Source organism: Brassica napus, chromosome A9 (assembly GCF_020379485.1).
Source record: "Brassica napus cultivar Da-Ae chromosome A9, Da-Ae, whole genome shotgun sequence".
NCBI classification, from domain to species: domain Eukaryota; kingdom Viridiplantae; phylum Streptophyta; class Magnoliopsida; order Brassicales; family Brassicaceae; genus Brassica; species Brassica napus.
The window spans coordinates 42,017,703-42,085,586 of NC_063442.1; the positions used below are offsets into that span (position 1 = coordinate 42,017,703).

General features: G+C 34.9%; 9 protein-coding genes, 3 long non-coding RNA genes, 1 other non-coding gene and 1 pseudogene across 18 annotated transcripts; 6 read left to right on the forward strand and 8 right to left on the reverse strand.

Moving 5' to 3' along the window:
• The first annotated feature begins 2,276 nt into the window (after nt 1–2,276).
• Nucleotides 2,277–4,144, forward strand: LOC106434775. Its single transcript, XM_013875625.3, has 4 exons — nt 2,277–2,474; nt 3,049–3,213; nt 3,355–3,418; nt 3,522–4,144. The coding sequence occupies exons 2-4, from the start codon at nt 3,083–3,085 to the stop codon at nt 3,807–3,809; spliced, it is 483 nt and encodes a 160-aa protein (XP_013731079.2). The 5' UTR covers nt 2,277–2,474; nt 3,049–3,082; the 3' UTR covers nt 3,810–4,144.
• Nucleotides 4,145–6,959: 2,815 nt separating this feature from the next.
• On the reverse strand, nt 6,960–8,484 carry LOC125578243. Its single transcript, XM_048740587.1, has 7 exons — nt 8,473–8,484; nt 8,336–8,379; nt 8,108–8,251; nt 7,854–8,024; nt 7,630–7,755; nt 7,391–7,536; nt 6,960–7,315 (listed from the first exon to the last, which is right to left on the reverse strand). The coding sequence occupies exons 1-7, from the start codon at nt 8,482–8,484 to the stop codon at nt 7,092–7,094; spliced, it is 867 nt and encodes a 288-aa protein (XP_048596544.1). The 3' UTR covers nt 6,960–7,091.
• A 5,767-nt stretch (nt 8,485–14,251) lies between these two features.
• On the reverse strand, nt 14,252–16,199 carry LOC125578591. The gene is made up of 7 exons (XM_048741772.1): nt 15,848–16,199; nt 15,710–15,762; nt 15,476–15,619; nt 15,220–15,390; nt 15,011–15,136; nt 14,779–14,921; nt 14,252–14,692 (listed from the first exon to the last, which is right to left on the reverse strand). The coding sequence occupies exons 1-7, from the start codon at nt 15,866–15,868 to the stop codon at nt 14,466–14,468; spliced, it is 885 nt and encodes a 294-aa protein (XP_048597729.1). The 5' UTR covers nt 15,869–16,199; the 3' UTR covers nt 14,252–14,465.
• Nucleotides 16,200–16,441: 242 nt separating this feature from the next.
• On the forward strand, nt 16,442–18,575 carry LOC125578592 (ADP-ribosylation factor GTPase-activating protein AGD7-like). Its single transcript, XM_048741774.1, has 4 exons — nt 16,442–16,812; nt 17,073–17,150; nt 17,469–17,769; nt 18,027–18,575. Exons 1-4 carry the CDS (start codon nt 16,693–16,695, stop codon nt 18,035–18,037), a joined length of 510 nt encoding a protein of 169 aa, XP_048597731.1. The 5' UTR covers nt 16,442–16,692; the 3' UTR covers nt 18,038–18,575.
• Nucleotides 18,576–20,367: 1,792 nt separating this feature from the next.
• On the reverse strand, nt 20,368–21,940 carry LOC125578590. The gene is made up of 7 exons (XM_048741771.1): nt 21,895–21,940; nt 21,757–21,809; nt 21,523–21,666; nt 21,267–21,437; nt 21,057–21,182; nt 20,825–20,967; nt 20,368–20,738 (listed from the first exon to the last, which is right to left on the reverse strand). The coding sequence occupies exons 1-7, from the start codon at nt 21,913–21,915 to the stop codon at nt 20,512–20,514; spliced, it is 885 nt and encodes a 294-aa protein (XP_048597728.1). The 5' UTR covers nt 21,916–21,940; the 3' UTR covers nt 20,368–20,511.
• Nucleotides 21,941–23,327: 1,387 nt separating this feature from the next.
• On the forward strand, nt 23,328–25,408 carry LOC106434780 (ADP-ribosylation factor GTPase-activating protein AGD7-like). The gene is made up of 4 exons (XM_048741773.1): nt 23,328–23,731; nt 23,992–24,069; nt 24,397–24,697; nt 24,957–25,408. Exons 1-4 carry the CDS (start codon nt 23,612–23,614, stop codon nt 25,016–25,018), a joined length of 561 nt encoding a protein of 186 aa, XP_048597730.1. The 5' UTR covers nt 23,328–23,611; the 3' UTR covers nt 25,019–25,408.
• A 1,621-nt stretch (nt 25,409–27,029) lies between these two features.
• Nucleotides 27,030–35,626, reverse strand: BNAA09G46370D. 3 transcript variants are annotated; one of them, XM_048741770.1, is made up of 7 exons: nt 35,521–35,613; nt 35,382–35,425; nt 28,198–28,341; nt 27,943–28,113; nt 27,734–27,859; nt 27,500–27,645; nt 27,030–27,413 (listed from the first exon to the last, which is right to left on the reverse strand). In XM_048741770.1, exons 1-7 carry the CDS (start codon nt 35,539–35,541, stop codon nt 27,187–27,189), a joined length of 879 nt encoding a protein of 292 aa, XP_048597727.1. In that variant the 5' UTR covers nt 35,542–35,613; the 3' UTR covers nt 27,030–27,186. The 3 variants fall into 3 exon arrangements, with proteins under 3 accessions (XP_048597727.1, XP_048597726.1, XP_013731102.1); XM_048741769.1 differs by lacking the exons at nt 35,382–35,425; nt 35,521–35,613 and adding exons at nt 28,432–28,484; nt 28,580–28,615; XM_013875648.3 differs by lacking the exons at nt 27,030–27,413; nt 27,500–27,645; nt 27,734–27,859; nt 27,943–28,113; nt 28,198–28,341 and adding exons at nt 34,181–34,379; nt 34,460–34,602; nt 34,676–34,792; nt 34,886–35,056; nt 35,147–35,290 and having other exon boundaries at nt 35,521–35,626.
• LOC106413603 lies at nt 28,683–33,943 on the forward strand (annotated as a pseudogene).
• Nucleotides 35,627–38,392: 2,766 nt separating the features above from the next.
• LOC106434779 lies at nt 38,393–40,373 on the reverse strand. Its single transcript, XR_001286824.3, has 5 exons — nt 39,988–40,373; nt 39,494–39,881; nt 39,293–39,411; nt 38,904–39,059; nt 38,393–38,817 (listed from the first exon to the last, which is right to left on the reverse strand). It is a non-coding gene; the product is annotated as an uncharacterized LOC106434779 (long non-coding RNA).
• Nucleotides 40,374–41,808: 1,435 nt separating this feature from the next.
• LOC106434783 lies at nt 41,809–49,083 on the forward strand. Its single transcript, XR_001286825.3, has 6 exons — nt 41,809–43,700; nt 43,825–43,848; nt 43,938–44,433; nt 44,530–44,646; nt 44,727–47,216; nt 47,306–49,083. It is a non-coding gene; the product is annotated as an uncharacterized LOC106434783 (long non-coding RNA).
• Nucleotides 49,084–52,596: 3,513 nt separating this feature from the next.
• LOC125578593 lies at nt 52,597–54,926 on the reverse strand. The gene is made up of 2 exons (XR_007316704.1): nt 53,490–54,926; nt 52,597–53,360 (listed from the first exon to the last, which is right to left on the reverse strand). It is a non-coding gene; the product is annotated as an uncharacterized LOC125578593 (long non-coding RNA).
• A 259-nt stretch (nt 54,927–55,185) lies between these two features.
• LOC106434791 lies at nt 55,186–57,808 on the forward strand. 4 transcript variants are annotated; one of them, XM_013875642.3, is made up of 7 exons: nt 55,186–55,687; nt 55,815–55,918; nt 55,995–56,025; nt 56,127–56,464; nt 56,539–56,718; nt 56,800–57,001; nt 57,447–57,808. In XM_013875642.3, exons 4-6 carry the CDS (start codon nt 56,129–56,131, stop codon nt 56,998–57,000), a joined length of 717 nt encoding a protein of 238 aa, XP_013731096.1. In that variant the 5' UTR covers nt 55,186–55,687; nt 55,815–55,918; nt 55,995–56,025; nt 56,127–56,128; the 3' UTR covers nt 57,001; nt 57,447–57,808. The 4 variants fall into 4 exon arrangements, with proteins under 4 accessions (XP_013731096.1, XP_013731094.1, XP_013731097.1 ...); XM_013875640.3 differs by having other exon boundaries at nt 55,187–55,703; XM_013875643.3 differs by having other exon boundaries at nt 55,187–55,703; nt 57,452–57,808.
• Nucleotides 57,809–58,634: 826 nt separating this feature from the next.
• Nucleotides 58,635–60,910, reverse strand: LOC106434794 (methionine aminopeptidase 1B, chloroplastic). Its single transcript, XM_013875647.3, has 10 exons — nt 60,684–60,910; nt 60,486–60,570; nt 60,171–60,408; nt 59,933–60,094; nt 59,815–59,856; nt 59,656–59,727; nt 59,473–59,552; nt 59,276–59,373; nt 59,095–59,142; nt 58,635–58,999 (listed from the first exon to the last, which is right to left on the reverse strand). The coding sequence occupies exons 1-10, from the start codon at nt 60,817–60,819 to the stop codon at nt 58,854–58,856; spliced, it is 1,107 nt and encodes a 368-aa protein (XP_013731101.1). The 5' UTR covers nt 60,820–60,910; the 3' UTR covers nt 58,635–58,853.
• A 2,809-nt stretch (nt 60,911–63,719) lies between these two features.
• Nucleotides 63,720–63,826, reverse strand: LOC125578732. The gene has a single exon (XR_007316815.1). It is a non-coding gene; the product is annotated as a small nucleolar RNA R71 (small nucleolar RNA).
• Between the last annotated feature and the right edge of the window lie 4,058 nt (nt 63,827–67,884).

Below are 67,884 nucleotides of genomic sequence, written 5' to 3' on the forward strand. Positions count from 1 at the left end.
CTCCACGTATTCGTCTATTTTCACATCAGTTTTTTTAAATGTTTTACCGTTTTATATTATCGTTATCATCACATTTTGTTTCGTAATTTTCAATCTGGATTCACGCGTCCTAACAATATGAACATAAAAACTGAGTAGAAATTGGTTTAAAACTTTGAGTGAAATTGGTCCTGAAAGGTATGGAGTATTAAATGTCGTTTTGGAAATTGTGAACTGATAGATATCGATAGTTGGACCTTATGATCTCATAAACGTGTAAGTGTTGTAAGGATTTATGGCTTAACAACAACAAAAGGAAAAATAACATATCTCTCGTCTAGCAAAGTCCTTAGATGTTGCAAATTGATTTTTCATGTTATACAAAACTGATTTTCTTCAGAACAAGATTGGCGAATTTCTTAAAAAGCTAAGCGACCCGAATTGTGTGGTCAATTCAGATATAGGAACATGAATCAGGATACCATTTCTAAATCAAATTTGAATGTTTTTACATCCACAGCAACTTGAAATAAGAAAATGAAAGGAAGAGAAAATTACCAAGTAAGTGGATACATCTAATGAAACTCATTTGAAGCAAGTGATGATGGTGTTGGTTTCTCAGTTAATTTCATTTGAATATTTGGAAAAAGAGCTCATGAACTTTATTTGAATATTTGAAAAAAAAGTTCATCCGTAGACTGCATTAAATTAATCCGGAATCTTAAGTATGGAACACTCCTAAAGTAAGTGATAAGTTGTTCTTTTTCAAGTTTTGTAATCATTTACTTCAGTGTTGACAAAAAGAAATTGCAAATATATATAATATTATACTCAGGATACTAACATATAGTTTGCGTGAACAATAATGAAACATTAATACGTTACAAAACTAGAGATCAGAAAAAGAGAGAGAGAGAGATCAAACATATGATCTCAAGTTGTAGCATATTTATCGGCTAATAAACTGTTCTTTGAGGTGGTTGATAAAAAGGTTGTTACTTGGACTTAGTCTCTGCTGGGCGGGGGGTTTTAAATCTGATCCGTCTTAGGTTATTAAAGATCACACAAATACAAGCATAAAACATTTAAGTATCCAGACAAGAAAAGAAGGGTCGCATGTTGTCAAAAAAAAAAAAAAAGAAGGGTCGCATTGCACACAAGTTATATCACAAAAAGCATATGTATTCTCCTCAGAAAGAGATTTCTACTCCCTTCTTCTTCTGATTTCCCTCCTTGGTCTTGCTTTCTTATTCTCATTTTTACTTTGTAGATTAAGAGTTAAAAGTTGTTGAAATCGGATGATATTGATACTTGTAAATACATTAAATTGGAACAAAAAAGTAAAAGAGAAACATAAAATATTGCTAAAAACTAATTTATTTTAGATAATATTAATACTCGTGAATATATTCAATATGAATAAGAAAGAATTGTACGAAAAAGATATAAAAACAACAACAACCATCTTTAATTACACAAAAAAAAATGGAAAATATTTGAAAATATTTGAAAATTTTGAAGGTTCCGGATCAAACTTACCTTACTATTAGTGTTGTTATAATACTTAAATTTATGTAATTTCATGTAATTTTAAATACTTTTTGTTAAGTTTCTTTTGTATATTATTGTTGTCCAAATCTAGTTTAACATATTTTAAAGTTTTATTTAATTTTATGTGTAAAATTTAAAATCTGTAAAAAAAAATTAAAATATTTATGAGATATAATTTTTTAAAGATTAAAATAATAAACGAGAAAATATTTATGAATCATACATGTGATGTGTGATTGTAGGGACCAAAATACAAAGAAAAATATAAAACTTTAAATTTGAAGTTTTGAATAGTGAAACTTCAAATATAAAATTTCACTATTTGAAGTTTCGAACTTTCTTTTTGGAAATAAAAAAAAATCATATTTGAAATTATAGAGTGTCTTTTGGAGATGAGCTAAATTACTTTTCAAACAAAAAAACGTTGTGTAAAGTGAAAAAACTAGCTCTAACTATTTTCAAAACATGTCCTCTATCAGAAATTCTAAAATAATATTAAAAGACAATATTTTGTGATTAGCTAATAAGAGTGTTAAGAAATCAGATGTCAATATGAAATAAGTATGTTAAATCGTCGGTGACATTAATTTGATAGATATTTACGAGGAGAGGGGTTAGGCACCGGCTGTACCCAAAAAGGCGAAACAGAACAAATGCAACTGAAGAAAAAAAGCTGTATACAACACAGATATTTAAAAAAATTCAAAAAAATTATGAAATATATTAATTAAAAATTGAATAACTGATAAGCGTTTTACTACGCAAAAAGAGAAATAAATATAGAAATAAATGAAAATAAATAAATAAATAAGGATTCCATTGCGTTGTTGTGTGCAGGTTATCTCTTTTCTCTTTGCCTTTGCTATTAACCTAAGAGCCATTAGACTTTTCTTTAGATCTATCTTAAAGCTACTTGTCTCTTCTCCAAAGACGGATAGCTTCAGGTAATCTCTCTCGGACACATTTGATGTTTTCTGATCTAGTGTGAGTTAAAACTGATCTGAATCTGTGTGTCTCTGCTGAAGATCCTGTAATAGATATGGATCTCAAACTAATATTTTCCGGATTCTTCACGTATATTCCATTTTCATCTAGCTAGATCATCGTTTATGTTCTTCTCCAGATGTTTTTATTCTAATATCAAAATCAAGCAGTTGAATTTCTCACTGTTGGAGTTAAGACTTTTTTCTCATGGCTAATTTTTTAAATAAAGAAAAGAAAATCCAAGTCTCCACTATGATCTTGACAGGATCACTATATATTTTTAAATTCATAAATTACTAACTAATAAATTTCCTCAGGAAACATTATCGTGGATTTGTCAAGTGGCTAAATATAATTCAATAATGAATAAGGTTCCTGATTAATTAATTAAATTATACGGTATTGAGACCAGATCTCCATAAGAAACACGTTACCGTTTGACCACCTCTTTCTCTTCCATTATCATATAAATATCTTTTTCTCCTCATCGATCTCTCTCTCTCTCTCTCTCTCTCTCGCTTGTTAATTTGATAGGTTCCTTAGAGCAGCAACTAAGAAGAAGAAGAAGATGATGATGAACAGCTGTGGACTCCAGCAAAACTCCGAGATGAGGAGAGACACCGTTGTTTGCCCTAAACCACGCCGTGTCGGTGTACTCAACAACCATCACCTTGCTCGATCTCTTCGATGGCAAGTCAGGTAACATGCTTTCTTTCTCTTATGAATAAGATCTAACGTTTTTGTTATTCAAAAAAACATCAAACGTTTTCATGACATATATATTTTCCATGTCATCAATCAAAATGATTGACTCTTTGTTTTATGTTTTGTTTTATTAAGTCAGCAGATGGATCTACGCGAATCGAATTCACGAGGCAAGATATTGGATTTCATCCTCGCTAATGTAATAATCAATGATGATATAGCTACATATTTTACATATAAAGTTTGCTTTTATGTTCTTGTTATATATGTGAGGTTGATCTTGTGCATATATTTATCTACAGGGTAATAGTTATGAACAAGATCCGAAGATGACGTCATCGCCGCCGCTGTTCTTTACAGGGTCGCCGCCGACTAGAGTTTCTAACCCTTTAACAAAAGACTTACTCTTTCGGGACGAGCTTCTCGTGGTGGCTCCTCCTCCGTCCACTCCACGAGCAACCAAGCCACCACCGCCGTCGTGTCCTACGGTTCGAGTGAGTACTAACTTCGGGAACAATCCTACGGTTCGAGTCGTTGGATTCAACTGCCTTGACAGGGACAGACGCAGCAGCGTTCCGACTCTTGCATAAGAGTCTCCCAAAAACGCCGAAACGAGAGATAAATGCAAATATATAACACAGAAGGGGTAAAAAGAAATTTAAAAAGGTTTAGGAAATGATTAATGATGTGATCATGTTGGGTGTCTATTTTGGTGGAAAATATGTAAATGTCTTGAAAGAAGAGGGTAATTTTTCAAGGGGCTGTTATATAATTTTTGGTTTTGAGTGTCCAATTTGGGAATTTTTGTAAAGTAAAAAGGGAGAGAGAGAAGGGTTTGTGAGTGTTTGGTGTCTTTAGTGAAAATAAGAGCATCACTCTATAACAAAAGGAAAGAGTTTTGAAATGTGAATATATCATTACTCCATTGTATCTTATGTACATACGTAGTTATCAAATGAATTGTAAAGTTTTAAATTCTTATTTAGTCCCTTTGTTACAAAATTTGGTGATTAGTGGTGTACAGTGTACTGTCATTTATTCGTTTTGTTCATGTAAGTTTTAATATGAACTTTATATTAAATAAATGAACAATAACAGTATATGCCTAAGAATTTTCAGTTTTGTATTTTTCGATATTGTGCTAGTTTAAATGCTAGTATCAAAGATAATTGAAGGCATACTATTATTATGTGTTCAATTTTTTTTTGCTGAAATGTTTTTGCTAAATAAATGCATATCCACCGCTCTTCACCGCCCCAGCTTCGCTCCTACGGGCATTCTAAAGTGATCTTCACGAACCAAAACTCAAGAACCTGACAAACCTACAAGTCCACGACACAGCTCTTGCTGTTTTAACCTCTATATATACTTCGTTTCGTATAGATTGTGAATTTGTGATATGGCAATGGTTACAGTCTTACAGACCAGACAAACATGAGGACACGAATTCATTGTTTTCTTGTCTGGGGTCTATTCCGATTGTTTGCTTGCAATTTAGGAAAAAAAAAACTAATTCTATTTGAATGTTTCCGTGCGAGTAATTCAAAATATGTTTCGGTCTGTTATGTAATTAGAGCTATAATTGTTGTAAATTCAGATAAAACTGTCATAAAGTTCTGGTTTTATTCAAACTGATAAAAGTTCCTCTGATTCTAATGATTATTCTTGAAGAATTAGTTCGGAAGCATTTGAGACGAGAGAAACGTATAGTTAACTAAGCATAGACCATAGAGTATGTTGACATGTGTGACACTTACACGGTTCTGTCTTTTCTTTAATTCCTTTTTTTTTGTTGTGTCACAGGGAAACTATTCAAGACCCAGTAAAAAACCCAACTTACTGCGTTTATAGCTCTGATGTAGCAACTGGCTATGGAGTTTGAGATTTCTTTTTTTCTCCTGTCAAGAGAATCATTGCTTATGAGCGTGACCAAATGCATGTGCTTTGGAAGACCTTTAGCCCCTGGAAATGACCGTGCTTGGTCTATCATCTATTTCATTTCTTCTTGGTGAGTCTTACAAACTTTATTCCAAACCATGTCATAACCACCTTGGATACTCTGCTGTTTTCTTTGCCATTTGATAATGTTAAAAGTTTAGTTAAAGACTTAGAAGTTAGAACAAACGGATCATCCTTTTTTTTTCAAATTATCGGATCTTCTTCTTAATGTATCACTATATAAACACAATGTTGTATATCCACAATTACAGGATGTCGTTTATGGTAGCTGACGCTTGCTTTATCGCTGGAGCTACAGAGAAAATGTAGTAGTAGACATTAAGGACCATAATCCTTAATATCTACTACTACATTTACTTTACTAAGTTTGTATCTTCACTACCTGCTCACGAAGCGAACCGCTCTGGTTCAAGTCGTTTGTAGATGTAAGAAAGAAAAGAGGTGGTGGCATTGTTACAGTACTTCTGTTACTCTTATATGTCTACGCATTCTATTTCAGGATTGACACAAGAGAGTCAAAAGGATAAGACTTTTCATTTTGGGATTTAAATAAGCACAAACCTGAATAGTGAACTTAAAAAATTATCTTACCAAACTTTCAGATTTAAATAGATAATTTGTCGAGACCCAAACAGTTTGTTAATAATGAATTAGTCGAATAATGCATTAGTCGAATTATTCATACTAAAACGGCCTATTTAAACAAGCCCAAACCTGAATAGTGAATACTCAGTTTATATTAATAATCGGTTAATAACTGATGGCTTTTAAAAGCCAGCCCATAGTTGGGAATGAGTTTGTCTTATATAGTTTCAAGTTCTTGTATATTTGATTTGGATAAGTTATTGTTTTCAACGTATGTAACCATTTACTTCAGTGTTGACAAAAAAAAACTGCAAATATACATACGATTATACTAAGTGGTAAAAATGTTGGGTGTATGTTAAATTTATAGAAGCAAGGGATTCCGATCGTCAAAAATATATATAATTTTTGGCCAAAATTTCTCCAAGATTCTTTTAGCTTAGTGGTAAAAATGTTGGGGTTATGTTAACAACCCGAGTTCTAGAGGTGGGTATGTTAATTTTGTCCATTTTTTACGAACTAGCTTCTGGTCTTTACTAAACCAGTACCGGTACTGCTAAGGATACATACTAACATATAGTTTGCTTGAACAAGAATGAAATATTAAGACGTTACAAAACTAAATCGTGTATTTTGTAGAAGAGTCAAAAGTAGAGATCAAAAAGAGAGAAGGATCAAACATATGATCTCAAGTTGAAGCAAATTTATCGGATAATAAAGTGTTCTCTGAGGTGGTTGGAAAATCTGTCCACTGAGAGAGACGCTGTGTTATGGAACACTACGGTATTCGTCTATATTTAAATGGGGAATATGATTCCACGTTTTAGAAGGATAGGCAAATAGTGGAGACACTGAAGCTTGTGAAAGAGTTTTGGAGAAAATGCTGGAGAGAAAAAATGGCATATCAAGTTGGTCAAAGCTTGAACCAAGACACCCGGCAAATTTTGTGATGATCTCAAAGATATATGGAGATCTGACATAATGATGCTGCTAGGCTATGATAGATACTGGCTTTAAAAGAAAGAAGCAGATGTTACCTAGGTTGAGACCGATGATGGGCTATAATCTTGAGGAGAGAAGCATAGTAGAAAAGAGGAATTACAGAGGTTGATAGAGCTTGATGGACTTCGACACTACTGAAGAAGCTTCTGGTTAAGATTGGATTTGGATCCATTATAGGAATAGCCGTGAACACATCAAACACTAAAACAACATAACACATTCAATATCCAGACAAAAGAAAAGAAGGTTTGCATAGCACACAGGTTTTTATTTTATTTTTGGACAACACATTGCACAGAAGTTAATATCATAAGCACGTCTTCTCCTCAGAGAGAGATTTCTACTCCCTTCTTCTGCTTTCCCTCCCTAGTCTCACTCTTCTTCTTCTTCTTCTTCTGAATTCCCTCCCTGGTCTTGCTCTTCTTATTCTTCTTTTTCTTCTTCTTCTTCTGATTTCCCTCCGATGTATCACTCTTCTTCTGCTGTCCCTCAGTAATGAAACATAGATTTGGATCTTCTATCTGCTCCCTAGTGAAGCGAATTAGGTTACCTAAAACAAACAGACAGACGAATCAACGAAAGGTTTTACTTGGTTAAAAAAGAAAAAAGAATCAAATTTACGTACTTGGGTGAATGAAGCCAGATGTGGGTGGATTTTCTGGAAGTGCATAAACTTTAGTAACTACAAAATTCAAGCCTTCCACAGAACGACCACTAAGTTCCAGAGCCTTATCTACAGCATCCTGACCTCGGACATAAATGTAAGCTTTGCTGTCAACTCAAAAATAAGTCTCTAGTTAGCAATGGATAAATTAAAAAAAAATATACTACTAAGAAGAAGACTGCGAGGAAGAAGACACAAACGTTTTGATAGCACCAGAAGCGGTTTCATCTTGGTAAACAAAAGAACCATGTGAAGAGAAATATTTCTCTAGCTCTATCTCGATATCCTCGACAGGAAGGGAAGTGTCATAACCCGTAACCTTCAACCTAATAATGCAGGAGTATCATATTATCAACGTGACAAAAACACACAGACACAATTCCCAAATAATAAATAAATAATCAGAAAGGAAAGAGTAATTTACGTCTGTTGTGGCCAATAGACTTTGACTTCTTTCATAGGAGCCAAGTCATTCTCAAGGTGAGTTTCGTGAAACGGGTATGACTTAATTTGTAAAATCTGTCCTCCCATGTCACTTCCATCAAGCCTCAGCGCCTTTTCTTCATCTTCTTCATTAACATAAACGAAGGCATATCTGTAAAACAAAAGAAAACAAGTTAATTATATAGTAAGAAGCTGTTAATCTGAGGGAAAGAGCTGGAGGAAGAAGCCACGAACCTGCAGAGAATCGTCTCTTCATAGTTTCTGGGAATAGAAACATGAATTATTTTTCCACATGAAGCGAAGTGTTCTCTCAAAGCATCATCGACATCCTCCATACGAAGGGAGGTGTCGTATCCCTCAACGGAAATTCTCCTGATGCTGTTGCAAAAGATATTAATTAATCACCGCCACACATGATCTATCTATCTAATTAGAGATACAAATCTCAAAAAGAAAACGAACCTGCTTTTTCGAATCTCTGCATCACTACCCTTCGATTCCAGACCCTACGTTACAAAATATCTAATCAGAAAATTATACGAAGACACAATTAACTGAGGTTAAAGAAAGCGAAGAAGAATTACTTTGGTGGTGGATACCTGCATCTGCATGGCTAGATTTTTGAGAGGCAATAAATCTTTTTTCCAGTTCTAGGGTTTTAAACTTTTACGTCTTTGTCTCTTTAACTATTATTCCGGTTTGGGGCCGTAACGGTCCTTCTCGTTGGGTCTTGAACTTAGTTATGCCTGGACTAGGCCCGTTCACTTACTTATATAACAAATGTTTGTTTTCTGTATACCTACTGAATAAAGCAAGTTAGTTCTTATCAATACAATACTAAAAGTTGAATAAGATCAACATCTAGACTATCCACGTAAGCAAATTTAATCGACCTATCATATGCTTTTATATTGCGACATTAGCTCGACCTGTCATATTTCTTCGTTGTGAGCCGGTGATTTGAAACCAATCGTCTCTTCACCTTTCTTTTTGTCTCAATGCATCCTTTAATTATAGTCTATTTGTCTCCCTCTCCGCTTCAAATCCCTAAATCCCCAAGCATCACCCTATCTATCGTATTCCCGGCTCCACATTCTGGAAATCAAACCCCACCGCATCCATGGCTAACAACAAAGCAAAATCAATTGTTTTTCAGAAAAAGAATCTATACATACAAAAAGTAAGTTATTTTAATAGTATTCTATGTTGTTTATGTATACTTTATATTATTTTCTGTTTGTAGCTTATAACAAAAGCTATGAATCATGAACAGTGACAAGTTGAAGTTTTTAGTAGACAGATGCTGCGTTTTGGGAACTATAGCAAGGATTCTCAACAATGGCGACCATTCCTTCTCACGAAGAACTATCACTCTTCTCCGTCGTTCAAAACCACCAGCTCCTCTGAACCTTCGTTCATTCATCTCCCGGAGAAAAGATCCCGAGTAGCTACGAAAGCTTCTCTCACTAGAACCAACGAGGCTTCTTTATCTGCCGTCATCTCCAGGCTCGAGCGTGAACGGAAAGGATTAACCGGCGGCGGCGGAGAACAGTGGCATACGGCAGAGGATTTCCGTCGGCGCGATAAAATAACCGAGGAAGAGAGGAGGCTTAGAGACACATGGCGTAAGATCCAAGGAGAAGACGATTGGGCCGGGTTAATGGACCCAATGGACCCGGTTCTCAGATCGGAGCTGATCCGTTACGGCGAAATGGCTCAGGCCTGTTACGACGCCTTCGACTTTGATCCTTCCTCGACGGCAACCCACGTCGAGTGTAATCTTCACTTTGGTCACACATTGGGTCTGTTGATTTTTGAAAGTATTTGACCTTACATTAGTTCTGTGTTTTGATTTAGGTTGGCCTCTAAATGTATAATGTCTCCATTTAGATCCGACGTGAGTTGTTGGTTCGATGAGGCTCTAAGAACTCAAGCAGTGCTATTGGAGGCAGGCTTTCTGAATATCTTTGGTCAGTGTCAAGTTTCTTGATCTCTTATGGATGCAATTTTGATACTTTTTTGCTATGTAAAGAGAAATGAGTTCTTATAAGCATTGTTCTATTGGATCAACACTCACACCTGATCCTAAATGATATTTTTTGGAAACATCAAATTTTTACTGCACGTCCAAGGTATAATACAATCTCGCAAGATCCATATATGCATGTTGGTTAACGTCAAGATTTCTAACTCCAAATTTGTGGAGAATGTTTTTTTCGAACATTGGTAGACTAATATTTTTTATATGGAATGGAAAAAGCGAGTGAAATTATTGCTTTATATTATTGCCATTAGTTCAATGCAGCTATATGGAGAGGAGCAGGTGACTGCAATTGCAAGCAAGAAGCTCACCTGAGAAGGCTGTTAGTTCATCACAATGTCAGTAGAAAGTAGAAGCTGACCAGAAGAAAGAAGGTGATGATGAAATCTACCTGCGATCAATAGCCACATGAGACCAACATCCTGGACACTCTGCACTCTCTCGCTTCAAAGCTAACAACAAATCTCTAAGGTAATTTCTGAACTAATCTCCTAATCATATATCTTTCTTTTTGTTTGGTCAAAATCTCCTAATCATATATCTATATTCTAACTTAAAGAGTGGAAACAAAAAATAAACTGGACTAGGGTTTGGTCAATGTGTTAAAAACAGATGCAAGAAGTACATCAGATATGAATCATGCAAGCAGGACAAGAGTCAGGGGAAGTATCACTAAGGCAGATCCATGATGATGATAGATTTTGATAAAAGGTTAGTGGATTTACTTAGTTATGTAACAGCAGATTTTGGTTGTAGTAGTTTTGTAACTTTCACATTTACTCTCTTCATATTTAAATGCCTCTTTCGCTGCATTCATCGTCCCTTTAAGTTAGCCTTCAGGCACTTAAATCGCACAGACACAGCTAGGCTTTGCGGTCTCAGTAGCGATTGCGGTTTGAATTTTGTGCTCTCCGCAGGCCAGTCTCCCTTCATTACTTCTCTTTGATAAATTCCATTACATATACGTAGAAAGCCGCATTGGTTCTTAGTGTCTCATGGATCCCATTACACCTTGCACTTGAAAAGGAACAAAACAAATTCAAGAAATAAGGAAGAAGAGCAGAAGTTGTGTCATGCAGTTTTGGTAAGTTTAATTTTCGGCTGTTGAATGTGAGATGGATCTTCTTACTGATGAACGAATGCATTTTATTTTCTTTGTTAGGCTGCTAATCATTTCATGTGTATGGGTGCGAGCAAGGTAATTCTTGCTAATTGTATGCTTTTGTGCTTTGCATCATCCTGGTTATGCATGTGGAATTGGAAATCTTTTTATTCCTTAGTTGGTGCCTTCACCATTCAGGAGTTGAAAAAAAACCAAAATCTTCTACAACTTCAACTGGTGATCTTGGAATTGGGCTTGAACAGCTTCATCTAATGTCAAAAGTTAAGAAGATTGCTTCTCTGCAGCTATATGGAGAGGAGCAAGCGAGTGTAATTTCAAGCAAACAACTTCACCATAGAACGCGGTTCATCACAATGCCAGTGCGAATAAGAAGTCAGATCAGAAGATTATGTCCTTTTCGGGTCTCAGCTCTGTCTCTTCTTCCATAAGAATATCAAAAGAAAACGACGGCCATTGCACAAGTCGTTTATCTCCATCGTTTGGACTTGACATAGCGCTTCAGAGAAAGGGAATAGAGTTTTCATATATCATTATTGTTTTTTTTATGTTGCGTTAGTTCTCAGTTAGGTCAATTTCTCAAATGAAAAATAAGTTTTTGAAATTAAGATACATATAAATATACGTTTTAAACTTTGTCAAAATATCATAACAAATACATTTCTCTTTCCGTAATTGTTAAACGGCAATGTTGTTCATGTTTCGTTTGCGGCTTCGTATTTCCTTTCTTTTTGTATTGTCTAAATTTATTCTTCCAAAAAATCTTGGTTCGTACAATACTTTCTCTGTATGTATTTAGCAAATTTTTAATCCATTCATAAGTCTACCACCAAAAAGTAGAAATTATTTACTCTATTATCATCAAGATTATAATTAAAACAAAACAAAAAAACATACAGACAATATACAAAAATTAAAATACAGATAAAATATTTAATCTATTTTCTAATTCAAGAAGATATGTTACTTAAATTTGCCGGTCTAAAAACCAGATAGATATAAATAACCAATTCAATAATTTAAGAATTGAAATCTCTTTTTTAATTTCTTGAACATATACATAATTTATCTATTTTAAAAATATTGAACATTATTATATAATATTATATTTTACATGTTTTTTTATTCGGTGTATGTTTTAAATTATTATCTTTTATTAAACTCAATATTACACCATGAAACGAATAAAAATAGTCTCAGAATATTATTCAACAATCATCTCCAAATAAAACTCCTAAACCTATAATAATACTTTGAAGTGCATTATCAAACAATTGTTATTCCGATGCATTTACTTATGATGAATTTTTGATCATTTTAAACTATGTTGAAAGTCATATATACAAATAGTATTATTAAATTTACAAAATATAACAGAAAATAACCTAAAATATCTTATTTTGTATTGATAAGTACTATTATTTTTCCGCTTTACATAATAAAACATATTTTACAAAAAACAAGACTCTGTCTAACAATAAAGAAAAATTGAAATTAAATTCCCCATTTTATATCAATAAACCAAGCACAAAACAATGAAAATATTAAGTTTTTTTTATAACGTTGATTGAAAATATTAAGTTAAGCTGGTCAAATAAAAAAATCTCCCCAGTTTGATGCAATAATTTACATATGAAAAAATATGATTAAATTTAAAATATAAATTACCATGAAAGTATGTGAAAATTATTACTCGCTTCAATATTTTAAACAAAAATTTACTATAACACCACTATTGATGTTGTTTGCAGCTTCAGAATAGGTCCAAAATAATACAAATCAAATCATTTTGAGGCATTATTAAATCACACAAGAGTATAAAAGATCGAAACTAAATAAAAAAGCAATAAAAAATCCAAAGTATCTTAATATGCTTTAATGTTGAAGACATTTTCCGGTTTATTAATTCTACCAGTTTGATGCAATAATTTACATATGAAAAATATGATTAAATTTAAAATATAAATTACCATGAAAGTATGTGAAAATTATTACTCACTTCAATATTTGAAACAAAAATTTACTATAACACCACTATTGATGTTGTTTGCAGCTTCAGAATAGGTCCAAAATAATACAAATCAAATCATTTTGAGGCATTATTAAAATCACACAAGAGTATAAAAGATCAAAACCAAATCAAAAAGCAATAAAAAACTCCAAAGTATCTTAATATGCTTTAATGTTGAAGACATTTTCTGGTTATTAATTCTAAATTATGCTAAAATATTAAAAAATAAACATCAATAAAATTATTGAAGAAAATTTAGAAATTGGCCAACCAAAAACACTTACGCAAATAATAACTTATTAAGTTAATATTGAGAAAATGAGACATGCAAAAAGAAAAAAAACAATACACTAAATATAAAATAAAACAAAAACTAATTAAGACATTATATAATTATACTAATTTAAAATACATAATCCGCGCGTAGCGCGGAAAAAGAATCTAGTATCTATACTATTAAAATAGAATGATCCTAAAAAAATCTACTTAAAAAAGCTAAAAAATCTATTTAAAAAAGTAGTTAATTGTTTGGCCATATAATAAATTAATCTAACTATACAATATCAATCAATAATTCAAACCCTAAATTTCTATTAAGATAGTATACGATTATACTCAATACTAACATATAGTTTGCGTGAACAAGAACAAAATATTAAGACGTTACAAAACTAAATCGTGTATTTTGTAGAAGAGTCAAAAGTAGAGATAAAAAAAAGAGAGAAGGATCAAACATATGATCTCAAGTTGAAGCAAATTTATCGGATAATAATAAAGTGTTCTCTGAGGTGGTTGAAAAAAAGTTGTACTTGGACTTAATGCGTATATAATTAACAAGGACTTAGTGTCGGCTGGGTTTTTTAAATCTGTCCACTGAGAGAGGAGCTGTGTTATGGAACAACACTAAGGTATTTGACTATATTCAAATGGGGAATCTGATGATGTCACGTTTTAGAGGGATATGCAAATAGTGGAGACACTGAAGCTTGTGGAAGAGTTTTGGAGAAAATGCTGGAGAGAATAAATGGCATATCTAATTGGTCAAAGCTTGTGAACCAAGAAGAAACCCAGCTAATTTTGGGATGATCTCAAACATATATGGAGATCATTCTCGGGAGACTTGATGATGCTGCTAGGCAGTGAGAGATATTGGCTAGCTTTAGACTGATGATGGGTTTTATTATTCAGGAGAGAACCATCGTAGAAAAGAGGAATTATAGAGGTTGATAGAGCAGATGGACTATGTTTGAGATTGGATTTTGACCCATTACAGGAATAGCTGTGAACAAATTACTGGAATGTAGATTTTGATCTGTCTTGCACACAAAAACGACATAACACATTCAATATCCAGACAAAAGAAAAGAAGGGTTGCATTGCACACAAGTTAGTATCATAAAAAGCTTATGTCTTCTTCTCCTCAGAAAGAGATTTCTACTCCCTTCATCTTCTGATTTCCCTCCCTAGTCTCACTCTTCTTCTTCATCTGGTATGCCTCCCTGGTCTTGCTCTTCTTCTCCTTCTTCTTATTCTTCTTCTTCTGATTTCTCTCCGTAGTCTTGCTCTTTTTCTTCTGCTGATTTCCCGCCGTAGTCTCAGTCTTCTTCTGATTTTCTATCTGCTTCCTAGCCATGATAGTAAAGTTATCTGAAACAAACAAACAGACGAATAAATGAAAGGTTTTACTCTGTTGGAAAAAAACAAAAAAGAATAAAAGAATCAAATTTACGTACGTGGGTTGTAGCCAGTCTTGGGTGTTATCTTTGGAAGTGGAACAACCTCAGTAACTACAAAATTCAAACCTCCTACAGAAGGTCCACTACGTTCCAGCGCCTTTTCTACACCCTCATGTCCACGGACATAAACGTCGGCTAGGCTGTAAAAAAAACTCAAAACAAGCTTCTTTAGCTAGCAAAAAAAAAATAATATTAACAAGCAAACTGGTGGGAGGAAGAAGAAACAAACGTTTTGATAGCACCAGATTCGGTTACGTCTGGGTAAACAAGAGAGCCGATTGCAGAGAAATATTTCTCTAGCTCCGTCTTGATAACATCGAGAGGAAGGGAAATGTCATCACACGTAACCAGTATCCTAAGAGAGTCATATTATCAACACAACCAGGCACAATTTTCTAATAATAAATAAATAGACAAAAAATGAAAAGAGCAATTTACGTGTGTTGTATCCTATAGGCTTTGGCTTCTTTCATCGGGTCAAAGAAATTCTCAAGGTGATTTTCGTGAAACGGGTAAGACTGAATTTGTAAAATCCGTCCTCCCATGTCACTTCCATCAAGCCTCAGCGCCTTTTCTTCATCTTCTTCATTAACATAAATTAAGGCATATCTGTAAAACAAAAGAAAACAAGTAGATTTTATAGTTAAGCAGCAGTTAATTTGAGCGATCTAAGCTGGAGGAAGAAGCCACAAACCTGCAGAGGGTACCACTACTCTCGTCTATGGGAACATGCACATGTATTATGTTTCCACATGAAGCGAAGTGTTCTCTCAAAGCATCATCGACATCTTCCCTAGGAAGGGAGGTGTCGTATCCCTCGACCGCAATTCTGCTAATGCTAAATATTGCAAAGGATATTAATTTAATTACCGTGAGACAAGAACACATGATCTATCTAATCAATTACAGATCTCAAAAATAAACGAACCGGCTTTCTCGAATCTCTGCATCACAACCGTTCAGTTCCAGACCTTCAACACACTAATATACAAAAGATCTAATCAGTAAATTTTACTAAGAAGAAACCCATTGCTTGAGAAAGCGATAAGGATCGAAGAAGGATTACTTCGATGGTGGATTCATGCATGGTTTGGTTTTTGAGAGGCAATAAGATTTTTTTCGGTTTAGGGTTTTAGGTAGTCTCTTTTTAATTATTATTTTGATTTGGGACCGTCTTCAGTTTAGGCCTGGACTAGGCCCATTGATCATTCATGTAACAAGTGTTTGTTAGTTCTATATATTCCTAATATTTTTATTAGCTAATATATAATTAACTAATTAATTTATTAATTCCGATTCTGGATTCCAGGTCGACCCAATAATCTAATTTAAATTATTATTATCCTAAGAATATAATTATTAGAGATTTTTAAGATGAGGTTAGAGTGAAGTTCTTAAGGAAATATAAAAATTTGTCTTTTAACTTTTAACTAAAAAGGTAAAAACTGGCTCTTAAATAAAATATTAATAATTAATTTTTAAATTTTTTAGCTAAAAATTAAGAGACGAGTTCTTATATTTTTTTTAAGAATCTTAACTTAAGAACTTTCCAATAATCATTACGAGGATGGTCTCTCGAGTTGCTTAAATTAATTATAATTAAAAAAAATAAAAATTACTTATTTACCATGGGACAAGCCTCACACATGGAAGTCTTGTTTTCTCTCTCATCTCTATCTCTCTCGAGTTCTTTGTCTCCTCCGTCGCCCAGACTTTGGATTGGGAGGCTGATGAATCTTTTAGATCTTCGAGCGATATGAGGAGGAACCAGTCGGCGAGTGATTTTAGAGCGTCGGGAGGTGGCGGTGCTCCGGCGAAGTCGAAGTCTTCGGAGGATATTTTATTCGAGGTCGCAGCTTGAGGCTTCTCCTGCGAATAAAGAGAGTTTCTTTGCGAAGAGGATGGCTGAGAATGAGTCTAAGCCGGAGGGGCTTGGGAGGTAAGTATGTGGGGTTTGGATCAAGCCCTGGTCCTGCTCCCAGGAGTAATTATCAGGGTGGTGGTGGAGATGTTTTCTCTGTCATGTCTGAGGTAAAGTTAAGTTTGATGCTTTTGATAGTGATCAGATCAGATTAGGTGTTTAGTTGAGTTATGTTTTCTTTGTTCTGTCTGAGGTAAAGTTTGATGCTTTTTTTTATAGTGATCAGATCAGATCTAATTTAAAGGTTGATGCTTTTGATAGTGATCAGATTAGTTTAGATTGGATGTTGAGTTGAATTATGTTATGTCTGAGGTAAGTGATTTGATCTCTGTCTATTTGATCGTGTTCATTTTACTCTATATGCAAATAGGGGTTTGGAAGATTGTCTCTTGTTGCCGCATCAGCTGCGAATGTTGTTCAGACAGGAACCATGGAGTTCACTTCCAAGGTACTTTCATTCTGTTGTGTCCTGTGCTTGATTGTCCTAGGTTGTTGTATTCAATTACCCCTGAAAACCCACATTTAATTCGAAGTCAAGACACACTTCTTGGTCGCGAATCTCTAATTTCCTTTCTCATTTCCATGTTTAGTACTTATCTGATTGCGGCTATAATGGTTGCTCTCTAAGTCTTATTTAGCTGCACGGTCGTCTAGTTAAATCAATTAAAACTTTGATTAGAGCGTAATGATGGATGCTCTCTAGGTCTATGCATTAGTCTTGTTGAGTGAGGTTAAATTTAAAATGAGAAAAATTTGTTCATTGCAGGTCAAAGAAGGTGGTTTAGATCACACGGTGAGTGAGACTGTTAACGTTGTTGCGAGTAAGACAACCGAGATAGGACAGAGGACATGGGGGATCATGAAAGGAGTAATGGCAATTGCTTCACAAATGGTTGAAGAGTTCACTAAAGAAGAAGCATCGACCTGGAACCAACAGAATACAAACGAGGGCAACGGTTACTACCAGAACAAAGGAGCAACAACGAATATGGCGAGCAAGGATCCGAATCACGAGCAACCTCCTCCTCTGAGTATCGAAATCAAAGCCACTCAGGATCAATTCTTCGGTAAGTGCCGATTCTCTTCTCTGCATATGATTACGCTTAGACGATGAGTTTCTCTGCGAATTTGTCTGGTGATTGTGATGAGAACATTCTGATTGCTGTCTTGCTCTTTTGTTCCTCTGCTGTCAAACGAGTAGTAAATTATTATGTTACTGTCTTGCTTGTATTGACTAATAACTCAAGCAGTACTAGGCTGATTTTGTGTGGTGAGTCTCTGATGAGGTGTGATGTGAATCCAATAACAATCATTTTTGTTTCAGCTCATTCTTAGACAAATTCAACTTGTTCAAATCCTGTTTCTCTGCTACACACGCTGCGATAGCTGAATCTGCTTCAACCGTTATATCATTCCCCGCCATCTCAAGAACTTCAATGGGCGAAGCACACTCCTTAAGAGCCTTCGCTACGGCTATGGCAACTTCATCCTCTAGGTTCAGATAACTCAAGTAAAGCTCCGTCAAGTGTTTGTAGCTTGAAAGACTCTTGCTCAGAGAAACTCCTGCTTCTGCCCCAAACATGTTATCCCTCAGATCAAGCTTCTTCATATAAGCACAACACTCGAGCCCTTCAGACAAAGCTATCCCACCTTCAGACCCAACTTTTGTTGTCTTGTTTTCTTGTATCACGGACCTAGAGATTGTCATGTTTTCTTCTTGTTGTCTTGTTTTCTTTTGCTAGTATACTGCAGTTTATGTTTCTTTGTCTTTCTTCCCTCCCCCATATGTTTCATCCTAAAACCTTAAAACTTTATCTACAGCAAGAAGCCAACAACACAATGCTAGTTTTATAACATGCTTCTTTCAAATTTATGTTTAAAATGTTATGTTTAATAATTTTATCAATAAATTTTAAGTTTAATAAAATAATGTTTAATATTTTTTTTCTAAGTTCCAATAAGAAGAAGACCACCGAAGTTCACATGTCGATCTCATGTATTTTACAAATATTCCTTCAAATATCGCAAATATGACGGGTGTTCGAACAAGAATTCGTGATAGACAAATGCATCAACATCTGAAAGATGATTTGGTTGAACATATTTGGACATGATGAAGACAACAACTAATCTTGGATGCTTCTTTCAAATAATTCTCGTTTATTTTAATAATTTTTGTTTTCATATTTTATTTAAAAATCTATGTTTAAAATGTTATCTTTTACTGTGTTTTATTTAATAAAAATAAATAAATTTTAATAAAAAATATTTAATATTATTTTATTTTTAAGAACCCTAAAATAAGAGAATTGCAATGGAAACATAAAAATCTCAAGTATCTTAACTAAGTCTCTTAACCAACTTTATTCCTTAAATACTATTAAAAACAATTAAGAGACTTTTAATGGGTATGTAGAATAAAGATGTTATTTTTATTTCACAGCTTGGGTAATGAGTGTTCTGTTTATAGTATTTAAAGAAGTTAAAAAGAAACTATTGCAATTTTTGAGAGTTAAATATTTTCAGAATTTTCAAATAATTTCTTATACAGGAAATGTATATACAAACATGAACTAAAAAGAGTAATCTTAATTAGATTTTTAGTAACTTTTCGTTAAGTAAACAACAATAATAAAAGAAGAAGAAAAACAAAAAGAGTAAATATTCACAAGTATAAAAAAAAGTCCAAACGTTTAATTAGAACAGCCTGTGTAGCTATGTTACACCAATCTATTTTATTAAATCATTTTTTGTTTTATTATTTTGGACCCCTCTCACTTAGATCGTTTTTTCAACTTTGAGGAAAACTTCGTTGCTAAGAAGTCATCGTACGACATAAAGCGTACGACGTAATGCGTCTTCTCTGCTCTCCTCTTATAAACTCCCATTCAAACACAAACCCAACATAAAACCTATTCACTCTCGTCTACATCTCGTCGAGAGCAAATGGGGAAGAAGCTAGACGCTCTGCTTGGTCGAAGTTTCAAAACCAACAAGTTCAAGGCTCTTCTCAACTTAGCTCTCTCGAGGCTCTCTATTCTCAAGAACCAACGCCAAGTCAGATGCTCTCAAGCCATCTCTGACGTCACCGATCTTCTTAATCTTAACCTCGGCCACTATGAGAACGCTTACCATAGAGTCGACCACGTCATAAAAGATCAAAACACCTTAGACGTTCTCTTCTTCATCCATGGCTACTTCACTCTTTTGCTCGACCGCGTTCACCTCTTGGAACACAACACAACACATCTACTAAGGTATTTGACTATATTCAAATGGGGAATATGATGTCACGTTTTAGAGGGATATGCAAATAGTGGAGACACTGAAGCTTGTGAAAGAGTTTTGGAGAAAATGCTGGAGAGAATAAATGGCATATCTAACTGGTCAAAACTTGTGAACCAAGAAGAAACCCAGCTAATTTTGGGATGATCTCAAACATATATATATGGAGATCATTCTCGGGAGACTTGATGATGCTGCTAGGCAGTGAGAGATATTGGCTTAAAGAAAGAAGCAGGTGTTGGCTAGCTTGAGACTGATGATGGGGTTTTATTATTCAGGAGAGAAACATCGTAGAAAAGAGGAATTACAGAGGTTGATAGAGCAGATGGACTATGTTTGAGATTGGATTTTGACCCATTACAGGGATAGCTGTGAATAAATTTCTGGAATGTAGATTTTGATCTGTCTTGAGTTGCTAAACATCCACACAAAAACGACATAACACATTCAATATCCAGACAAAAGAAAAGAAGGGTTGCATTGCACACAAGTTAATATCATAAAAAGCATATGTCTTCTTCTCCTCAGAAAGAGATTTCTACTCCCTTCATCTTCTGATTTCCCTCCCTAGTCTCACTCTTCTTCTTCTTCTGGTATGCCTCCCTGGTCTTGCTCTTCTTCTCCTTCTTCTTATTCTTCTTCTTCTGATTTCTCTCCGTAGTCTTGCTCTTTTTCTTCTGCTGATTTCCCGCCGTAGTCTCAGTCTTCTTCTGATTTTCTATCTGCTTCCTAGCCATGATAGTAAAGTTATCTGAAACAAACAAACAGACGAATAAATGAAAGGTTTTACTCTGTTGGAAAAAAACAAAAAAGAATAAAAGAATCAAATTTACGTACGTGGGTTGTAGCCAGTCTTGGGTGTTATCTTTGGAAGTGGAACAACCTCAGTAACTACAAAATTCAAACCTCCTACAGAAGGTCCACTACGTTCCAGCGCCTTTTCTACACCCTCATGTCCACGGACATAAACGTCGGCTAGGCTGTAAAAAAAACTCAAAACAAGCTTCTTTAGCTAGCAAAAAAAAAATAATATTAACAAGCAAACTGGTGGGAGGAAGAAGAAACAAACGTTTTGATAGCACCAGATGCGGTTACGCCTGGGTAAACAAGAGAGCCGATTGCAGAGAAATATTTCTCTAGCTCCGTCTTGATAACATCGATAGGAAGGGAAATGTCATCACACGTAACCAGTATCCTAAGAGAGTCATATTATCAACACAACCAGGCACAATTCTCTAAAAATAAATAAATAGACAAAAAAATGAAAAGAGCAATTTACGTGTGTTGTATCCTATAGGCTTTGGCTTCTTTCATCGGGTCAAAGAAATTCTCAAGGTGATTTTCGTGAAACGGGTAAGACTGAATTTGTAAAATCCGTCCTCCCATGTCACTTCCATCAAGCCTCAGCGCCTTTTCTTCATCTTCTTTATTAACATAAATTAAGGCATATCTGTAAAACAAAAGAAAACAAGTAGATTTTATAGTTAAGCAGCAGTTAATTTGAGCGATCTAAGCTGGAGGAAGAAGCCACAAACCTGCAGAGGGTACCACTATTCTCGTCTATGGGAACATGCACATGTATTATGTTTCCACATGAAGCGAAGTGTTCTCTCAAAGCATCATCGACATCTTCCCTAGGAAGGGAGGTGTCGTATCCCTCCACCGCAATCCTGCTAATGCTATATATTGCAAAGGATATTAATTTAAATACCGTGAGACAAGAACACATGATTGATCTAATCAATTACAGATCTCAAAAATAAACGAACCGGTTTTCTCGAATCTCTGCATCACAACCGTTCAGTTCCAGACCTTCAACACCCTAATATACAAAAGATCTAATCAGTAAATTTTACTAAGAAGAAACCCATTGCTTGAGAAAGCGATAAGGATCGAAGAAGGATTACTTCGATGGTGGATTCATGCATGGTTTGGTTTTTGAGAGGCAATAAGATTTTTTTTGGTTTAGGGTTTTAGGTAGTCTCTTTTTAATTATTATTTTGATTTGGGGCCGTCTTCAGTTTAGGTCTGGACTAGGCCCATTGATCACTCATGTAACAAGTGTTTGTTAGTTCTATATATTCCTAATATTTTTATTAGCTAATATATAATTAATTAATTTATTTATTAATTCCGATTCTGGATTCCAGGTCGACCCAATAATCTAATCTAAAGTAATATCATCCCTAAAAATATGATTATTGGAGGTTCTTAAAGTGAGGTTAGAGTGAGGTTTTTTATGAAATATAAGAATTCATTTTTAACTTTTAACTAAAAAGTAAAAATCAGCATTTAAATAAAATATTTAATAGTCAGTTTTTAGTCTTTTTAGTTAAAAGTTAAGAGACATATTCTTATATTTTGATAAAAAATTTACCTTAAAAACTTCCCAATAATCATTACGAGTAGGCATGGGCATTCGGGGTCCCAATCGGGTTTCGGTTTTATCTATTCGAATTTCAGTTTTTCGGGTTTATCAAAATCAACCCCCTTCGGGTTATATAAAAGTTCGGTTCGAGACCGGTTCGGGTTCTATCGGGTTCGGGTCGGGGTTAGTAAATCTTCAAAGAACCGGTATAACCCATTGTACTTTCGGGTTCGGGTCCCAATCGGTTCTTCGGTTTAAAAATACCTGATTTGTACCTATTTTGTAACTAAAACATAAATAAAATCGGTTCTTCGAATTTAAAATACATGATTTGTACATATTTTAATAGCCAAAACATAAGTAAAATCGATTCAAAAATAAGAAAAAACATCAAACGTGATCATTCAAAATCAAGCGAAAGATAAACATAGTTAGTGATATAAAGAAAACCATATAAATGAAATCATAAAACAAAAAATAAGTTCTCATAAAATGAGAAACATTATTCAATAAAAACAAAACCAAAATCTAAAAACTTCAGGCATCAACCGCCACATTCCACCATCAACCTTTATTTGATGTAACAGATAATTATTTTAGAAGTTCAATAATATTTTAAAGTATTTTGGATACATATTAAGAATTAAGATCATTTGGTAGAAGTTCTTTTTGTGATTTTAAATGTTTAGGATTCTATCGGATATCCATTTAGGTCCGGGTTCGGTTCGGATAATACCCATAACCCAAAATACCAAAAAACAGGATTCATTCGGTATTTATGTTGTGTTCGGATCGGTTCGGATTCATTTTTATTGGATCGAGTTTAGTTTGGATTTTTGGGTTCGGTTTATTTGCACAGCCCTAATTACGAGGATGGTCTCTTACATATGTTGCTTAAATTAACTATAATTAAAAAAATAAAAATTACTTATTTACCGAAGAAATCTAGCTTAATTAGGAAAAGGAGGAGACCTCACACATGGAAGTCTTGTTCTGTCTCTCATCTCTATCTCTATCTCTATCTCTCTCGAGTTCTTTGTCTCCTCCGTCGCCCAGACTTTGGATTGGGAGGCTGATGAATCTTTTAGATCTTCGAGCGATATGAGGAGGAACCAGTCGGCGAGTGATTTTAGAGCGTCGGGAGGTGGCGGTGCTCCGGCGAAGTCGAAGTCTTCGGAGGATATTTTATTCGAGGTCGCAGCTTGAGGCTTCTCCTGCGAATAAAGAGAGTTTCTTTGCGAAGAGGATGGCTGAGAATGAGTCTAAGCCGGAGGGGCTTGGGAGGTAAGTATGTGGGGTTTGGATCAAGCCCTGGTCCTGCTCCCAGGAGTAATTATCAGGGTGGTGGTGGAGATGTTTTCTCTGTCATGTCTGAGGTAAAGTTAAGTTTGATGCTTTTGATAGTGATCAGATCAGATTAGGTGTTTAGTTGAGTTATGTTTTCTTTGTTCTGTCTGAGGTAAAGTTTGATGCTTTTTTTTATAGTGATCAGATCAGATCTAATTTAAAGGTTGATGCTTTTGATAGTGATCAGATTAGTTTAGATTGGATGTTGAGTTGAATTATGTTATGTCTGAGGTAAGTGATTTGATCTCTGTCTATTTGATCGTGTTCATTTTACTCTATATGCAAATAGGGATTTGGAAGATTGTTTCTTGTTGCCGCATCAGCTGCGAATGTTGTTCAGACAGGAACCATGGAGTTCACTTCCAAGGTACTTTTTTTTTTATCATTCGGTTGTGTCCTGTGCTTGATTGTCCTAGGTTGTTGTATTCAATTACCCCTGAAAACCCACATTTAATTCGAAGTCAAGACACACTTCTTGGTCGCGAATCTCTAATTTCCTTTCTCATTTCCATGTTTAGTACTTATCTGATTGCGGCTATAATGGTTGCTCTCTAAGTCTTATTTAGCTGCACGGTCGTCTAGTTAAATCAATTAAAACTTTGATTAGAGCGTCATGATGGATGCTCTCTAGGTCTATGCATTAGTCTTGTTGAGTGAGGTTAAATTTAAAATGAGAAAAATTTGTTCATCGCAGGTCAAAGAAGGTGGTTTAGATCACACGGTGAGTGAGACTGTTAACGTTGTTGCGAGTAAGACAACAGAGATAGGACAGAGGACATGGGGGATCATGAAAGGAGTAATGGCAATTGCTTCACAAATGGTTGAAGAGTTCACTAAAGAAGAAGCATCGACCTGGAACCAACAGAATACAAACGAGGGCAACGGTTACTACCAGAACAAAGGAGCAACCACGAATATGGCGAGCAAGGATCCGAATCACGAGCAACCTCCTCCTCTGAGTATCGAAATCAAAGCCACTCAGGATCAATTCTACGGTAAGTGCCGATTCTCTTCTCTGCATATGATTACGCTTAGACGATGAGTTTCTCTGCGAATTTGTCTGGTGATTGTGAGATGAGAACATTCTGATTGCTGTCTTGCTCTTTTGTTCCTCTGCTGTCAAACGAGTAGTAAATTATTATGTTACTGTCTTGCTTGTATTGACCAATAACTCAAGCAGTACTAGGCTGATTTTGTGTGGTGAGTCTCTGATGAGGTGTGATGTGAATCCAATAACAATCATTTTTGTTTCAGCTCATTCTCAGACAAATTCAACTTGTTCAAATCCTGTTTCTCTGCTACACACGCTGCGATAGCTGAATCTGCTTCAACCGTTATATCATTCCCCGCCATCTCAAGAACTTCAATGGACGAAGCACATTCCTTAAGAGCCTTCGCTACGGCTATGGCAACTTCATTCTCTAGGTTCAGATAACTCAAGTAAAGCTCCGTCAAGTGTTTGTAGCTTGAAAGACTCTTGCTCAGAGAAACTCCTGCTTCTGCCCCAAACATGTTATCCCTCAGATGTTTCTGTCTTTCTTCCCTCCCCCATATGTTTCATCCTAAAACCTTAAAACTTTATCTACAGCAAGAAGCCAAGAACACAATGCTAGTTTTATAACATGCTTCTTTCAAATTTATGTTTAAAATGTTATGTTTAATAATTTTATCAATAAATTTTAAGTTTAATAAAATAATGTTTAATATTTTTTTTTCTAAGTTCCAATAAGAAGAAGACTACGGAAGTTTACATGTCGATCGCAAATATGATGGGTGTTCGAACAAGAATTTGTGATAGACAAATGCATCAACAATTGAAAGATGATTTGGTTGAACATGGCGTAGATTTGAACGTGATGAAGATAACAAATGATATCGGATGGTTCTTTCAAATAATTCTCGTTTGTTTTAATAATCTTTGTTTTCATGTTTTTATTTTAAAAACTTATGTTTAAAATGTTATCTTTTACTGTGTTTTATTTAATAAAAAAATTAAATTTTAAAGAAAAAATGTTTAATTTTATTTTATTTTTAAGAACCCTAAAATAAGAGAATTGCAATGGAGACATAAAAATCTCAAGTATCTTAACTAAGTCTCTTAATCAACTTTATTCCTTAAATACTATTAAAAACAATTAAGAGACCTTTAATGGGATGTAGGATAAAGATGTTCTTATGTCTATTTCACAGCTTGGGTAATGAGTGTTCTGTTTATAGTATTTAAAGAAGTTAAAAAGAAGAGTACAAAGAAACTATTGCAATTTTTTAGAGTTAAATATTTTCAGAATTTTCAAATAATTTCTTATACAGGAAATGTATATACAAACATGAACTAAAAAGAGTAATCTTAAGTAGATTTTTAGTAACTTTTCGTTAAGTAAACAACAGTAATAAAAGAAGAAGAAAAACAAAAAGAGTAAATATTCACAAGTATAAAAAAGTCCAAACGTTTAATTAGAACAGCCTGTGTAGCTATGTAACACCAATCTATTTTATTAAATCATTTTTTTTGTTTTATTATTTTGGACCCCTCTCACTTGGATCGTTTTTTCAACTTTGAGGAAAACTTCGTTGCTAAGAAGTCATCGTACGACATAAAGCGTACGACGTAATGCGTCTTCTCTGCTCTCCTCTTATAAACTCCCATTCAAACACAAACCCAACATAAAACCTATTCACTCTCGTCTACATCTCGTCGAGAGCAAATGGGCGAAGTTTCAAAACCAACAAGTTCAAGGCTCTTCTCAACTTAGCTCTCTCGAGGCTCTCTATTCTCAAGAACCAACGCCAAGTCAGATGCTCTCAAGCCATCTCTGACGTCACCGATCTTCTTAACCTCGGCCACCATGAGAACGCTTACCATAGAGTCGACCACGTCATAAAAGATCAAAACACCTTAGACGTTCTCTTCTTCATCCATGGCTACTTCACTCTTTTGCTCGACCGCGTTCACCTCTTGGAACACAACACAACACATCTACTAAGGTATTTGACTATATTCAAATGGGGAATATGATGTCACGTTTTAGAGGGATATGCAAATAGTGGAGACACTGAAGCTTGTGAAAGAGTTTTGGAGAAAATGCTGGAGATAATAAATGGCATATCTAACTGGTCAAAACTTGTGAACCAAGAAGAAACCCAGCTAATTTTGGGATGATCTCAAACATATATGGAGATCATTCTCGGGAGACTTGATGATGCTGCTAGGCAGTGAGAGATATTGGCTTAAAGAAAGAAGCAGGTGTTGGCTAGCTTTAGACTGATGATGGGTTTTATTATTCAGGAGAGAAGCATCGTAGAAAAGAGGAATTACAGAGGTTGATAGAGCAGATGAAATATGTTTGAGATTGGATTTTGATCTGTCTTGAGTTGCTAAACATCCACACAAAAACGACATAACACATTAAATATCCAGACAAAAGAAAAGAAGGGTTGCATTGCACACAAGTTAATATCATAAAAAGCATATGTCTTCTTCTCCTCAGAAAGAGATTTCTACTCCCTTCATCTTCTGATTTCCCTCCCTAGTCTCACTCTTCTTCTTCTTCTGGTATGCCTCCCTGGTCTTGCTCTTCTTCTCCTTCTTCTTATTCTTCTTCTTCTGATTTCTCTCCGTAGTCTTGCTCTTTTTCTTCTGCTGATTTCCCGCCGTAGTCTCAGTCTTCTTCTGATTTTCTATCTGCTGCCTAGCCATGATAGTAAAGTTATCTGAAACAAACAAACAGACGAATAAATGAAAGGTTTTACTCTGTTGAAAAAAAACAAAAAAGAATAAAAGAATCAAATTTACGTACGTGGGTGAATGTAGCCAGTCTTGGGTGTTATCTTTGGAAGTGGAACAACCTCAGTAACTACAAAATTCAAACCTCCTACAGAAGGTCCACTACGTTCCAGCGCCTTTTCTACACCCTCATGTCCACGGACATAAACGTCGGCTAGGCTGTAAAAAAAACTCAAAACAAGCTTCTTTAGCTAGCAAAAAAAAAAAATATTAACAAGCAAACTGGTGGGAGGAAGAAGAAACAAACGTTTTGATAGCACCAGATTCGGTTACGTCTGGGTAAACAAGAGAGCCGATTGCAGAGAAATATTTCTCTAGCTCCGTCTTGATAACATCGAGAGGAAGGAAAATGTCATCACACGTAACCAGTATCCTAAGAGAGTCATATTATCAACACAACCAGGCACAATTTTCTAATAATAAATAAATAGACAAAAAATGAAAAGAGCAATTTACGTGTGTTGTATCCTATAGGCTTTGTCTTCTATCATCGGGTCAAAGAAATTCTCAAGGTGATTTTGGTGAAACGCGTAAGACTGAATTTTTAGAATACGTCCTCCCATGTCACTTCCATCAAGGCTCAGCGCCTTTTCTTCATCTTCTTCATTAACATAAATTAAGGCATATCTGTAAAACAAAAGAAAACAAGTAGATTTTATAGTTAAGCAGCAGTTAATTTGAGCGATCAAGCTGGAGGAAGATGCCACAAACCTGCAGAGGGTACCACTATTCTCGTCTATGGGAACATGCACATGTATTATGTTTCCACATGAAGCGAAGTGTTCTCTCAAAGCACCATCGACATCTACCCTAGGAAGGGAGGTGTCGTATCCCTCGACCGCAATCCTGCTAATGCTATATATTGCAAAGGATATTAATTTAATTACCGTGAGACAAGAACACATGATCTATCTAATCAATTACAGATCTCAAAAATAAACGAACCGGTATTCTCGAATCTCTGCATCACAACCGTTCAGTTCCAGACCTTCAACACACTAATATACAAAAGATCTAATCAGTAAATTTTACTAAGAAGAAACCCATTGCTTGAGAAAGCGATCAGGATCGAAGAAAAATAAACACTTATTACTTCGATGGTGGATTCATGCATGGTTTGGTTTTTGAGAGGCAATAAGATTTTTTTCGGTTTAGGGTTTTAGTTAGTCTCTTTTTAATTATTATTTTGATTTGGGGCCGTCTTCAGTTTAGGCTTGGATTAGGCCCATTGATCACTCATGTAATAAATGTTTGTTAGTTTTATATATTCTTAATATTTTTATTAGCTAATATATAATTAATTAATTTATTAATTTGGATTCGTCCAGGTCGACCCAATAATCTAATCTAAAAGTATTATTATCCCTAAGAACATCATTATAGGGATCCCTTAAGTGGATTGCTTAAATTAATTATAATTAAAAATAAATAAAAATTACTTATTTACCGAAGAAACGTAGCTGAGAAGGAAGAGACGTAGCTTATGGGACAAGCTTCACACATGGAAGTCTTGTTCTCTCTCTCATCTCTATCTCTCTCGATTTCTTTGTCTCCTCCGTCGCCCAGACTTTGGATTGGGAGGCTGATGAACAAGAATTCATGGCCAACAATACCCATCAACATTAAACTTTCTTCGAATCATGAAATCGATCAAAATCTCCTATTAACAAACCCTAATGACGTCACCGTTTCTCTTCATATCGGACCTCCCGTTTCCGACAAAGAAACCAATACCCATGAGAACAACCAAGAGGGTTTAACGGCGAGGCAGCAGGGACAGTATTGGGTCCCTTCCCTTTCTCAGATCCTTGTCGGTCCCACTCAGTTCTCTTGTTCTGTCTGTAACAAAACATTCAACCGCTTCAACAACATGCAGGTTTGAATATCATTATATATTAACAGATATGTAATTATCATGACGGGAAGTTTTCTTGATTTCACTCTCAATCTATATATATATAATTCCTTTTACTTCCACGGTACTATCATTCATGGTCTAAGCTGATTTAGCATCGTTTAATTGAAAATTACCCTAAAATGATTTTGAATCGAATTATCAATTTTTTGCTAAATTAACTCAGAATCTATAATCCTCTGCGTTCCATGGGTATTATTATCAATCGGGAAAAGAAACTTACCTCTATAATTAAGCACTTATGATAATAATATATATGCATGCAATATATGCTCATGTAGTTATCTATAATATTAATTCGCGTAATCGTCAAGAGAATATATAATAAACAAAGTACAATGTTCATGATAGATGAATTTAACATGAAAAACATGAGATAGACAAATTAAAGTACTGTTTTATTCAAATTACACCTGAGGTATATTTTTCTCTACTTTATTTTTTGTAGATGCATATGTGGGGTCATGGTTCGCAATACCGAAAAGGTCCAGAGTCGCTACGAGAGACGAAATCATCATCTTCGGTACTAAAGCTACCATGTTATATTGTTATTGTTGCGCCGAAGGCTGTAAGAACAACATAGACCATCCAAGAGCAAAGCCCCTTAAAGACTTTAGAACGCTTCAAACGCATTACAAAAGAAAGCATGGAGCCAAACCTTTCCACTGCCGCAAGAAGTGCGAGAAAACGTTTGCGGTGAGAGGCGACTGGAGAACGCACGAGAAGAATTGTGGGAAGCTGTGGTTTTGCGTTTGGGGATCGGATTTTAAGCATAAGAGGTCTCTTAAAGATCATGTTAGGGCTTTTGGCGATGGCCATGCCGCTCACACTGTGGGTGATCGTGTTGTAGCCATTGGACACGGAGAGGAAGATGATGATGGTGATGATGATGATGATGATGATATGGAGGAAGAAGAGGAAGAAGATGAACAAAATATTGAAGAAGTAGATGTTGATGGAGAGAAGAACTATGAGTATGGTCACTTTCGTCGTAATACTCAAATTTTCTAATTACAACCTAATCATATGGCCAATTAATTATGATCGATGGTTGTTATATATAGGGTTTATTTTAAGTGAAGTGTGTTGTTTTAATATATTTACCGGCCTCTTCATCATGTTAGTGAATTTAATAATAACTTTTCTTAAGACTTCTAGAATTACCCATGTCATAACTCCATCAAGCAATTTCTCCTATGGTTATATAGAGTAACATACTTGCATTTTCTTTTGTTACCGAGAGATATCTCAGATAAAGGTCCGTCTGTAATCCTTCCTAGGATTGTCATGTAAATATGCCATTAGTGAAAAAATGAAAATATGCCATTAGTGAAAAATCAATCTATAGTCTTGACCCACAACACAATAACCACTTAATTACCATCATTGTTCGACAACAAGAGTCATCATCTTTTAGCTATGTAGCATAATTGACACAAGGACTACAACTAGTGTTGCTTCAACCTAGAAGCTTATAGTAATTTTAAGAACACTTGCGGTGGTATATACATGCATGATTTTTTTTTCTCTTTCTTGGCTAATATGTACATAAGGAAATGGGATATGTGAGCCATCCCGGCCAGTATCTTAGATTTTTAGTATATGTATATTTCTTAGTGTTGACTAAATTGAAATTCTGATTGCAGAAGTAGTTAAATGTTCATTGTAGACCAAAAAAAGGATCAGGCGTTCTTGGACTACAAAACGATGATCTACTAGATGCGATGTAGACCAATCTCAATATAAAAAGATTCTATAGTGAATATCGAAGAGCGCATCTCTGGTGATAAATAATGGAGGTAAAATATAATGACATTTAAATCGTCGAAAGTGGCAGTTCGATTTATCCAAAAACAGAAACTGTCTGTTGTCACTTTATGTCGTGACATCTAACGTTATACACATTTGTCTATGTTACACTTGGAGAGAGAAATTTCTCTACTCTTAGGTTACTTCAGTTTCTCTGTCACTTTTCTATCTAATATCCAAGCAATTATAAGTGATTATATTTTCAAACACACAACTATTGTAACAAAAAATCTACGTAAGCTAGTTAAATTGTCAGTGTACTTGCCATGTATACATCGATTCAAATATAATCAAAAAAATTGAGTAGAAGTTGGTTTCAAACTTCGAGTGAACTTGGTCCTGAAAGGTACGGAGTATTAAATGTCGTTTTGGAAATTGTAAACTGTTAGATATGTTGGACCATATGATCTCATAAAAGTGTAAGTATTGGAAGGATTTATGGCTTAAGAACAACGACAAAGAATAAACAAAAACAGAACATCTCTCTCGTCTAGCAAAGTCCTCACACGTTGCAAATTGATTTTTCATGTTATACGAAACTGATTTTCTTCTGAAAAAGATTGGCGTATATTAGATATATTACTCTGATTGATTATAACCAATTCAGATCGTGTAATATAAAAATATAAACCATTTGGTGAAAGCTAAAAGCCGAAACATTTGGCAACGCGCCTGACTAGCCATACTTTCCAAATATAGAACATTTACATGGTATCCGCCATTACATATACACAAAAAGTCTACAAAATTAAATCATAGGAAGGGGGAGCTCACGCGGTATAACCAGCTAGTCACATTAGATTTTCGACTCAATATTAACGCTCATTATCTTAAAGCCCAACTTTAGACCCATTAAATTAAACTGACCAATGAAGAGATCAGTAAACAGAAAGCAAGGTCAAGGACAATACTCATAAACCAATATGAAATATATATTCTATTGATTTCATGGTCCATGAAGGGACCTGAAGATGTCAGCATTTGACAAAGAGGGGAACGGAAAGAATGATCAAAAGTGAATAGTTTCAGCTACATACGGTAAGAATCTATAAACCAGTTCTAGTAATCAGAATTGTATGCTCAAACTGTGCCGCTACTCCACCATCAGCTGTTAGAGTAGTCCAGTTGTCTGGCCATGTTACACATTCCGTCGGTCCAATCGTTAGAATCGGTTCTGCAATGCCAAATTGAATCCATCAACAACTTGTTACTACTATACAATAGTAATCAAATTAAGCAAATGAAAAAATACATGACATGGAAGAGCAACAAACCGATTGTGAAAGTATGTCCCTCAACCATATGCTCAGGCTCATCATTTCCTGCAAATTTGAATAGAAAAATGGGCCACAAAAGTGGAGTTACTAACAAGAACACTAACAAAAAACAAAGCTGAAGCGTTTTCCTAACCAATGAATTGTTCATTTTCTTCAGAGGTAAACAATACTAATCATAAGGCGTAAGAGAACATACGAGTTGTAGATAAATTGGGTGACACTATCGCATGAATTTTCATTTTTCCAGTTCTGAAACTTAATACCATATCATATACTATACCACATTGTTTATCCAAGTGGTATATTTTTCGTGTTACTTATTCATATTGTTTAACACATTCTTGGTCATTGTCAATATTCAATACTATAGTATTGATATGTTGTTGCTTTTAATTGCTTACTCTTGATCAATAAATATAAATCAATTGATTCATAAAAATGATATAATAGCTGTGAAGTCACATTTATAATTGCTTACTATTTATGTATTCTTTACTGTGAAGTCACATTTATATTCTACATTCACGGATATCAAATTGCAGAAGAAGAAAAACCATGAAGGAGAAGAAGAGAGCAGAGAAGATGGTTGAGTTATCGAGAGTCTATGAGAAGTAGAAAGCATCATATAAGAAATGAAAAAGAAAAAAAAAGTGGGAGAAGGTAAAGAGATGACAAGTGGCAGTGGTCGTAGAAAGAAAACAATGACGGCAATAAAAAAAGATGATGACAAAATAGTGGCGACGAATGAAATAGTAGGTAACAGCGGTGGTGGTTATTTTACAGATGAAGTGAATAAAGTGAAACAAGAAGTGGAGCAATTAGAGATGGAGAAGATGAAATGTATAAAAAAAAAGACAAAGTGGAAGAATTTGTAATGTGTGATATATGAAAGGTAAAAAGGTAATTTTTTCAAATAGTTTTTTTTTTAAAGTTTTGATCACAATAATAACTATCAAGAAAAAAATAATTAAAATAGTTATTTATAATTTTTAATTTTAATATTTTTAAAAAAATTCAAATCATATCTCCAAAATTTCATCTCTTAACTCTAAACTATAAGTATAAATTAATTAATTTTATGGTAAAAATACATTTTTATCCTTTAATAAAATTTATTTTGGTGATGAAATATTTTTGTGCCAAAAACTTTAAAAAACTATCCTCAGAAATTTTTCAAGGTAAAAAGCAATTAATATATTAATATATAATATATACATTATATTCTAGCATAGTTATTTATTTAATTATAGTTTTTAATGGTTATCGCCTATTGGTGCTAATTCCCTTTTTATTAAATCCACATGAACTACATAGCAGGATTAAGGCCCAACACAGAAGTTGCTACATGGCTTTATCCTAGCTTGACTCCACCGACCTTCTCTCCACTCTCCACCTCCTCTGCCTTCATCGCCGACGCAGAGAAAATTCCAGCGAACTTCTTCACCTAAACCACCGCATCGACTTGAAGCCTGGATCTCGTACTCCGAAACACCTTTCAGTTCAGCCACTTTGTAAAACCCATCGACTATAATCGGAAGAACATGAATCAGAGAAAAAAAAAAAAACATGAATAGTAAAATCGCCTAACAAAAACTATAATTTGACAAAGATCGATCTATCGATCAAAACTAATTTACACAAAAAGTGGGAGGAGAAGAGGGAGTTTTTTTGCTTTTCAATTTAGCTAACCAAGTTGACATAATGATATTATTGAGTCTATCATAAACATCCACACACACAAAAGAAACATAACATTTAACATCCAGACGAAAAAAAAAGAAAAATGTTGCATTGCACCACAAGTTAATAACACAAAAGAGCATGTCTTCTCGTCCCCCAAGAAGAGAGCGCTTTTTACTCCGTAGTCTTATTCTTCTGACGAGCCAGGCCATCTGAAAGAAACAAACAGACGAATTTTAATTACAGGCTTTTTAATTTGTTAAAATAGAATCAAGAATAAAAATTTACGTACATGGATTAATGTAGTAGCCACACTTGATCGGTTTTCTTGGCAAAACCTGGGTAACTACAATGTTCATTCCATCCACAGAACGTCCACTAAGTTCCAGAGCCATCTGTACAGCGTCTTCTCCAAGGACATAAACTAAAGCTGTGCTGTAAATAATCAAAAGAGTCGTTAGTTATTAACTGATAACTTAAATTAAAAAATTAATACAAGCCACAAAACCTTTTGAGACCACCACATGTTCTGTAAGCAAAAGCAGAAGCTGGTGAGAAATGTTTACACATCTTGCTCTCGACATCATCCATAGAAAGGGAAGGGTCATATCCGGTTACTTCCAACCTAGTATTGCAGGAGATAATACTATCTATCAACATGACAAAACAACACACATACAAATAAATTTAAATCTAAATAAAATAAAGAAAAATTTACGTGCGTTGTCGCCGATGGCCTGGGCCTTCTTTCATGGTAGCCAAGACATCATCAAGGTAGTTTTCGTGAAACGGGTAAGCATAAATTTGTAAAAGCCCTCCTCCCATGTCACTTCCATTAAGCCTCAACGCCTTTTCTTCATCTTCTTCATTAACATAAATGAAGGAAAATCTGCAAGACAAAAAAAAAACAAGTTTATTATTTAGCAAACAGCAGTTAGCTTGAGCAAGCAAGTTGGAGTTGAAGGAAGAAGCCACAAACCTGTTGGGAATATCACTTTCATCGTTTATGGGAACATAAATATGGATTATGTTTCCACATGAAGCGAAATAGTTTCTCAAAGCCTTTTCGACATCTTCCCTAGGAAGGGAGGTGTCGTATCCCTCAACCACAATCCTGCTAATACTATAGCAAATGATATTATTAGTTAGCAATTACCATGAGACATGAACACATGATCTATCTAATTAATTAGAGATCTCAAATATAAACGAACCGGCTTTCTCGAATCTCTGCATCACTACCCTTCGATTCCAGACCCTACACGTTACAAAAATATCTAATCAGAAAATTCTACTAAGAAGAAACCATTAACTGAGAAACAGAAGGCGATCAGGAACGGAACGAAGAATTACTTTTATGGTGGATTTGTCCATGGCGACTGCGCTAGGTTTCCGAGAGGCAATAAAGATATATTTTCTTCCACTTCTAAGGTCTTTATAGAGAATCACTCGACTTAGTTATCAGTATTCTGGTTTTGGTTTTGGGCCGTGAATGTTTTTCGGTCTTTAATTTACTTTAGGCCTGGACTAGGCCCATTCACTTATATTCCTGTTCTAAAACATGAACATTTTGAAAGAAGGGGAATGTGATAGTTGTAGACCTGTCATCTAGACTAACATAAGTACAAAAAAAAGATTTTATCCTGGCATTTTCTAAATATTTACTAAATTACCACTGGATTATAAACTGTCGTTTTAAAATTTATAAAACCAGCCAACTACAGACGTAAACGGAGAAAGTAATAAAATTAGGACATTATAGTTAACGGCAATTATTTTGGTTTTAATGATGGCCTCAAATTCCTACAAATTACCTAAATTTGCAAAAAATGTATACATAAATCATATGTATATATCTTTATATATATAACTAGGGTTGGCCCGCCCGTAGGGCGGGTGATTTTGCATTAAAATTATTTTATATTAAAATATATTTTAATTTTATAAAACATTTGAAATTTACTTAAATTTAGTATAACATATATAACTTGTTTTCTAATTAGATCATATATATTTATTTTGTTAACATTTGATCTTTGTTTACAAATTTTAAGTGTTTGGATTTTTATTTGTTATCAACTATATTTTATGAGTTTTGAGCATTTTATTTTCAGTATTTGTTTCAGTTATTTTAGTGAAAATATGTTATCTTGTGTTGTATTTGCATGAGCTTATATTTTTATTTTTCTTCATCTTGCATGAGATTATATGTGTAGTATTTATTAAAAATTTTAATTGTATGTTAGAGTTTTATGCTTGATTGTGGTATATCTTAATATATTTTATGATCTGTGATTATGAGTATGTCTCTAGTAATGTTTTTATTCAAAAGTTTTCTTAGTCAAATACTAAAATTCACCCAACTCTATCATATGTTTCTTCTTTATCTTTCGCTACTCCATCGCTTTATGGTGACTATTGACATCTTTTTATTATGCTTTCGTAGTTTATTGTTGCTGTCTTTGTCTCCATTGTAAATACCACTTTTTTTTTTCTTTTTTCGTGTAACACCACAGACTGTTGTTATGTTACTTTCAGCATTATAAAAACATCAAATACTAAAATCACATTATTCTATGCATCCAGCTCCAACTTCAAACATCTTATATATTAAAACAGAAGTCACAACCTTGATTCATGTGTGATTTTTTTAAAAATGGACCTAATGGACCTATTCATAGAAATTCATATTACATTTTAGTTCAGATTAATAATAAATAGAAATTTTAAAATATTTTAATCATAATATCTTTTGATATCTTTTCATTTTAAATATAAATATATTTATTTTTAAATTCTAACAAATCTGTTTAAAAAGATTTTTACAAGATCTTCATTTTTGAAATTATATTTAAATATCTTTGCTAATTTCGAAATTAGTTTAAAATATTATTATACATTAATATATTCAGTTATATAAAATTAAAAATAAAAAAAATCTATAATATTTTATTTATTATATAATCATAATCAATCATATTAAAATAAAATTATTATATTAAGCTAAATATAATAAAATTGTATTAAATTTATATATTTATTTATTTTATTTTCGTAATTATAAAATATGTATGTTTAAAAATAAAATTTAATATGTTGGTAAGATGGGTTTACATTATCAAACTATATAATACATGTATAAAAATTAACATGTATTTCTTTAAAGTTAATAATATAAAATATTTGTAACTACTTTAATCATAATATATTTTCATTTTAAATATAAGATATATTTATATATTATATTTTAAAATTTTAATAAATCTGTGTAAAAATATTTAAACAATAACTTAAATTATTTTAAGTTATCGTTTAAAAATGAAAATAAATAAATTATATCCTATTTTATCTACTTTATAGTCATGATCATGTTAAAATATAATTATTATACTAAAATAAATATGATAAAATTATATTCAATTGATCAATTTATAAAATTTATTTTCATAAATATAAATTATTTATTTAAAATATAATATGATGATAGAACATCTTAAAATTAACAAACTATATAATACATGTCTAAAAATTAACATAACTTAGACTTTTATATATACAATAATAAATTATCTAATATTGGTAAAAAGAAATCCAGTTTTGAAAGACGGGTCAAAATTTAGCATAAATTAAATACAAAATAATTTTTAAATATATTTTCTCATTAATATATTAATTTGCTTAATAACTAAATGCAAATACAATAAGATAAATATATAATAAGAAGTGGTAAATACATACGGTTTAAACAATTAATTAATTATAACATGTAAATTATAAAATTATTGTATTTGAAATAGTTATATAAATATTTATGTATATGATTAACATTAAAAATATATACCACTTATGTTATAAAACAATAATTTATGTATAGAAAAGTGAAAACAAACACCCGTGCGGTTGCACGGGTCAAAATCTAGTGTATCTTATTTGTAAATATTTCTTGAGTAACATTTTAGTGATTTATTCTGACCTTGTAAATTAAGTTTGAGAAAATAATTATATAGATGAAACCAAAATTCCAAATAAAAAAAAACACTCAAACAACTAAGGCCATATTATTATCTTTTATTTCATTGCATGTAAAAAATGCTTTGGTAGCTTTTTACATGTGTGATTATGTTTCTAATCATTCATTTGTTTTACAGCAATCTCCAGCAACATGAACTTCATCGTTGGGCTCTGTTTAAGAAACTGAACTATTCGTAAACTCTGAAGTTGGGTGGCTGCCAGAGTGTTTATGAAACAGCTGGCTTTCATTATAACTAAAACTTAAGAGTAGTTAAGAAAATATCTTAAATGTGGCGTCCTACCAATGTAAAATCAGTGGTCTTTTGGTCGTCTTGTCTTTATCGGGCCTTTTTTATGAAGCAATCTTCGATGGATCAAGCACGTTGCTGTACCTAGGTTTTGATTACTTCAACAAAGATGAGTTGATGAGCAAGCTTTAAGAGAACCTTTATTTATAAGAAATTGGATCACATCTGTTTCTTTCTGACAAATATAATTTGTGGGACCTCTGCAGCATGGACACTAATCAGCTTCGTCATTTCACCGTCTAATGCGACAAACACGGTAGCATTCTTCGACATTGGTAGCATTCTTGGCGTGTGACTCCAAGAATAGGATCCCACGTTCATCTGCAAAAGACTGTGTTGGTAGAACAAACATTACAGTAAATCATACAAGACTGCAAAAAGACCTTAACTGTGATGAACTTCTGAAGCATATTTTACCTTGGTTGTTTCAGCGGATACAACTTTCTGTGAAGTGAGATCACAATTGTTCCTAACCAGTAGCTTGTTCACATTCTCACTGGTGTAGCGGCCGATTTGGTTTAGCCATTGCTTGGCATTGTTGAAGCTTTCTTGGTCTGTTACATAATAAGTCACCTGACAATAATTGAAAAAAAATACATTAAGGTTTAGAGTCTCGTTGATGGATGCCAGATAACATGGAGTTAGTCCGCTATGTTATAATGAGCATAATACAATGATTCCACGAGCTCCTCTGTAGTAACGGGTTAAGTAAAGAGGACACAATTCATAAACAAATAGAGCCTGACATGAGTCTGACGAATATACGTATGAATGCAACAAAAAGTAGGAAACACAAAATAGCATACCACCAACTATCTTAGGATTCACGCTCGTGGCAATTATAACTTTTGGCTCTTTCCCATAGCTGTCAAATTTGGTATGAAATGCAAGAGCCATCGAATCAAACATACTAACACTTTCACCACTGCAAAGAAAAGATGATATAAAGTCAAATGAATGCGAAGAGAATCCATTATAGCAAATGTCGATTATAAAATCTAAAGTACCTTTGAAGACGCAGATTGCATTCAACTCACCAAGTATGTCTGATAAAGAACTTATGTGATTACGCTAACACATGATATCACAAAACCATTAAAACTACTCAGACTGAAGATACATATGAGGGAGTTGTTTGCCAGTGGTCGCCAGCTCAAGCAACTGACTATATGGCATGAATCTGAAAAGTTCCAAAGGTATGGGCCTAACAGACTCCGTCTTCTTCTCAAGAGAGGTTCCATCATTGAACCGAATCGAGAAGGAAGCATCAGACAACCGAAAATTGTGGCTGTTGCGTGTGACGTCAAAACCAGTTAACGTGTAGAGAGACCCTTTGAGACGTTCCCTGAACCTAAGTTGACGGTTCGCACTAATAGATCCTTGGGTCAGAGTCGACTGTCGTAAAGGAGAAATAGAAATGTTTAGACAACGATAATGAACAATCGCCATCTGCCCAAAAGTCTAATCCAATGTAAACAAATCCATGGGAAAGGTTGCTTACATTCTCATCGACAAAGAGCATGTCAAGACTCATTAGCTCACTGCCTTTCCTCACATTTCTAGCCTCCAGCAACCTAACCTCTGCAGTGTTGGAGCACCGGCCAGCTCTCAAATCGGCAAGAAGGGTTTGGGGATTCCCCATTGTAATTACCGGAAAGTTGAACAGAGTATTCTAAAGATTCTCGGAGAAGCTGTAATCTTCATCTCTGGATGAGGGGGTATTTATACCCGAAGCTCCAGTATGTTCCTCTGGGAACGCAAGGAGATCCAAACGAAAAGTTGTAACGCTCTTCAGATTTTTTCATTGTTTCTCATCTGAAAAAAGAACGTAGGCCGAAGAACTCACACCCTAGGCGACGGAGAAACCTATGGCGACCAGGCCAGAAAAGTAAGTCAAACTCACAACGGCCCAGATACTTATGAAACAATAGACCAAAGAACAAAAAGGCTTCAGAAATACATGGCCCAATACGGGACTGAGGGTGCCACGTGTTTTAATTCCCCCAAGGAGAGAAAAAAGGCAACTTTATTAGTATCTATATCTATAAAGGAGAACTTCCCTTCTCCTGATGCTGCCACGTCAGCTGGAAGGAGGAAGCAAATCGCGACACGTCAGCACTCAATAAAACCTCTTTCCCCGTATAGTCAAACAACTGTCTACTCGGACAAGGCCTTTTTTAGAATAGCAAAGCCCAACGTTTACAAAACCCCAACCTAACTCAATATTTTCCAAGCACGTTCGGTCTATTCTTCTTCGGCTTTCTTTCTTTTTCTTTTTTTTCGTCTGTGCGACTATTCTTCTCCTGACTTTACCCTGCTCTTTTGACATTCCATGTAATCCTCTGATTATAGCTTCAGGTTTTGGTAACGCTTTGCCTAGCCGATAAGAGGTCGTTCATCTTTACTTCTCACCATTAAATCAGTCCTTCAATCTCTCACACTACGATGAGTTAAATTACCTCCTTCCCAAGAGTTCAGATGAAATCTCTAAAGAAATATATATAAATACCGTCTAAGATATTTACTAATCACGCTGCTCAAACAGAATCTATTATCTTTTTTTTTCTTACAATACGACGTTCAACAATGGTCGCTTACCAAACCTTTTTCTCTGATGTTAACACCGGTCGTCGTTTCAATACCGGCGTGACGCGTCTTCTGCGTTTCTGGAAAGCCCGTAACATCACCAAAGTAGGGTTTGTGTCCTGAAAATCCATCGTCCTTAGCTCTAGATACTTGTGATATTCAGTAGATAAATGATTGATTGTCATGTATGGAGCTAAATAGGCGTTTACATTAACTTATGTTGTTTGACCATGAACTCTATTAACGCTATATTAACACAAAGCTCCAACAATGGAATATTTCCATATTTGGAGTCTTGTCGTTGTCAGGAGACTGTTTTCATGCGTCTGCTTCGTTCCTCTTTCACACATCACAATGATCACTCACCGTAGGTTGTGTGGCACTGACATCAGTTGCTCCTCAAATTCTTCAGAACTACGCATATGTCCCCAATTCTCCTCCCAAGTCTCTCGCCTAACTAATCCACTTTGCTATATGTACTCCTAATTCTTAGACTTTTGACGTTCCTAACGCCATTGCACCTCAGACTGCTGAGTGCTGAGTTCTGCGGTGCTCAGGTATGGATACTGCTACCAATTCAGTCTCTATGTTATTAACTGTGTTTTTATGAGCTGTTGCTGTGACCGTGAGGTTTCCTCTTGAGATTGCATTGTATTTCAGTAGAAGTACATGTAAATGAGACAAGCTATTAGCTACAATGGTGACAATAAGTTGATGGCGGATGTCAAACCACCTGAAAGAGACAAAAGGCTTGAATCTTTTGGTCTGACAATGGATTGATTGGTGGGTTTGACAAACGGCACGAGTGTTTCTATGGAAAATTTCTCAAAAACAAAATTCGAGAACCAAAAACAAACCAAGAATCAAAAGCTCAGATGCCAAGACATTAGAAGCAACTGTTGTTGTAAAGCAAGGAAAATACATTGCCAATTTGGAAACTTGCAATCTATGCAAATGCAAGCAATAAGAATTTGACTTTTGATTCAAAATTAGTCGCATGAATGGGTGTAAGCAATTTTTTGGGTTGGGTTCTTCTATGAGATGCATTACTTTCAGCGAATCACTCTTCACTTTCTTTTTAAGCACAACACACACAAAAGACCATCGAGGGCCACCTAGCACCTACTCCGGACATTCTTGAACATCCAAAACGATTTACCCATCTCTTAAAGCCCCCCTGAACAAGTTTTTCGTTACATTTCAATCATTTCCAAGAATACTATGTATGTATACTTTTAGCAAAACAATAAAAAAATCTGATATATTAATTAGTAGTTAAGAATTTAAAGAAGAAGAAAAAAATTAACGAACATACAGAAAAAATAAAATTAACCAAATAGAAAACAACCACAAGTAAATTACCAATATAGCTCAACTACAAAGGTAAGAAAAAAAAAACACATTGTCCATAACATAGTTTCCCTTCCCCAATACTACATATCCATAAGTCGAGTACTACTGGCCAAAAAAAAGAACAATAGTTTATCTACAATAATCAACTACACAATTCTTTTTCAAAAAAAAAAAATACACAATTGATTTACAATATAAACATTAGTGTCTTATTATGGATATATACCAAGCAGCAATTAAACCAAAATAACAGAATTGTCAAAATAAATAATATATTCAAATATATAATTGTAGTTTTAAGTATTTTAATTACATATTTCATTTTAATTGTAATTAGCTCTTCTTTATATATATAGATTATGTATTCGTGAACATATGTTCAATAGTAAGATAAACGTAATCTATAAAAAGAATAACAAAACATGCCCAGTAAATACTAAAATCATTTTTAAATTTAAAATAAGCTAAACATCTTAAAATATTTTTTAAATTGATGATATATATGTAATAATTTGATTAATAACCCGCCCGTAGGGCGGGCCAAATCCTAGTAGATAGATAGATAGTGTTTGCCTCTCTCACGTTCGTCCACGTAGGAAAGTCGAGCGCTCTTTTGCCGCCACGTGTCACTTACTTAAACGCTTCGTACCATTCTTTTCTCCTCCGCAATCCGTTGGACCTACCTTCTTATTCTGCCTGAACATTTTGCATTATTAAGCCCATAGGATATTTTATTAGAGCGTGATATGATATGATGTATCGCGAAACCGTGCGTTTCGTATTCTGTCTTTCATCCTGTCTCCCATCTCCGCCTTAGGCGATTTAGGGTTTCCATCGAAACTGAGTATTCTTCCTCCTGATCTAGCGACCAATCGGCGCCGTATCGACTATACAGTTTCCAGCGAACTGTTCATCTTCTTCTTACTGATCAAGTAATCAATCGGTTAGGGAAACATTTCTATTGAATTCCCTCTTTAAATCCACCTTCCACGATCTCTCTTCAATTCCACTTTAGCTCTTCAAAGGCGGTGGTGGTTCCACTACAAAAAGGTTAGCGTCTCTATAATCTATAGCATCCTATCAATCTATTGAAACAAAACAATCTCCTTATTTTCTGAAAAAAATGGCTAATGCTCGAGTTTTCCTTTCTGATTTGAAATCGGGTAGATGTTCTGAGGTTAGGTTATTGCGTTTCTGGGAGGCAAGGAACATCAAGCGAGGTGATGAACTGATGTCCGTGGATATGCTCCTGCTTGATTCGAATGTGACTTCAAGGTATTCTCGGCTTTAAAACTCACATATTTATCGACTTCTGAAAATGCAAAAGACTATGTTCATATTTATGAGATCTTTTTTGTTTCCTTTGTTAATTTCGTTTCACTGTGTTCCTGTATTGCAGCCAACAAACACTCACGTTTTCTAGGTAACTCTATTATTATTATTATTATTTTTTTTGGGCTTAAACTCACTCATCATTCAAATCAGTATTATTTTTTCAAATGTTCATCTTAGGCCATATATAACTGGTGAGCTAACAGCTGTAAAGAGTCATGTAAGCGATCGTCCAAAAGATAAAGACCGTGTTATGACAACCATAAAAATAGAGAGGTATCTATTATTCTTATATAAAAAGGTTTCTACACCTTTATAATTGATAACACTACTTTCTTAGACAAACACATTGAGGATTTGGTCCCCATTTTTTTTATTTGTAGTGACGTGTCTCTCACCTTGAGTGTGTTCCCACTATCAAGTTGTGTGTTTTCACAAAAACTTGAAAGCTTTAATACACGAGTTTTTGTTGCAACAAACTATAATCTCAAGATTGTGGGAGGTATTCTTTCATACTGTTTTTTTTTGTGAAACCTTATTATGTTTTCGTAAAATGATGTCCACCATGATGCTTTTGCAAAGACTGACACCCCATCTCCAGGAAGATTTTTCTAAATGCCACATCAGGAACTCGCTATGACAAGGAGACTGATGCAGGAGAGAGTTATTTTTACAAGTAAGCATTTAAAAATTACTGCTTGATTATATCTAGAAACGTACTGCTACATGACTTATCTCACACACTTTCACGGGACACTCACTACTACTACAGTTTCTTCACAAATGATACTGGGAACATATCAGCAGCTTCTTTGTTGAGGGTTTTGCAAAGGTTGAGCCTATGAAAATAGCGGAGCTTAACCAGTTTATCATCACTCCTCAGCCTCAAGTACAGTTTCAAACTATAATATGTTTGTCTCCAGCAATTTTCTTAACTCTGTTTCTGATTGCAATAATTTATACCTGCAGTCCATTAAATTTATTTGCACTGGAAAGGTAAGGATGGTGCTACATCTTGGACCCTGGAGATCACATGCTTGGGATCAGTTTCTCTCTCAGCGAAGATGTTTGGAGGTGGGAATGAGAAGGAGAACAACTCTGGCAGCAGAACTTCAACTGGTCTCATACTGAAAAAAGCTCAGACCACAACATCTGCCAAGGTGAAGAGTATGAATCATTATCCCTGTTCCCCCTATTCTCTGTTGTGTTTTCTTCAGAAGATATTATAAATTAAGTTCAAGTGTAATCCAATGGTTATTTTACTCCTGATTCATTCAACCACTTAGGTTCCTAGATTCAGATATTTACTCAGCAAAACATGTACTAAAAAAACGTATGGCCATAAAATGATAATTTAAACACTGAAACAAAAATAAGACGTGACGTAAGGAAATAAAGATTGGGCTGAACATATATACTGTCTTTTATCATCATGATGTATATTCCTTGACTGTATAGCTCACGATCTCAAATAGTTTCTTTTTTCCATTCCTAACATTGTTTTGGATATAATTTCCCTTTTTACCTATCTCTTTTTTTTTTATCAAACCTCCTTTTTCCTAAGGCTTATTTGCTAAATAGCCAAAAAAAAAAGGGAAATTAGATTTTTAGAGAGAAAGTAAAGAGAGATAGGAAGAGAAAGTAGGAGAGATGGGGTGTTTTTAGTTAGTTAGTGAATTTTGTTTTTTTTTTTTGTGGTTAATGGGTGCAATTTCCCTTTTTCCTATCTCTCTAGCTTCTTTCTACAAATCTTTTTTTTTGTTATTTGGCAAATAACAAACAAGACTGGGAGTACCTAGATTGCTCATTATTCAACGCAAAATTTTGAAATTTGATTCCATAACAAACCTTATCGTCGTCAAAACTAAAAACTGACCACCAAAACACCCATCATCAACCATTGCAAGATCTTGGCACCAACCTGGAGGACACAATATTTTCAAGTAATAAGTCCCATAAAGAATGACACTAATTCCATAAAGTCAAACACGTGAATAAACCTTAAGATTTAAACTTCCCACGTCATAAAATCAAATCCACGTACTAATCTCTGACAATCAATGGATATGCCAAATTATCAATGCTTTAAAATACGTTGACTAGAATATATTTCCCAATCTCCAGATTTAATGCATACAAGGTTAATGGCATGTATGTCAAACCCCCCTACATAAAACCTATTCTTCTAAGCCCACACCATTACGGCCTCTCTTTTCAAATTCAAGTTAAAAACGATGTGGGAGCTTAATGAGATATCCCTCAGAGAGTTTCTACGCACCAAAATATATACAGGTCAACATAATCACTGAGCTTGCAAAGTTTTCCAGAGCAGATGTTCGTAACTTAATGGCATCGAGCCCAATTCTTGATGAGGCAGCACAAAACCCACAGCCCACAGGTATACAAGCATCTTAACCTCCAGCCATTTACAGTCTTTCCATTGAAACACGTCCACCGTTTCCACGATCTTATATGGAGTATAATATATATCATCTTCATCAACCTGCTAAATGATCCGTATGACATCAAATTCATCGAAGCATCAAAATCTCCACCAATCAACTCCTTTCGTAAAACATTTCAAAGATATAAAACTCCATCCTAACCAAACAAATAACTTTCAAATGCAAAATCTAACACATCCAAAAACAGCCAACAAAATTCTAATATTTTACATGACAATGACAAGTTAGGATGAAGATCAAACCGGATCTACCAGAAGACACGAGTAGTTGGATCACTAAATTTTTTTTTTTTTTTATAAAATCGAAGACACTGAATGTTATCTCACTTTAAACTCAAACAGAAAATCTTTATAGAAAATATCAAAATGAACTCAGGATTATATTTTTATTTGCTATTTATAGTCATTTTAATTTTAGAAATTTTTAAAATGCTTTATAAAATTAAAATATATTTTCGTATAGAATAATTTTTATTGTGTACTCAACACCCGTCCGTAGGGCGGACCGACCCTAGTATCATAATAATCTAATATATAATAGAAGAGTTTCTTTCCTCCTGAGGCGACACGTCATCACCTTTGTGGGCCCCGTTTTTAATTTTTTTTATTATGTCGAGTGGGCCGTCCTTTGGTTTGGCTTGGGCCTTTTAATTTTTTTTTCTTATGTCGAGTGGGCCGTCCTTTGGTTTGGCTTGGGCCTTTTTGATATTTCGAGATATTTGGTTTGTCTCGTCTTTGGGCTCCGTCGTGTTAGAAAATTGTTCAAACTAGGGTTTCCTTTCATCCTCGAGACTGTTCTTCGACTGAGGGCTGTTCCTATTCGGACAAAAACATTTTCGTTACTTGATCTCTTCAACTCCTCCATACACCTTCTCGAAAATGACTTCATCCGCTACTCCAGTTGCCAAAGCCGTCGTCTGCCACTCAACTCTCTATTATCTCCGTCTTGGTCGTATTGCTCAGTTCGTGGTTGCTCGCCTCCTCCTTGATGAACGGTAGACTCCTTCTCGCAACCTCTCTTCCAGATCTGTTTATAATCGCTTGTAACTCTTTTTCTAAATATCTCATCTGATTGAATCTTCAGAATGTTGTGATCCACGGCTTCATCTCCGCTGGTCGTAGATATCATGAAGGTTCAGTTCATCAATGTGCGGATCTGCATTTATTGCGTTTTTGAGATAACTGGGGCACACCACATAGGTTGAAGGGAAAATGGAGCGTGTAAGCACATCGCTCAAATCCGAGAAGGAAGATCTGGTTGCAGGACTCAGCAAGGAGAAGATATAAACTCTGAAGGAGTTAACAGAGACTGATACGAGAAACACTGAGTTATACAAGGTGAATAAATAATACTGTTGCCTTTCAATTTGGTTCTAATTCAGTCTATCAGTTTACCATGTAAGCATAGTGGACATTTTATTTTGGAATAAAATATGGAGTGAAGTTGGAGATGCTCTTAGACATTAACCAACCGCATAAACCTTAGTTTTAGAACATGAATGCGCTAAAAATGGTAATGGTCTCAGGCAAAATCCCGTACACAAAACTACACAGCGCATGAACAACATATCCGGCTCCGTGCTTGCGCGGGGGCTATACCCCTAGTTATTTTATAATATTATATTTTAATCTTAATATTATATACTTATAAATATATATTGATAAATGTTGTATAAATACATTAATGTTAGATGATCTTGTTCCACGTTTTCAAGGAAATTAAGTGTTTTCCTTATCTCAACGAATTGCAGTCAAATTTATTGCCTACATGTTAACAGTCCCCCTTGTGATGATAAAGATAAACTTGAAGTACGTAAATTTTATTACAATTGAAGTATGTAAATTTTAAGTTTTAATTTTTACAAGCAAAATTTGTCTTATGATATCATATACTGTTCTAATTAAAAAACAAATAAAAGTATATAATCCAAATTTTTAGACACATGCATACATTGCCGACAAAAAAAACACATTAAAATATTAAATACTTTTTGTTGTACTAAATAAAAAAGAAGAATATGATAATATTTCCTCCGCTTCGTATTAGTTAGGAATGTCAAACAGGTTGATCTGTTCCGTTTTGTCTCGTACCGCAGCGGGTTCGTCTTCAAGCGGGTCACGGCGGATCAGGTCCGTGCGGACTGCAGTCCTCAAAATGGCTGACTAAACCCGTACCGCAAAACATGTAGGTCTTTGCGGATCGGCCTGCAGGACATAGAATTACAAACGGACATATGGTTCCTGAACGCTTCAATACATGATTCATGATGCTTTATCAGTTTCATGACGCATCAATAAGTGAGTTTAGTCGAGGATTGAACTGAATAAGGCAATACACTTGTTAGTTGAAGATTTTAGTTGGATCAAAACACTAGTTTATTTACTTTTGTTAGACTCCAAACATTTTGAAAAATAAACAATACTTTATTTGCTGAATCTAAATATTATAACTCATAAGTTTATAACAAATGCTTTAATTTTCTGAATCCAAAATTAAATAAAACCAACACCAAATCAAAGATGCTAATCCGAAAAATAAATAAAAAGAAAACACTAATCACACTTCTTGTTCTTCATCATTATCACCAACAAGCGATAAAAACATGGAAATTTCTTTTCTTCACCATCAACTTCATCTTCTACATATAAGAATAATAGAAGTCAGTTAAAAATATATTGAAACCTAAAACTCCAAAATGTATGATAATGTGAACAAATACATATAGACAAAACTATGAAAAACCCATGGCGGAAACTAGATCTTCTTCTTCAGTGGAAAGTGAGTTTTCAAACTTCTTATGATGACTTGAAGAAGCTCCACCGGTGCAGATCGAAGGCTCTCTCTCTCTCTCTCTCTCTCTCTCTCTCTCTCTCTCTCTCTCTCTCTCTCTCTCTCTCTCTCTCTCTCTCTCTCTCTCTCTCTCTCTCTCTCTCTCTCTCTCTCTCTCTCTCTCTCTCTCTCTCTCTCTCTCTCTCTCTCTCTCTCTCTCTCTCTCTTAATGTTTTAGGCGAAAGCAGAAATGGGGACTTAGAGTTGCGGGTCTTCAAAATCCCGCGGGTTAAGCCCATCCCACTTTCGATCCGTCCTGCTTTCGACCCGTCCCGCTTTAAACCCGTCCCGCGACATCCGTAATTTTGCGGACTTACCAAATGGAGGCCCAATCCGGCCCCCCAACAACCCTTTACGGGCCAGACCCGCGGTCTAGGTCCTTGAATACCATCCCTAGTATTAGTGCAGTTTTAGTGTTTAAATTTTGTTTTATTTTAAGTATCATTTTATATTTTCAATGCATTTATTTATTAGTTTTTTTTAATTTTATCCTCATTTTACCAGCTCATTAATTAAGATAACAACGGAATCATTGCATTAGTTAAGGGTAAAATAATAAATTTAATCTCTCTCTCTCTTTCTCTCTCTCTCTCAATGTTTTAGGCGAAAGCAGAAATGGAGACTTAGGATTGCGGGTCTTCAAAATCCCGCGGGTTAAACCCATCCCACTTTCGACCCGTCCCGCGAGGCCGGCAATTTTGCGGACTTACCAAATGGAGGTCCAATCCGGCCCTCCAGCAAGCCTTTACGGGCCAGGCCCGCGGTCCAGGTCCTTGATTACCATCCTAGTATTAGTGCAGTTTTAGAGTATAAATTTTGTTTTATTTTAAGTATTATTTTATATTTTCAATGCATTTATTTATTAGTTTTTTCAATTTTATCCTCATTTTACCAGCTCGTTAAATAAGATAACAACGAAATCATTGCATTAGTTAAGGGTAAAATAATAAATTTAATGAATTTTTAATTTTGTGTGAAAACATAGAACAACATTTAAATTGAAACAATAAAAATACAATATTTTCAATGATAAATTTCAGGGGGGCAAGAAAGATGTGATATTTCACAAGCTTTATGCACCATACATTTTTATCAAAATATCTACGGAATTAATCCCCTATATATTAATAGATAAATATTTAAAAAATTATAATCTATAGTTTATATTAATTATAAAAGTGATCTGTCGAGTTGTCACATAATCGAAAATGCTAATTTTCCTTACGCGGCGGCTTGAGAATCAATTAAAAAAATTTGTTAATGCAAAATTAAATTGATATGGAATGTCATATTATATATTATATCTATTATGAACCATTCATTTCTCAAATTGAAATTATTATATATTCTTTACTTAAATAAAACATACAAAATAACATAATGTGATTAAAATATATATGGAAATTAATGATTTTAAATAATAAAGATTTGCTAACAATCTATATACTTTCTATCATTTTTGTTTAATTATTTATTATTAAAATAAATTGCAAAATTACATTAATCATATAATAAATATTTAGATTTTTTTTGTATATGTTGTATTTTGAATTGTTCAAAATGAATATAAATTACTAAAACTGTTAAAAGTCTCACATAAACTTTTGTGATCAAGGTTTAAATTGTTTTCTATAGTAAGATACAATGATTGTAAAATCATATGAATAAATAATTTTATTTTAATATGTGTTTATGTTAATATATATATATATTATATATCTTTTAAATTAAACTATACATCATGTGAAAATACATAGTTTTATTTTGATATATGTGGTGAACGTATATTGAAAAGTTAATATTTTAATTTTGAAATCTTTATTTGTTTTTTTCTAAAAGATTAAAAATTATTGAAACCACTAAACATTGTACATTAAAAAAAATCGTTGGTGTAAAATTTTGTTACATAAATATGCAAATAATCATAAAATCATGTGAGTAGAAACTTCATTTAATAAATATTCATATTAAAAGTATACTATATATTTATGTTAATATCATTTAAATTAATTATATATCATATATGATACATAAAATTGATTGTTTTGATTTATTACCCTAAAATGATTGTGAATTAACAAGAGCAGTTGTTTGATTTTTATGTTTACGCTAATTTATTAAATAATAGTAACTGATTTCTTAGTTATTTATTATACAATTATTACTTTAGTATTTCATAATACACAGAAAAACATAAGATAAGTAATAAATATAAAATACTAGGGTCGGTCCGCCCTACGGGCGGGAAGTTAGAAAAAAACTATTTTATATGAATTTACATTAATTTTATGAAGCATTTTTTTAAAAAAAATATAGATTGAAAACGATATTATAAATAAAAATAAATAAATAGAATTCAGAGATCATGTTGTTATTTTTAATAAAATATTTTTAGACTGAATTAAAATAACAGTAACTTTCATTATTCTATGAAGAACAATCTAATATAATAAGATTAATGATGTCCCTATATAATTATGCAATGATCATGGAATTATCTAAACCAAAACAGCCTTCTATTAGTGTGAGTAGCTTGGTCTTTGTATGTGTATGTTTTAATTAAAATATGATAGTTTTTTCCTAATGAAAATTATACTTCAACTTCCTAGCCACTCTTTAAATTGAATATGGTATATCGTTATTAAATAAGTTTAGAATTTATTAGATTAGTTTTACTATTAATTTAGAAGTTATGAATATAGTGGAAACTTGCGTTATGAATTAACAATATATTTAAATTAAATGATAATATTGCACGGACGTTTTTATAGCATTCATACTCGTATGTAATAAAGAGCTTATACTGCAGATGCGTGTATTATCTTGCAAAATATATTTTTGCATTGGTGTATTAATACTTTGAAATAAAATTGTTTATCGTACAAAGGAAATCGTACAATATTTTTAAATTTCAGAGTGTTCATTTATTCAAATAGCTAAGTAGGAGTAATATATAATAATATCTTTGCGCTATTGTATGAACAAAAAAAGTTAGGAGCACCATTTATCATAAAATCATGGATCGTAAAATCATGGATCTTAAAATATAAATTGATGTAAATGGGAAAAAAAAATATATGAGCATTATTTATCATGAAATTATGGACCTTAAAATAAATGGATGAAAATAGATAAATCAAATAATTATTTCTTTTTTTTTATTTTTGCTAAAACACGTTAACCACATGTGTCTTCTCTAAATAATTAATCGTTATCTGTGTTTTAATGTTGTGTGTGTGGCCTTGGACTTGGTTTTTCATGTAAGAAGTTTGTCCAAGTTTTGGGGTTTTAATAATCAGTTCTTGATGTTTTAAATGTTTGGTTTACATATCGTGAGATTAAATGGCGACTATTATTTGGTGGACCCACTTCCTTTTAATGTTTTTTTTTCTTTCATTCTTATTTCTTAAATATCTTCCACGAAAGACTTTTTTTTTTTTTCTTAAATAACTTTGTAGACATTTCTAAGATCCATTCTATTTTAAGGCCTCATCTTCTTCCTATTGCTAGAACAGGTAAACATTAATTCCCTATTTCCTCTCCGCTAAAAAAAATGGTACATTGATATAAAAGTAGCAAGAGATTACAAAATATTATAAGCTCTAGATAATCTCATGCTCAGAATCTTAAGGCATAACTGAAATAAGAAACCCGAAGAGTTAATATGGCCCAAATTTGAGATATGAAAATACCCAATAAATAAAGCGAAGAAGAGAAAGCCCGAATACAAAGCTCAAGAAGAGGAGCCTCTTTCCTTAGTTTGAAGAAGCCCGATAGAAGGTGATTAATCGACAATGGTGGTCATCAGATGTAAAACCGAAAACCAGAATTGCATAGTTTCAGATGCGAATTTCTCATTTTGATCCCAAAAGAATGAGATTTTGTTTCTGATAAGGGAGTCGATTTGTGAGAAGATTGAAGCTGGCTCTCTATTTATCTCAACGTTTCCTTCTCGTCTCTGTCCGGTTCGTATCATATTATGTTTTTTTTAAATTCTGCAGGTTCGTTGATTCTTTAAATCAGATGTCTTTTTTCCAATTTCGATTTAAAGCCTTGAACTTTCTCTCAAGATCTATAGCGGAAGATCATCGATGTCAAACGCCGAAGGCCACCATCTCTGTTCTAACAACTGGGGTTTCCTCTCCGCAACCATGAATCTTTGCTCCAACTGCTACGGCAATCTATGCCTCAGGCAACAAACTCGCATGAAATCCACCGTCAAATCTTTTCTCTCCTCCTTCGTCGTCACAGATCGTTTCCGTCTCTTCTCTGATGATCTAAACCTCTCGTTTGAAACCCATCAGCCGACCTGAGATAAGGCCAAGAACGTATCGAATACGATGACTCAAACGACAAAACAACCATATATAACTGGATGGACCTTTCATTGTAAGATTAGTAAGATGGTGAGGATGATGATCATGGGACAGAAACTAACCTTTTTATAGGTCGAGTTTCACCGACTCATAGGGGATAAAAAACATTGAATGAGGAATCGTGGTTTGTGTGGGTCCAAGGAGTTAAGAAAGCTCTTAATGGCGATGGAGCACTTCATCCAGTTATGAAGCAGAAGATATTTATTGCAGACGAAACGACAGGAACGAAGATCGACACAGATATTAAAGAACTTCTATTGTAGTTTGACCTTTTGGAGCTTGAAAATACGAAGAACCAGAATTTACAGTCGACATCAACAAAGAAGGAGAACGGAAAACGTGAAAATGTTGTGAGCTTGCGTTGATTTTTTAAACCCAAAAGTAATGTTAGTGAACATAATATTTTTTAAGCCCAAAAGGTAAAGCCCGTGAATATAATATTTTTTTAAACCCCAAAAAAAAAATACAATATTAGTGAGCAAACTTAAGCCCAGCACGAAGAAATAAGGCCCATTATTGATAAGTTTAAATGATGCGGCGCGTTTCAGGAAAAGCGGACACGTGTCAACCCCTCAGAGAGCGAGTTTCCAGCTGGATGGCCTAGGAGAGAGGCAGACAATTTTATATATATATAGATTCATTCTGCACAAGGCACATATTTTAACTTAAGTATGTATTTTTTTGATAATTTTAAATCTTAAACATTTTCTAAATTTCAGGCCAAAACAAAATAACGAGATGAGAATAAATCCAAAAATCAATATTTATATCGAGCAATAACGAGAATGAAAATGTGATACAAAAATAAAAAAAAAAATATCAAAGATAGGTATGATTGACACGTGAACTTAAACTTTTCATAACCATAATTAACTTTTAAATTGTTAAATCATGATATAAAATTGTGCTGGCATAGTTTCGTTGTAATCAAATAGTAGGCTTGAGATGATTAGGTTTAAACATTAGGTTCTTATGCAATAGCTGATTTTTTGACCTAAAATATTTTTAAAAATGAGATAAATTCATCAATAAACAAATTATGTAATTAACAAAAAAAAATTAAAAAATGTTTTAAGGGTCAAAAATATTAATTCGATCAAGAATATAAACTTTAGTTTTTCATATAATATTTTTTATATAAATTTACCTTGTGCGAAAAGCAGATCTTATCATAGTAAATATAAAAAGTGGAGACGTTTGTGCACCGAAGAAAAATATAGACGTTAATTATTTATTTTTAAATAATAAAAATTTGCTAATAATCTGTATATTTTCTATCATTTTTGTTTAATTATTTGTTTTTAAAATAAATTACACAATTAGATTAGTTATATAATAAAAATTTAGATTTTTTTGTATATATCGTATTTTGAATTATTCAAAACGAGTATAAATTAATAAAACTTTTAAAAGTTTTCCATCAACTTTTGTGACCAAGGTTTAAATTTTTTCCATGATAAAATATAATGATTATAAAATTATATAAATAAATAATTCTATTTTAAATTTACCTTGCACGAAAAGTAAATGTTATCATAGTAAATAGAAAACGTACAGACCGCAATGCGTAAAATCGCGGAATTTATAAGCAAAGATGATGTTGACCTAATTTTTAAATGTAAAATAAATAAATAAAAGATACGTTTTGGTAAAGAAGAGACATTTGAGAGGCGCGTGAAATCCGGGGTGTTTGTTAATACAGGGCACCGCTCACCTAATCTTTTATATAAGCCAAAAGATCCACCCCTTGTTTTATACTTCATATTTTCATTTGCATTCAGACTTCTCCTCTCCTTTTGTTTTTTTTTGTGTAAAAAGATAAAATATAGAACTCTATTTTTATTATTTCTTCTTTTGTAGTTTGGTCCGAAGGACTTTTTCTTGATATGGAGGCTGTTTTTTGGCTGTTGGATTTCTCGACTCATCCACTATCATCCGGTGGTTATCTTCCGCCGCCGTCTCCGGTGTTTGTTTACCGTCGCCGTTACCGGTTTCTCTCTACCGTCGCCGTTACCGGTTACCCTCTACCGTTGCCGTTTCCAGTTCTTCTCGTTCGATGCCTTTTCCGGTTACAGATGAACCTGCGGATCTTCAACTGTTGCAACAGATCTAGATCTCTCAAAGGTGGTTGGATAAATGGCCCATGGACCTTATATAGATCTCTGGCCCAGGTTATCAGATCTTTGAGCCCATTGAAGATTGGATACAAATACAGAAAATTAGCTGTCCAAGCAAAAAAAAAAAAGCTGGCTTCTCTTAGGTATTCTCTACTACATGTGCGTATCTAACAAATTCCTCTTACTCCTCTCATGTATTAGCTAGTACATGTGCCATCTAACAAATGTATCCGCTTTTCTTCTGATCTTTTCGTTTCTCTTATTCTGCAGATCAAACATGCGCCGAGCTAACAAATACATGCATGGCTCATCCTATAAATACAGGAAGACTAGCTTTTCCAAACCACAAATCAAAAAAACCCGACTCCTCTTAGGTAATCTCTGTTACATTTTGTCCATTTTACAAATAGATCTGTTTTCATCTGATCTTTTGTTTCTCTTATTCTGCAGATCAAACATAGCTTCTGAAATTCTGCTTAAGGTATTTTTCTATCTCCATTGTTTGATCCAATCCATATTTTATATTCTTTGATTGATATACCAAATTCGAATTAAATGGCTGTTTCCTCTTTTTGCCCGTAGGAATGTTGAGCAAAGAGATGCATTTCTCGTGGAGACTGGTGGTTCCATGTTTGCTCCGTGATATCATGACCCAGGGTAATGATATCTGTTGGGCAATTGCCTTCGTAAGGCAATTTGAGTTTCTCCTAAAGAAAAACCATCGTATGGATAAGGATGAGGATCATCTCTCCGTTCAATATTTCATCAACAACACACCCAAACAATTTATGGAAAAAAAGGGTTATGGTGGGATCATGGACATTACGTGTCTACCATCAGTTTTGTTGGATCATGGCACAGTCTTGGAGAAACACTGTCCACTATCTGAGACCCTTCAAGTTACAAGATTTAATGCTGATGTGAGTCCAATCATTTCTCATTTTAATCTTTTTTCACTTTTTCAGACTTGATTTATAACTTTTTATATTTTCAGGAAGGTGTCACTGTTTACAAACCTAGCAAAGTCCGAGTGCGCTCCTTGTATGACAAAGAGTTTAAAGATGATGTAGATCGTTTCCATCGTTTTCATGGAAGTCTTATTCATCAGATTGAAGTAGGATGCGCCACTGCAAGAATACCTATCTATCCAAGCTATTATAAACTTAAAGGAAAGGTGATCAGTTTTCACTTGTTTTTATTATTATTTATTATTATTATATATATTGCCGTTTAACTAATGTTTGTTTTGGAGCAGGAAATTTATTGTCCAAGCAAAGCAGAGTTGAAGAAAGACGAACTACATGGGCATATTGTCCTTTTCACGGGATATAGTTGTGATGAATATAATAAAGTCTACTATCAGTTCCAAGAGACAGCTGGAACATCAGTGGGAGATGAAGGTTATCACTACGTTTATGCCGACTTCGTCGAAGTGTATGTAGAGATGGCGCTGTGAGGTAATACTCTTTGCTTACTCTGCAGAATTTCTTCTGTTATCTAATTTCCTGTTTGTGTTCATCTCTTTATATATTTCTTTAGCGGTTCTGTTCTCTCGTGTTGGTTATTTACCTATCTGTCTTGTTTCCTGTTGGTTTCATATTCTCCACTGTTTCAGTACTGTTCTTGTTATACTCCTCAGATGGAGGCGTTAGTTGATACAGTTCTCTCTCGTGCTAATTAGTAGTCCTCCAATGTATGTTTAGTGGTTATGCCATTCACTACTGTATATCTAGTAAGAATTATATTATGTTCATCTCTGTCTGTTTGTTAATTGGTAGTCCTGTTTAGTTATGCTGATTTGTTGTCTGATGTTAGTGTGAGTTCATAACTGTTTCTATTATTCCTTTATCTACTGCTTCTGTTATACCATTTATGTTTGAACGATTAACTTGAATTTTGCAGGACAGGTTGCTGCTGACGGATATGGTATACAAATAACTACAATAATGGAAGTTTGAAGTGGAATAAGTGAATAACTTGGGAGACTTGTTAATATGTCGTGGAAGTTTGAAGTATTAATAATTTGGAAGACTTGTAGCTGTCGTGATTGATATAACCGACCTCTTATATGGTTTAATAGATCTTTGAAATAGAATAAACTTGAATGACTTTGTCAATATGGTCGTGTCTGATATAACCGACCTTATATGGTTTAATAGATCTTTGAAATAGAATAAACTTGAATGACTTTGTCAATATGGTCGTGTCTGATACAACCGACCTTATATGGTTTACAAATAAATGAAGTAAAATAATTTGGAAGAGTTTGTTATTACCCAACTTTTTAACTTATGCATTTTTCTAACAAAACTAGTTTCTCCATGTCACACTTGGAGAGAGAAATTTCTCGACTCTTTGGTTACTTAAATTTCTCTGTCACTCTCTCTCAGTTTTCTATCTAAATATTTTATATCCAAGCAATTGTTAGTGATTATATTTTCAAACACAAGTGTTGTATCAAACTAATCTACGTAAACTAGTTAACTGTCAAAGTACTAATCTATGTATATAATATATACATCGATTCAAATATAAACATTAAATTTTTTTTATAAACACAATTTCGAGTGGAAATCGGACATGAAAGGGACAGAGTACTAAATGTCGTTTTGGAAATTGTAAACTGATAGATATCGATCGTTGGACCTTATGACCCTCATAAAAGTTTTAAGTGTATTGTTAAGTTTTGCGACTTGGAATCAGTCCATATATAAACAGCAAGTAAACAATATATACATATCATTTGTTATATATAAAGCTTCAGAATTCCAAACAAAGACAAAAAGAGAAACTAAAGGGATCATCTCTCGTCTAGCAAAAGTCCTCGCAATGTTGCGAATTGATTCTTTATGTTATACAAAACTGATTTTCCTCTGAATAGATTGGTGTTATATCAGATATTAATAATTTAGATTTCTGAAAAAGAAATAAAACCTAAAAGCCAAAAGTATTTGGCCACGCGCCTGACAAGTCAAACTTTCCAAATATAGAACGGTGTCTTAGTATATGCCCATATGGATATTTTGCATCAAATAAAATCTACGAAAATATCGGAGGGTGGAGCTCATGCGCTATAACCAGCTACTCACATTCGATTTACAACATTATGCCCATTAAATTAATTCACAATTATATAGACCCATCAAGGGATCCAATAAACAGAGAGAAAGGTCAACGACAACACACGCACAGCCTTAATCATAAACCATATGAAAGGTATATTCTATTGATTCCATGGTCGATGAAGAGCCTGACGAAATCTTTGACAAAGAGGGAAACGGTGAAAGAATTAATCAAAAGTGAATAGTTTCAGCATATGGTAAGAATCTCTGAACCAGTTCTAGTTATCAGAATTGTATGTTCAAACTGTGCGGCTACACCACCATCAGCTGTTAGAGTAGTCCAGTTGTCCGGCCATGTTACACATTCCGTGGTTCCAATCGTTAGAATCGGTTCTGCAACGCCAAATAACACCCATCATCAACTTGTTATTACTATACAGTAATCATTGTAAGCAAATGAAAAACCATGACATGGAAGAGCAACAAACCGATTGTGAAAGTTTGTCCCTCAACCATATGTCCAGGCTCATCATTACCTGCAAATTGAATAGAAAAATGAGCCACCAAAGTCGAGTTACTAACGAAACATTAACATTAAGTATTGTCTTTTTTATTGATGCTTTCCGGTTACATTAAAGAGAACAAAAGTTAAGAAAGAGATTTACTCACGGTAATGATAAATCAGAGGTTCGGAGTGAAATACTGGTCCAACACCATGCCCAACAAATCGCTCCACAACGTTGTAGCCGCACTTCTCTGCATGCTCACTGTTTTGAAATGTTGAACCATCAAAACCAATACCCTTCTCTCTCTGCACGGTAATATCTTTCATCAAGAATGATTATAGACTTATAGTTAATAGTTACCTGATTGTCTTGCCGATTTTCTTGAAGCTTGCTCCATCTTTACACACGGCTATACCATTCTCCAAGCATTCCTCCGTAACCTTAACAAAAAATAAAACCAAGCAACAATTAGCATTACGAACCAGAATCCACTATTCTGAACTTCAAAGACACACAACACAGTGGAACAAAGAAGAAAACTACCTTCACAAGTCGTTTAAAACCTTCGTCAACCTCTCCACAGAAGAAAGTTCTTGATGTATCTCCATGGTAACCCTGTTCCAGTTTCAAATCCCCAAAAACAGGTGTTACTACGATTCCATCTTTAAGCATACAAAAGTGCCATAGAGATTAGTGACTTACATCCAAGTAAACCGTGACATCAATGTTAATTATATCCCCACTCTACAACAATAAGAAGTAATAGTTAGCGAGAGTTCATTCATTCACAAACTCTTCAGCTTAAAAGCAAGATCCAAACCTGGAGCTGGCGAGAATCCGGTATCCCATGACACATACACTCGTTAACCGAAGTACACACACTCTTAGGGAAACCACCATACCCAAGAGGTGAAGGATAAGCACCAGCTTCAACAATCATATCATGCACCGCTTTGTCTATTTCATTAGTCGTAACAGATGGCTACACATAACAACAACAACTACTTCACAACACATACATTGATAACGCAGAAACAACAAAGGAGAGACTTACGTACTTTAACAAAAGTCCCTGCAAAGTTTAGAACCCGAGCAGCTAGCTCGCAAGCAGCTCTCATTTTGACAAGGCCTTCAGGGGAAGGAATCTGGAAGTCAGGTGAGATATCAGGTAACACGCCGGACTCAGCGTAAGGAGGCTTTGGTATGTGGTGAGGGACGAGAAGACGAGGTGAGACTCTCCCTCGTCTTAACGGTGGGGTTCTCTTAACCTTTGAACTAGCTTCAGCTTCTCTCATCCTAGAAAAAAAAAATGTTAATTAATATTATCAAACCAGATTATGAATTTAATATTGATTGTTTTAATATTATCAAACCTTCTGATTCTAATGGCTTCTTCCAATCCAGATACTTTCTTGGCAGAGACATGGAACTTTCTAAGAGGATATGAGTTCTTCTTACCTAAGGAAAGTAAACACTTCAATTATCAAATATTCGAATTGTAACAACTTAATCGCCTAATCCAATCAGATAGCTATAACAGAGAGTGAACAGAGTCTAAGTAAGTGACGAACCGTAGAGCAGCGATGGAGAAGAGGAGGAAGCGACGGGAGCTCCGATGAAGCACCTCGACGACGCTACGTAGTCGCCGGTGAAAGAAGAAGAGAGCGGAGGAGAGGAGATAGTGGATAGGAATACTGTAGACGCCATTTTCGCTACTTCACTGCTAAAACCCCCAACCGAAGGAAAAATCAAATTTGGAGACGAAGCTTCTTCTTGGATAAAAAAAAAAATCTAATCGTTTGATATTTATTTCGAGATGACTAACTATTGGACTAAGCCCATGGGCTTTTGATCTATCCAATATGGTACTTAGGCCCAATGGGCTTTGAAAACATAGATTTGCATGGAGTTTATACATCATGACACTGTTTATTAAATATGAACTTTATCATTGTGAAACATTTGTAATAAATTTGAATCATGAGGAATCAACTTTGATAAGAAAGATACGGAAATGATCAAAGTGATCACTATTACCTGCATTACTGATACAGTTTTTTTTGCTGGAATAAGTTATTGTATGTGTGTACATTCAAGTATTGATTTTTATGTATGCCTACACAGGATAAACTATTCATTGATCACCACCAAACCATTGACGGCGAACATATATTCTATCATCTGATACGTGATTCATACAAAAAAAACATATTATGTATTTGTGAGTAATGAAATCAAACAATGAGGAATTGAGGATGATATTATACAAGGTTATGTTGTTGATTAGGTTTTAAATTATAGGCTAGTTACTTTCACCAATGATGCTGATGTTTTACTATTCGAATCCAACTTGACATATGTGGATGTGTCTTGAAAAACTATATGTAGAAATCTGTAGGTAATAATTAATTGTTTTATACAATTTCATGTTTGTGACAAAAAAAAAATACAATTTCATGCATAGTTGAATAATATTATAGTCCACCAAATTGTACGGAGAAAATGCATATTGAGGAAAAAATCATTAAACCAAGATATGGGCAATATATATTCCTCTTTGTAGCTACTACCTCATTATATAACTAATGTATACAGAGAAAAATTGTAATGTTATAGTCCAAAAAAATTTCTGTGTACGTATAACCAGTAAACCATATTGTAAGCATTGATATATAGTGTTTTATACATCTTGTATATATGCTTTTAAATTGGTTTTCAAGTCTTTATCGAGTCTTCCTAGTCCTTTTCGAGTCATTACAGGTCTGGAGTTGCATTGGATAGGAGATGAACCAGCTGGAACAAAAGAGGCAGAAAACAGTGCAATTTGGTGATTTTCACGCAGAACAGTCTTGATGACTGTTCTGGATAGCGGAGCAACCCGAGTGACTGTTCCGAGGGAGTGTTCCAGCGGCAGAGATTTTTAAGGAAACAACAACCTATTTCGGGATTTGCCCTAATCTCTCTATTTTCTCTCCCAGCTGCCTGTGGCTTTGATATATCATATTTTATGTTTCTCTTTATCATTCTACGCTAGTTTACAGAGAGGAACCAGACCCAAAAACTCCATTGTTGGATTTGCTTATTGTAAAGGGAGAAGGATCTCTACACTCTTGAGAAGAATCCTGAACCCTATCTCTTTTATTTTATTGATTCAGCATGTTTTCTTCATCTGTTATCTCTGTGTTTTCTTGCTCCATGGCTGAGTAGTCAGCTTGCTTAGTCTAGGGTGTTAGGGTGTTAGATCCGTGAGCTTGACATAAATAAGTTATAAATCGATTGTCTTCATTCATTGTTGTTCTTAAGGCTTGCATCAAGTTAACCACTTAGTGCCTGATTCTAGGTTTAATCTATTCATCAAAAGTGTTATAGGTTGCTAGACATAACTTGAATGAGCATTGCATCCCTAATCAGCGAAAGTAGATATTAGGGTGTTTTGTGAACATATCGGACTTGATCTCTATTGCTTGCTGTCGCATCTTGATCCAAACGAGAGTTTAGGTATCAAGATCGATCAGCATAGGGGGCAGTTCCACGACAGTGGGCTGTTCTACTTGAGTGATCCGAGTTCTAGACTGGTCTTTAATCGAACTTGAATAATTGTTTGGCTCACACTTGTTTAACACCCGACCAAACCACCCTAGGCTAGCATTTTAATCATCTGAAATCTTTAATTAATCTTTTTACTTGTTTGCTACGAAATCAACTTTAAAACCCCCATATTGTTTTAGCTTGATATTGATCCCATAAAGATAAAGTGTAATAGTTGGTCTCTGTGGATTCGATCCTAAAGTGCTACATCGACATACCATTCGATTGTGGTAGTGTGCACATTAGGTTATTTGGTGTGCGTATACACGTAATATCAAATTGGCGCCGTTGCCGGGGACCATCTTTTTACCTTTATTTTTCGGTTATTTATTTAGTCTAAGACCTCTAACTTGCCTTATCCTTTTTGTTGCAGCTAATCTTCCAGGTGCATGACCAGTAGACATACTCGGAGAAACGCACAAGGAGAGTTAGTTACATTTAACAACCAGGAGCTAGCAAGGTTAGAAAGAACAAATCGTCAACAGCCAAGGCAAACTGACACCACTATGGGTGATCACGCCAATCAGGATGATCTCGCTGCGGCTATGGCACTCATGCAGCAGCAGATGCTACAAATGCAGCAGACCATCCAAGCTCAGCAGGATGCTGCTGAACAGGCTGCTCTCGCGCAGCAAGAACAACAGGCGCAGACTGTTCCAATCGGGCAGAGAAACCTTCCGCGTAACATCCCTACTACGCGCTCTGCCATTGTTCCTCCACTCTGCACCAGGCAGGACTTCGAGATCAAGCCTGCTTTGATTGGTCTAGTACAGAGAAAGGTGTTCTCTGGTCTCTCTACAGAAATTCCAATGGAGCATATTGAGAGCTTCGAAAAAGTCTGCAGTTTCACTCGCGCGAATGGTGTTCCACCAGATTACATCAGGTGCATGTTATTCCCATTCTCTCTTGATGGAAAAGCTGCACGGTGGTTGAACTCTCTCCCTACCGGCTCTCTCACTTCATGGGAACAGGTCCGATCAGCGTTCCTCAGCCATTTCTACTCTAAGGCGAGAACAGCTGCATTGAGGAACAAGATCACCTCCTTCAGACAGCTCACTGATGAGCTTTTCTGCGACGCATGGGAGCGCTTCAATGACTATCGCAGAGAATGTCCTCACCATGGATTTGATGATGATTATATCCTGGACATTTTCTATGATGGAGTGGACTGGAAATACCAAGGTGCTCTAAACTCTGCGAGCAATGGAGACTTCATGACTCAAACCACTGCTGGAGCGTTTAAGCTGATTGAGAACATGGCTGCTAGCTCAGCTAATAAGAAAGAGGAGAGTGATTGCTCCAAGAAAGGAAACAGTTCTGACGCCCAAAAAATAGATTAGCTGACTGCCAAGGTTGATCAGCTACTGAAAAACAACCAAGGACACGTTTTCAGCATGGAACAACCTACGGCCGGGCATATTCAGAACCAGAACCAGCGACAACCGCAGAGCAATCCACATGCTGTTCCAGCTACCGGGAACAGTCAACCAGATGAGCTGAAGGGTCTGGGTATGATGATGCAACAGCTGTTGCAGGGTCAGCAGGTTCAGACCAAGGTGTTGAATCAGGTAACCACGGAAATAGACACCAGGATGGGCAACATGTTCACTGAGCTGAATAACAAGTATGACAATCTTGCGATCCATATAAGAAAGATCGATGTTCAGCTTGCTCAAACAGCTGAGAGTGTCAAGAGGCAACAAGAGACGCTCCCTGGAAGAACTGATAAAAATCCTAGGACTGAGCACTGTAATGCAATAGAGCAGCCGTTTGCTGAGACTATTCTAGTCGCAGAAGAGAACACAGAGCAGTCTGCTAGCTCTGAAGTGATTGCTCCTAGCGAACCTGCTGAAACTCCACCAGTCCGAGTCTATGTTCCTAAGGTTCCCTATCCAATTCCACCTAGACATCTGATGGATCCCATTAGTGAAGAGCAGCTGATAGGTTTTAACAAGATGGTGAGAAGGCTTCCTAAAGAACTTGCATTCGAAGATGCTCTGCAGATTCGTCCATTGCTCCAGTTCTTTAAACACTGTAGAGAGACTCAAGAGGAGATCAAGGTCCTCTATATCAAAGCACTGTCTACACCAGCATTGAAGGTATTGCCTAAGGTTGATGATCCTGGAAAGTTTGTTTTCCCATGCTCCATCGCAGGAACAACCTTCAAGGATGCTCTTTGTGACTCTGGTTCTTGTGTGAATCTCGTCTCAAAGGCTATTGTAGACGATTTGGGTATTGCTGATGTTGAGCGTTCTCAGCTGACCCTGACCTTTGCAAACTCTTCCAGAGCAGTCCCATATGGAACCATCCGCAGCCTTCATGTTCAAGTAGGGGAATGCATTGTTCCTGCTGAGTTTCAAGTTGTTGAGATGAACAAGGATCATGAGATGCCTTTGATATTTGGAAGGACATTCATGGCTACTGTTGGAGCAACCATCGATATGCCCAACAAGAGAGTCTGCTTCTCCAACATCAACAAGAAAGTTTTCTACAAGGCTGTACCCACCAGATCTTCCTCATCACACGCCTCTCGCATCTCAGTGTTTGATGTAGAAAAGCTGAAGGTTGTTCCAGAGAAGGAGCATGGTGATAAGGGTGAGAGCAGGCTGTTCTCTGATGAAGATCCTAGCACTGATCCTACTAAATTCAGAGGGAATTCAAGGGTGAAACAGAAAGTCCAGAAGAAAAGGATCAAGGGAGATCCTACAATGACTTTGATACCTCTCAAGTGTGATGAGAACTCCATTGAGTATGAGGTAAAGTGCAAGGGTACCTCTAAACCGTTCTCTAAAGTCAGAGCTATTCTCACACATGAGCTGAAGGAGAAAGGGGAAGCTGCTGTGAAAGGGTTGTTGAGCAGAGTTTTGAAGCTGAACATGTCTGATTGTGGAGCTTGTTTTGGAACAAGCCCTCCTGCTCAACCCGACTGATCCCAGTCACCAAGTCAAGCTAGAGACTTAAACCAAGCGCTTGGTGGGAGGCAACCCACTGGTGAGTGTCATTAACATTAGGATTTTCTTTTTACTTATTTTTGTTTTTAGTTTGTTGAGTCTCAGGTCACAAATCAGAAAATCCGAGACCCTTGACTGGAGCAAGCAGCTGGCTGCTCTCATTCCAGAGCATCCTTTACCGGAGCAACCGCGTCTTGCTCTGTCAGGCTGCTCCGCGCCAGGTAAGTATCTCGAACAAAAAAAAAATGTTTATTCTTGATTTCACCTTCTCTCTGATTTATTTTCACACCAGGGACGTTGTGAAGTAAGTCTGGGGGAGGGTTTTCGTCGTTTACTAACTCGTTTCTTTCTTTTGTTTTTCTTTTGGGTCAATTTGAGTCAGTTTTTATTGAGTCAGTCAAAATTTTGTGGGAATTAGGACCTTATTCCGTGTTGATCACTAACCACCTCGTGCTTTAGTTATCTTATTCAGTGACCTTAGCAGTGGCGAAAGACACACATGTGGACCTGGAACACCCTGACATATCTCACTTGATTCTCCAGAAGTTCTCAGCCGATCAGGTTACACTGGGTAGACTTAACTCCACCTTACTTGAACCTAATCTTGACTGAAATTCTTCTTGTTATGGGCATTAGATCAGGGAAACGAGAACACACTCAGGACTTCTTATCCTTTTTATCCATCTTGCTGATCCTGAGTGGCTAGCTCATCTTTAGCTAGTTCCCACCCTGCACCTTAGCCTTTATTCCACCTTCATGCATTTGTTTTTCAGTGTCATATGTGCAGATATGTGCAAAAAGGTCGGAGAGGAAAGGATCAACGCAGCCTCCTACTCGTTACTGCTGCAGAAATTATGTCAGAAAGGAGAACAAGCAGATTAAGGGAGCAACCGCTCCATAACCAATGAACTGCGCAAGAGCAGGGGTGGAGAACCAGAATGGTCGCGAAATCAGAACCACCAGTGGCACTCAGAACGATCATGTATTACCTCCTTCTTCGTCACATCACCATATCAGTCTTCAAAAAAAAAAAAAAAAAAAAAAAAACGAGATTAATGTGATGGAGAAGGGGAAGAAAGAAAAAAAACATGGAGCCACTGGAAAGGTCGAGCAAGAAGTTGGTACCAAGTATTGAAGAGTGTGTAGAGGAAAGAGGAAAGCAGAACAATCAGTTGCCTGTTCCGTCATCAGAACAGTCGCACCAGATAGAGCAAAAACGAGTAGAGGCTGTGGACATCAATGGATCTATCCTCTCTTGCCATTTTGTGTGATATCCTGCATCCTCTTCAATGAAATGGTAGCCCCTAAACACTTTTAACTCCACCATTAAATAACCTGTTCCACACCTAGACCGTCTACCCTGAATGATGCCTGTGATGAGAAGCTCACGCTACTCTTAAATGAATGTAGGGAGTTCTGTCTCGATAGTGTTGCTTTTTCAGGTTTGAGATGAAGAGTATGGAGCCGATTTTTGAACAGCAGTCAGTGGGGTTCCGGTAAGGGTGTGTTGTCCTAGTTTTACTGCTTGTATGGTTCAGAGATTCGTGGTTAAAGTATGGTTGCTGAGAATAGGAGAGTTCCCACACTTTCAAACCTTTCTCCCTGTTCTTGATACTTGACATTGTTTGAGGACAAACAAGGATCTAAGTCTGGGGGAATTGATATATGGTGTTTTATACATCTTGTATATATGTTTTTAAATTGGTTTTCAAGTCTTTATCGAGTCTTCCTAGTCCTTTTCGAGTCATTACAGGTCTGGAGTTGCATTGGATGGGAGATGAACCAGCTGGAACAAAAGAGGCAGAAAACAGTGCAATTTGGTGATTTTCACGCAGAACAGTCTTGATGACTGTTCTGGATAGCGGAGCAACCCGAGTGACTGTTCCGAGGGAGTGTTCCAGCGGCAGAGATTTTTAAGGAAACAACAACCTATTTCGGGATTTGCCCTAATCTCTCTATTTTCTCTCCCAGCTGCCTGTGGCTTTGATATATCATATTTTATGTTTCTCTTTATCATTCTACGCTAGTTTACAGAGAGGAACCAGACCCAAAAACTCCATTGTTGGATTTGCTTATTGTAAAGGGAGAAGGATCTCTACACTCTTGAGAAGAATCCTGAACCCTATCTCTTTTATTTTATTGATTCAGCATGTTTTCTTCATCTGTTATCTCTGTGTTTTCTTGCTCCATGGCTGAGTAGTCAGCTTGCTTAGTCTAGGGTGTTAGGGTGTTA

Bases quoted from the DNA above. Each gene is read 5' to 3' on its own strand.
- LOC106434791 (XM_013875642.3), top strand. From the start codon at position 56,129: ATGTTGAGCAAAGAGATGCATTTCTCGTGGAGACTGGTGGTTCCATGT. The intron at 56,465-56,538 runs GTGAGTCCAATC...TTATATTTTCAG, and splicing joins TTACAAGATTTAATGCTGAT to GAAGGTGTCACTGTTTACAA. The intron at 56,719-56,799 runs GTGATCAGTTTT...GTTTTGGAGCAG, and splicing joins ATTATAAACTTAAAGGAAAG to GAAATTTATTGTCCAAGCAA.
- LOC125578243 (XM_048740587.1), bottom strand. The intron at 8,252-8,335 runs GTTCGTTTTCTT...CTTTTGCAACAG, and splicing joins GCAGAGATTCGAAAAAGCAG to CATCAGGAGAATTTCCGTTG. The intron at 7,316-7,390 runs GTACGTAAATTT...TGTTTGTTTTAG, and splicing joins ATCTGGCTTCATTCACCCAA to GTAACCTAATTCGCTTCACT.
- LOC106434780 (XM_048741773.1), top strand. From the start codon at position 23,612: ATGAGTCTAAGCCGGAGGGGCTTGGGAGGTAAGTATGTGGGGTTTGGA. The intron at 23,732-23,991 runs GTAAAGTTAAGT...ATATGCAAATAG, and splicing joins TTTTCTCTGTCATGTCTGAG to GGATTTGGAAGATTGTTTCT. The intron at 24,698-24,956 runs GTAAGTGCCGAT...TTTTTGTTTCAG, and splicing joins CACTCAGGATCAATTCTACG to CTCATTCTCAGACAAATTCA.
- LOC106434775 (XM_013875625.3), top strand. From the start codon at position 3,083: ATGATGATGAACAGCTGTGGACTCCAGCAAAACTCCGAGATGAGGAGA. The intron at 3,214-3,354 runs GTAACATGCTTT...TGTTTTATTAAG, and splicing joins TCTCTTCGATGGCAAGTCAG to TCAGCAGATGGATCTACGCG. The intron at 3,419-3,521 runs GTAATAATCAAT...ATTTATCTACAG, and splicing joins TGGATTTCATCCTCGCTAAT to GGTAATAGTTATGAACAAGA.
- LOC125578591 (XM_048741772.1), bottom strand. From the start codon at position 15,868: ATGCATGAATCCACCATCGAA. The intron at 14,922-15,010 runs GTTTGTTTCTTC...TTTTTTTTACAG, and splicing joins GAATCTGGTGCTATCAAAAC to CCTAGCCGACGTTTATGTCC. The intron at 14,693-14,778 runs GTACGTAAATTT...TGTTTGTTTCAG, and splicing joins CAAGACTGGCTACAACCCAC to ATAACTTTACTATCATGGCT.
- BNAA09G46370D (XM_048741769.1), bottom strand. From the start codon at position 28,600: ATGCATGAATCCACCATCGAA. The intron at 27,860-27,942 runs GTAAATTGCTCT...TGACTCTCTTAG, and splicing joins GCCTATAGGATACAACACAC to GATACTGGTTACGTGTGATG. The intron at 27,414-27,499 runs GTACGTAAATTT...TGTTTGTTTCAG, and splicing joins GACTGGCTACATTCACCCAC to ATAACTTTACTATCATGGCT.
- LOC125578590 (XM_048741771.1), bottom strand. From the start codon at position 21,915: ATGCATGAATCCACCATCGAA. The intron at 21,438-21,522 runs GTTTGTGGCTTC...TTTGTTTTACAG, and splicing joins AATAGTGGTACCCTCTGCAG to ATATGCCTTAATTTATGTTA. The intron at 20,968-21,056 runs GTTTGTTTCTTC...TTTTTTTTACAG, and splicing joins GCATCTGGTGCTATCAAAAC to CCTAGCCGACGTTTATGTCC.
- LOC106434794 (XM_013875647.3), bottom strand. From the start codon at position 60,819: ATGGCGTCTACAGTATTCCTATCCACTATCTCCTCTCCTCCGCTCTCT. The intron at 59,857-59,932 runs GTTTGGATCTTG...TTATTGTTGTAG, and splicing joins CGGATTCTCGCCAGCTCCAG to AGTGGGGATATAATTAACAT. The intron at 59,728-59,814 runs GTAAGTCACTAA...AAACTGGAACAG, and splicing joins ATGTCACGGTTTACTTGGAT to GGTTACCATGGAGATACATC.
- LOC125578592 (XM_048741774.1), top strand. From the start codon at position 16,693: ATGAGTCTAAGCCGGAGGGGCTTGGGAGGTAAGTATGTGGGGTTTGGA. The intron at 16,813-17,072 runs GTAAAGTTAAGT...ATATGCAAATAG, and splicing joins TTTTCTCTGTCATGTCTGAG to GGGTTTGGAAGATTGTCTCT. The intron at 17,151-17,468 runs GTACTTTCATTC...TGTTCATTGCAG, and splicing joins CCATGGAGTTCACTTCCAAG to GTCAAAGAAGGTGGTTTAGA.